At 37.7% G+C, this 72,089-nt stretch overlaps 1 protein-coding gene and 1 pseudogene across 2 annotated transcripts; both read left to right on the top strand.

The window, feature by feature from the left end:
- Window positions 1-7,156: 7,156 nt before the first annotated feature.
- Window positions 7,157-58,083, top strand: LOC149829711 (actin-interacting protein 1-2-like; annotated as a pseudogene). The gene is made up of 9 exons (XR_016433533.1): window positions 7,157-7,909; window positions 20,469-20,630; window positions 24,706-24,889; window positions 36,971-37,389; window positions 55,392-55,463; window positions 55,571-55,707; window positions 55,873-56,070; window positions 57,429-57,492; window positions 57,916-58,083. The product of XR_016433533.1 is annotated as an actin-interacting protein 1-2-like (transcript).
- A 176-nt stretch (window positions 58,084-58,259) lies between these two features.
- On the top strand, window positions 58,260-59,319 carry LOC149829712 (uncharacterized). The gene is made up of 2 exons (XM_090015273.1): window positions 58,260-58,497; window positions 59,075-59,319. Exons 1-2 carry the CDS (start codon window positions 58,260-58,262, stop codon window positions 59,317-59,319), a joined length of 483 nt encoding a protein of 160 aa, XP_089871399.1.
- The last annotated feature ends 12,770 nt before the right edge of the window (window positions 59,320-72,089 follow it).

Raw genomic sequence — 72,089 nt, forward strand, 5'->3', positions numbered from 1 at the left:
GCGCTTTTTTAAAATGAGCGGTATGTGAAACGATGTTTCCTTTATAAATGAATGACAGGTCGCACAAGTTTAGGAGGGTGTCGCTTCGCTTTGCTTCGTCAGTAAAGAATAGACGAAGTGACATTTCCTTTATAAATGATGAGTTTGTGGTTTGAACATATAACAGACAAATTATGTAAATCTCTCTGGGTTGAAATAAAAATTAATTTTACTAAACATGTCAATAAGTTGGACTGTTATTTGTAGCAAAGGTAAATCGTTGTCTCCGACATAGATGTCATTGTGTAAATCACTTAAGGACATTATCTGGTATAACGATTCAAATACAATATATGTACAACAATTTGAAGAATTTTGCAAAAGTTTTGAGAAGAAACTTGGAGAAAGAATGGCAATTTTTGTGTTTTGAGCCAAACTTGGAGTATTCGAGCTTGGAGGAACCGAGTAGGATGCCTTCCATCCTCATGGTATCGTGATGGACATGAAGGGCATCCACCATTGTTGTTTTAAGTGCATCTCTGCTACTGTTCGTGACCCATAATGTTGCATGTGTTCCTTGGTGGCAATTTTAGATTACACTTCTTATCTTGTGACCACTAGGATTGAAGAAACATGTTTGTGGCTTGAACTGGCCAATTTTTGTCTCCATCAGTTTGGCTAAAACCCAATTGCTCTATTAAATTTGTGTTGTGGATGTTGTTATTGCTTCTTAAATCTGTCATCTCATTGTTAGAGTTGGATTGTGTTGCACCATATTTGAAACATGCATGTCTTTTGAATGAATACAGATTTGTTAAGTTATTTTCTTGAAAGCTTGTGTGGTTGATTATCTTTCGTGTTTGAGTTGAGCATTGTCTAACCGGAGTTGGGTTTCAGAGAAAGGGCAGTTGAAAATTTGATAAATCACCATTGGAAGTATATTTTTTGTGCAGGTCAAATTTTAACCACCAAAAAATTAAAATCGAAAATCAAAACTTGTGCATTTGTGCTTGATGTGTGTTTATGCATTTTGGTTTGTCTGACCCAGTCCTGATAATCAGAGTGTATCTTCGTAGATATAGGTCTATTTTGTGCTTACTTAGATTTGTTGAAAATCTAATGAACTCTCTTATATTTCCAGTGTTCGGTCCGCTGACAGATTTTGTATTTGCAGTCACCAAAAATAGATCTGAACAAAGAGTACAGTCATTCGAGTGACTGTATTTCTGGTGCATCATTCAGACCGGTTATTCATACCATATCATGGCACCCCGATATCAAAAAATTACAATTATTGATTCGTTGGAAAGATATTTTTGTTTTCTGTGTTTTCTCTGTTAATCAGTTTTTTCAAATTTAGTGACCTACTAAGTCAAATTCTAGTAGTATCAGTCATTGTCATATTCCATAAAATTTCACTTTGACTGCTTTTGCAATAGAATTTTATTTTGATGTCTTGATCACGAACTGACTTATTGTCGGTGTGCACCATATTCCATAAAACTAAATAAAAGGATAAAGAAACTACACAAAAATACCTTTTCAACGATACCTGATTTGCAGAAAAACTACGAACGAGATACAACCCTGACAACATTCTTAAAACAAGAGCTGAACAAGCATGGTTATTCCTATCCCAATTATTCTATACTATTTTTTAGCCATTTATACTAGAAACCCAAAAACATAATAAAAAGAATAGAGGCATATCGAGGTGTTATATTTCCAATGCCACCAAGGTTACCATGATCTAATGAGTGGTTGGAGAGAAACATCCTTTAAATGTTAGACTATTTGGTTGTTCCAGTCTACAAAGCATGTTTCGTTTCCAATTTTGTAACTCCAACGAGAACCTTAGAGGGGTTTTCAGTTCTAACTCAAAATAGAAAACTTATTGACATGTATCTTAACTTTCCAACAACTTAAAAACATATGTTTTCAACGTTGAATCAGAGAGATACATATCTGAGAACAATGAATGTTCAACAAAAATTTGTAAATATGCGAATATGTGAATTTTCTCCTAAATACACGATCTTCCTCTTAAATATACAAAATTCCTCCTGAATATGTGATTTTTCTCTCAAATATTTAAATTTTCTCTTAAATATGTGTCTAAGTATTGCATCCAAGATTTGCTACAGACTTTACCACTTATTTTTTACCCAAAAAATGAAAGATTATGAAAAAATATAAAGAAGAACAAACAAACTAGGCATAAATACATTACCAACGATACTTGATTTGCTAGAAAATGATAAACGGATGCATGGATACAACCCTGATAACATTTTTAAAATAAAAGATGAACAAATGTGATTGTGCCTATCCTGATTATTCTATGCTATTTTCTAGCCACGTGCCAAAAATCTAAAAAAATAATAAAAAGTGCAGAGAGATCATGCTGTTCGCTTTTTAATGCCACTAAGATCAGCTTGATCAGATTAGTGGTGGGGAAGAAACATTCTTTGAAAGATAGATTGTTCAATTATTCTAGTTTGTAGGGCATATTTCTGTTCTATTTTTTAAACTCAAAAACATAAACCTTAGAAGGGTTTTCAGTTCTTACTAAAAACAGGAAAGTTACAGGCCTATATCTTCTTCTAACGACTATAAAAATATAGGTTTTCATTATTAGATCAGAGAGATACAGATATGAAAAAAAAATGGTTTTGCAGAAAATACGTGAATATGCAAATTTCTCTTAAACATGTGAATTTTCTCCTATATATGTATTTTTTTCTCTCAAATATGAAAATATTCTCTTAAATATGTGAATTTATTCTTAAATATGAGAAATTTCTCTTAAATATGTGAATTTTCTCTTATATATGCAATTTTTTTCCAAATATATAAATTTTCTCCTAAATATTTATTTTTTCTCTCAAATATATGAATTTCTTCCTAAATATGCAAATTTCCTACCAAATATGTGAATGTCCTCTCAAATATATGATTTTCCTCCTAAATATGTGAATTTCTTCATAAATATGTGGGTTTCTTTCAAATATGCGATTTTTTGCTTAAATATATGATTTTCTTCTCAAATATTTAAGAGAAATCACATATTTAAGAGAAAATTCACATATTTGGAAAAAAATTTGTATATTTGAGAAAAAATGCATATATTTGGAAGAAAATTTATATATTTAGAAGGAAATTTGTATATTTAAGAGAAAAATATCATATATATAAGAGGAAATTCATATGTTTAGAAGGAAATTTACATATTTAGGATGAAATTCGCATATTCACATATTTTTTGCAGAATAATTTTTGTTCTCAAATCTTTATTTCTCATATCCGAAGTTGAAAACCTATATTTTTATAATAGTTGGAAAGCGGAAACACAAGACTGTAACTTTTCTGTTTTTTGCAGAATAACACGAGCTATGAGATATTGCTCATTTCAACTCATTAATATTGTATGCACATCCCCACTAACTAACTATGTATATATTGTATGCACATCTCCACTAACTAACTAACTAACTAACTAACTATATATATATAAAAGGAAGACTCTATTAAACATCAAGAAGTCTTTTTTTTATGAGGAATGTTGAAACCACCTGCGAAATCAGACCCTGCGCTGGCTATGCATATCGCACATTCAGCCGTTGATACCACGGTGTAAACCCCCTGAGACACACCTTGTCTTTAGGGAGTCGTCTTGCTTCGGCACGAGCTAAAGGCATGATACCCTTACCCTTCATAATGCAAGGGGCTGACATTTGTGAGAAACTCTAACCACCCGCCTAGCAGCCAAGGGCCCTTCCATTACACAAAACCCTTTGGGGCTACCAATCCACGTCTCCATGACTTGCTACTTACTATATTTGTATCCATGACTTACCACCCAAGGAATTGGCATCCACGCCATCTTGTCCGTTGAAGGGCATGACCAGTCTCCCTAAGGTTATAAATTAATGAGACATGATCAACTAGGCTAAGAGACTAATGGCTCTCACTTCTTTTTTTTGAAAGGCAAGGTGGGGTTTGGCAGACCCCATCAGTTATTCAACCTACCATTGGGTTTTGAACCTGCAACTTCCCACTACAAGGAGACATGCACTGACAGCTCCTACCAACAACACAGCTTTGGCTACTAATGACTCACTTAATTAGGAGCAAATATGTATTTTGGCAACGTCTTAACATAATCTTACTTAGGACAAGAAATAAATAGGAAGAGTTTGACTAGCCCTGAACCCATCATCTAGCTTGACTTGACCCATTGCTTGGTTAACTTTGAGTTTCTCATAGCTACATTTACAAACATAAAAAATGAACCAGAAGAGACAAATAAGCTGTGTTGATTGAGGGAGAATTGTCTTTTTCTTTTTATTTTTTTTTGCTGTTTGATGAGCAAGTTGAGGGATAACGCCATGAACCTGAGACCCCAATTTGTATATATTACATAATAATATTTTGTCAAAAAATAATGTTTTTTATATTTCAAAGACCTGTTTGTTCCATTTTCATAGATGGGAATGATCTATCATACAAAAATAGGCATCGATTTTTAAAAGCTCTTGCCAGTTCAATTTAATTGAGAGAAGTATGAAAGGATTAATAAAAGGTAACCAACGGGAGCTCTGCTTGTTTGGTAGGAGCTGTTAGTGCAAGTCACCATGTGATGGAACGTTGCAAGTTCAAAACCCAATGGTATGTAGTGTAACGGGTGGAGTCGGCCTAACCCCATCTTGCTTATTAAAAATAAGAAAGAAAAGGTAACAAAAAAAAAACTGAGACTCACCGATGCCAACATGACAATTTTAACTGTGATGTTTAAGGGGGTGTTTGTGTGTCATGGAAAATTCAAGTTTTTTCGCAAAAAATGCATCGATGGGCGTGCGTTTCTGCAGAACTTACAATGCCAAAACAAACATGGCGTATGGAAAAATGCCTCGACGGGTGTGTCATTTTACACACTTAACTCTCATTTTTCTCGAAAAACTGTTCTCATGTGGGTCCCATTTAGTTTCCGCCGCAGAGGAATCCACTAAAGAAGTGCCGCAGAACCCTATTCCTTGACAAGAAAACGCCGCTAAATGTTTGTTTCATTGTAGCCAAAAGACTAGAAAAAGAGACGTCACATTTTTTAAATGCGGCCCAACTTTGACAATCCATGCAGCAAACGTCTGGTCGACTCGGAATCGTAGCTTTCTCAAAAGCCAGTCTGGTAAAAGGTCCCTCAAGGACAGAGTAGGACGCCGGACCCACTTGAATCCAGACCGAGTTCGTCCTATCGTTTATGAATGCCAATGGATTCACATAAATGAATGCACCATCTAAATCTAACCCATGGCCTAGTCTCAGAGTGCAAGCAAAATATGAGGGACCGACAATCTGCCGTCGGTGATGATTTTTTATTCTTCTTTGGATTATAAAAAAATATAATAGAAAAAAAATTAAAAAAAATAGATACCAACGGGAGATCCGCTTATCTGGCAAGAGCAGTTAGTGCACGTCACTTGTGTTGGTTGTAAGTTCGAATCCCAATGGTACTGTCGAAAAAAAGGGAAAAAAAAAGTAAATGCGTGTGACCCTGTCCACTAATAACCTAACAGGCTTACACGTTTGGCACTCAGAACCGAACAAACTTTTTTCTCTTAAACAGTTTAAACTCCACACCTCTGACTTCTAAAACAGACCCCACCAGTTCACCATCGATTACGGGACGAGCCCATCATCAATCCCTTTCTTCGAGACCGGGGATAATGCTTTGATGGTGGGTTTATTTAATCTTGAGTCGCATCACAACAACAAAACAAAATTTAAATTCAGATCCCAAGAAATCGGAGACTGGGACCATCTCTCTCAAAATGTAAATGTGTTGGTGTATCTCAATGGATTTTAACCTCCACCCCCGCCTTCATCCCCATTTCATGTCCTCCATCCCCGGTTCAAACGGAGATGAGGTGGGGCGGGGGCTAGGTGTGGTGGAAACAAGTGTAAGTCCATCCCCGCCTTCATCCCCGAATGGGGATGGATTTTAACCTTCAGCCCCGCCTCCATCCACCTTTCATACCCTTCATCCCCGGTCCAAACTGGATGAGGCAGGGCGGGCCCCCGCTTTCTCCCGGTCCAATGCCATCTCTACTAGAGATGGCAGTGAATCAGGGTGGATAAGCGGACAAGATCTTCACCCCATCTCGTCTCAAAATTCTGCCTTTCATCCCCGCCTTATTTTTGCATGGATTTTGATTTTAACCTTGATTTCCATTTCTATCTCTATCTCATATCTTTCATCCCCAATTCAAATGAGGCAAGGTGGGGCGGGATGAGGCCCTATTTTCCCTGGTCCACTGCCATCCTTGTTTGGCTAAAAATCAAGAGCGTGATGCAGTAGAATTGAGTGTGTCAGTTTAGAGGCAGCTCTAATGATATCCGTGGCAAAGTTGTGAAATTATTTTCTGCCATCTATTTTGTATGCAAGTGTTCGTGTATTGCATAATGATGAATAACTAGATTATGAGAACAGAAAATATGAGAACTAATGTGAACTGCAATTTTCATAATTTTTTTGTTCTTTTCTCTTGAATTTAAACATACTAATGTGATCTACATGTTTAGTTTTATAAGAATTCGCTCTTGAATCATCCATTTTAATGCATAAACAAGATTTTTTGAAGAATTTTATAATCAATGGCTCATAATCTCCGTAAATATTCAAGTATTCAAAAAATCACATTTTTTTTTATAAAAAATACACCATCCAATGGTTGGTTCCTAGCAAATTAGACATGCCAAGCAAATCCACATTGTTGGATTTGAAAAAAAAAAGCTATTAAAAATGCTCATATTTTCTCTTTTCAAGTTCTAACTAAAAAAATTTGTAGAAGCTCAACATGATTGCTCTCAATTAATAGGAATTTCGAGTGGACCGACTCCAAAGCGTTGCTCCATACTTGCGGTAGGTTTGATTAAGGAGAATCAAAATCATGACAGGTCTTCAAACGCCTCGATGCATAGTCACAAATATCAGCCATTTTTGTGAAAATCTCGTGAGGTTTTCAAAACATGATATAATCTAAAAAAGATATAATATTTTCAAAATATTACCTATTTTGAAAATATGACATTTTTATCATAATATAATAATTGCATTGTTAACATGATATTTTGTACTTTTATGTTTTTTTTAGCTTTTTATATTTCATATACACTTTTAAAATAGAAACATACCGATAGTGTCCCGAGCTTTTTTTGAGATTTTTTTTTTTTAATTTTGTCGTGAGAAATTTTCTCAGAAATCTAGATAACAATATTTTGAGACCGTAACATGGATCCAACTGTACGGATCACGCAAATAAAAAAAGGAATCCGTATCGGCATCCCTCGAGTCCCCGAGTCGATTCTAAGTAAGTGTGTAATTGTGTATCGTATCGTTTGGGAGGAAAAAAAGAAAAAGAAAAAGAACGAGGAAAGAGTCAGCTGTTCATTCCTTCTTTCTCCTTCGCATCCTGCGCTGGGTTTATTTCGTTCCCTGTTTCAGCCTCCGACTCTTTTTCTCTGAGAGCGAGAGAGAGATGGCAGCGAACCTGTTGGAGACGTACGCGTGCGTGCCGTCGACGGAAAGGGGGCGGGGGATCCTCATCTCCGGAGACCCCAAGACCAACGCCATCGCCTATTGCAACGGCCGGTCCGTCATCGTCCGCCACCTCGACCGGCCGCTCGAGGCCGTCGTCTACGGGGAGCACGCCTACCAGGCCACCGTCGCCCGGTTCTCCCCCAACGGAGAGTGGGTCGCCTCCGCCGATGTCTCCGGCACCGTCAGGATCTGGGGCTGGCAGAACGACCACGTCCTCAAGAACGAATTCCGCGTCCTCTCCGGTCGGATCGACGACCTCCAGTGGTCCCCCGACAGCCAGCGGATCGTTGTCTCCGGCGACGGCAGGGGCAAGTCCTTCGTCCGCGCCTTCATGTACCGTCTCTCCCTCGACTCTTGCTTCGATCGGTTTCCTGTGGATTGGTTTCGTTTCCGTTTTTCTCTGTTACCGATTCAAACTCCTTTTTCTAAGTTGATCACAAACAAGGAATTTTCGATAATCCACTGAATGCGATCCATGAGTGCATATTTCTTATTTTGATTAGTATGATCATAGGGAGAGTGAGCAGTTTCTGATTCCGTTTGCGTGCTCTTTTATCTGTTCGGTTATTAACTCGTTAGTGTTCATATTGCTGAGAAAGGAGAAAAGAAAAATAAGAGAGATAAAAAAAAGAAAATTGAGTATGATCAGGAATGCTGCTACTACAATTGCTAGAAAAGCGCCTAAATATTTAATTTTCGTTTCAATTTTCCGTTTCGAGTTGTTTTCATGGCCATTCTTGCTTCTGTAAAAGCTTGCTTTTTTTTTTCCCGCTCTTTGCCATGGTATGCTCTTCCTTATTGTAGTCATCTCTAGGATGGTCTCACGCATGAACAAGCTAGGATTATTGCTTGCTACATGTGCAACAAATCTTGTTTTTGGCACCAAGTTTCTGTACCTCTTCACCACGCAGCCTAGATAATAAAGCATAAACGCACAAACACGTCTCTCAATGGAGAATGATAGCCAGTAGAAAACAAGCACACCCACGCACAAGTGTAAATGGGGACCATGGTTTAAATTTATCGGTGCATCGGGGTAGATGGTTCCCATTAGTCATACCTGGTGTTTTTCTTTTCCTTCTGTAAAAGACAACCGTGTCATTGTTCTGAAAGTGACTCCAGTGGAGAGGATGATGAGTGCAGCGGAGATCTTTCCCATCTGATTGTGTTCCTCTTGCCAAATATTACGTCTGTTTGTACAATTATGTTCTCACAATTAGCACAAGTAATTTGTCTAACAAGCAATGTATCACAGTAATACTTGGGAAGTTGTGCCTCAACCCCATGATTAAAAAAGGTTGGTTGCAAATGGATTTACAAAGGTATGTACAAATTAGATAAACACATAAAAATATACTTGTTGCAAAAGAATACAATCAACAACATAGCTTGAATTAGTGAATACGTTTAACTATGTTGTTAAAATTTGCACAATGCATGTAATGATTTCATTTGTGTTATCGTGCAGCTGGACTTTATATTAGTTGGATGTGAAAAATCCATTTTCGCCTTGGGGAGTTGAAAGAAAAAGTATACATGGAGCGTTGATTTTTGTGAAGCTGATCCTAGAAAACATGTGTGCAAGCTGAGAAGATCAATTTATGGACTAAGCAAGTTTCGAGTACTTGGTTCTTGAGCTTTCATCTGGCACTGAATAGAATGTCGTAGGAAAAGGAATGATGATCATTTATCATTTATGTTGATGACATAATCATAGTTGGAAGTTCCAAAACACCATACATGAAATAAAGATATCCATGCTAAAGAGGTTCTGAATGAAAGATTTAGGAGAACTGCGATGCTTTTTCGATGTTGAAGTTGATAAATCTGAAGATAAGATTGCATTGTCTCAATGTAAATATGCAATTCACATAATTAAAAGGTTTGATATGATAAATTACAAGTTGATAGTTTCATCACGGGCAGTGAATAAAGGCTGTCAAAAGGAGAACCACTAAAATAAACAAAAAAGTACAGAAGCATGTCTAGGGAACTTGTTAATTTATGCGTGCACCTACCATGATGCACATGGAAGCTTTGAAAGAAATCTTGCTATATATAGAGGTCACTCCTAGTGATGCAGAGCATCCGGATCATCATCACATTGAAGAGAAGTTGGATGTGAATCCAACTCTACATTACTAGATCTGGAAAGAAATACCAAAGAATATTCAATCCAAATCTGGACCATTCGAGTTCAAATGAATCTCAAGGGTAAAATTATCATTATACATATTTTATTTCCTGAGAATTTTGGTTCTTATCATCTCAGAAAATATATTTTGCTTTGTGGTTCCATTTTTGTGAATTTTGGAATCACCCTTGTATTTTTTCGTTTTATTTTTTATTTTTTAATTTTTTTAGGTGCTGAATTCTATGGATCCAGATAGTTTTGGTGTCGGCTAGGATTTATATTGGGCACTAGAGGGTGTATGGGTATTTGGGTAATTTTTATATTTTATTTCAGCTTTGGATTCAGACCTTGACCCATTCATTTGATGTGATCAAATTTGCAAGTATTGGATCTTGCAATAGATCCAATATTTCAAGTATTTGATCCACATTGGCGCCACAGTATGTTGAACCAATGTGGACCCAACACTCAAGCCCTTTATTCCTTCCAGAAAAGTCATGTATGCCTTATTGAAAAGTCGTGTATGCCTATTTATTCCATTTGATTGTTAGAAAGGGTAAGTTAAGGCTAAATTTAAAGAAAATTCAAAACATGTGCATCCATTGGCCACTTTGGGAGGTGGCATTGGAACCTACCTCAGCCATTAACTCAGCCTTTGCTGAGCTCTATAAGGCTCTAGAGAAAGTTGTGCAGGGGTTTTGGCTTTCATTTTTTTTTTTGAGAAAAAAAGAACAAGGAAAAAGAAATGGAGAAGAAGCTAGTCGTCCCCTACCTCTAGCTGACTTTCTGGGTTGTGAATCTGTTGGACAAATACGTTTGCTCCTGCAACATCAGACCTTTGGTGAGAATACTGTTGCCGTGAAAGTGTTGGTCCTTGAACGTGTGACCCATTTCAAGGCTATTAAGGATTGTTGTTGTGTTAGTGAGACCGTGAACATCATTTGCTGCCAATGGGACTTTGGAGACTCGTGTTTGTGTGCGTGCCTGAAGTTGCTAACTTTTGTTGCTGTCGTGAGGTTACCCGACGAACCTGAAAGACGTGTGATATCGTTGCCATTAACCACCAGCATACCAAAATTTCCTGCTGTCACATTGTTGCTGCTGTTTCGCAACCATTTGCCGACTTGAGCAGATTCTTCTCATTGCTGAACCAGTCTATTTATCATTGTTGGACATTCGAGCCATTGCTGGAATCGGTGTTGTTAAAAGCGCGCCTCACCTTGAGGCAAGGCCCTCTGCACCTCAAGGCGCCAGCCTAAGGCATGATAGTAATAATAATAATAATAATCATATAATAATAAAAAAAACAATGATAATAATAATAATAATAATAATAATAAGAAGAAGAAGAAGAAGAAGAAGAAGAAGAAGAATATGAGGAAGAAGAAGAAGCATTTTTTTATTTATTTATAATTTTAGATATTTTTATAGTTATTTTTAAGTTTTCAAAAAAAAATTGAGGCTTACGCTTTATGCCTCGAGGCTTATGCCTCGCCTCAGTTTTTGGTGAAGTGCCTTGCTTCGCCTCAATTTTTTTCACAACATTGGCTGGAACCTTCTCACTCTTGTCTTCATCTTGGGTTTGACTTGAACTTGAGTGATTTTGTTTTGATTAGAAAAAAAACTTGCTGTGTTTTGCTTGAAAGAAATAGATTTTTGAAGTTGATTTTTTTAGAGATAACTTGTTTAGACAAAATATGTATTTGTGATATTTGTTTAAACTTTAAACTAAGCAAAGTCGGGTTAAGGAGGATGGGATTTCACATTGTAGAAAATACCTTTTGAAGTATCTTTCTGTGCAGGTTGAACTATAAATACTAAAAACTAAAACTGGATTAATTTAATTTTGGTGTTTGATATACTGTATGACTGTTTTAGTTCATTTCAGAACTATGCCTAAGAAGACCCTTCGTCAGTGTTTTGAGCATAACTCTCTCGTTCGAAGTCAAAAAATTGTGTGGTTTAACTTGTTGGAAAGCTATTGAACGCCCGACCAACTTCGTGTTTTACTCGTTTTCTGATTCCGACGTTATCATTGTCGAAAACGTCCCGAAACAGAGAGGACAACCACTCGAGTGTCTGTCCTGGCCTGTGTCAGTCTGGTTCATTGTTTAGGTCATATCTGGGTCATTTGAACTCAGAAATTCTTGATTTTTGTTTTGTTGGAACAACAACAATTTTATCTAGAATTTTCGTGTTCTGGCCATCAACAAAAACAGTAAAGTTAGTCCCCGTTCTGGTCTTTCACCAACCGGGCTGTCCCAAGTGTGACAGTCTCCAAATCCAGCAACCTGTCCCTTGTCTGAGCCATGTCTCAACAACCAGTTGTCGAGAAATTACAAAATTCAGACTCTATAGAAAGGCAAAAACATTATCTACACTTTTTGTGGTGCCCCTATTTGCAAATTAGGTGATTAGCTCAGTCTAAACGCCTTCGGTCAGAACTTTTTCAAAACTTTGGATATCCGTTTAGTGCTTCCGCATGTTGGATCCATTCGGATCGTGGATCGTGGACCAACCTGCAGTCACTACCGCATCATTGTTGGTATCAAAGCCCATTGGAAGACTTTGTTCCTATAGTCTTCAAAAACTGACCCGAACAAAGAACTCTGTCATTCACATGACTGTGTTTTGATGTGTCAAACAGTCTCGATGTTTTTGGGCGATATCTCTTTAACCCAGTATCCGTTTTCAGTGTTCTTGGATTCGTTGGAGAGGTATCGAAAATACCTCCAACTTTTGTGTTCTGACCGTTTGCAGTCTCTGAAAACGGATGTGAACAAAGTGTCTGTGTCCGGAGTGTACCAGTCTATCTTGTTCATCAGATATCTTTGCGCTCTGATATCATAAAATTCTGATTTTGTTGCGTTGAAAAGATAATTTTATTGGCTACATTTTCTCAGTTTACCATTTTTTACTAATTCTGTGATTTATTGGACCGAATTTTCATTTACTTGCTTATGCAGTAGAACTAATAGGACCGGAGTCTTGGCTTCGAACCGACTCACAGTCGGTACCGCACCACCTAGTCAAGGCCTTCTTTGTCATAAGAATGACCCACAAACAAGTGTAATTTAATTAGTTGTGGGTAATGTAGTTTGGGTAGGAGATCTTGACACTAAGAAATTTGTTTCAGGTTATTATGCATTTGTGCGCATCTTTCCAAAAATTGTAGATTTTTGTGTAAAAGTGTAGTCTCATGAAGACAAAGAATTGCTAGATAAAGTATTGAAGCTGAATATAGAGCCAAGTCTGAGAATGGTTTATGAAATGGTAAGAGTCATGGTGTAATGAATATATTAGGAATGAAAATATGTCGTTGCATTGCATAATGTGATAAAAAGTGCTGTAGCACTAGCATCAAGTCCTGTATCGGTGATAAGTCAAAGCACTTTCAAGTTGATTATCACTTTGTCAGTGAGTAGAAGCCAGGATTACTGGAAGTGCTGGTAGGAGTGGGAAACTGCTCTTCCTTGAAACGCTTGGGGAAGAGCCCAATATCGGGAAATGAGTTTTCTTTATTTTTTAACAATTGGACCAGTTTTCTCTCTGTCTCACTCTCTCCCCCTCTCTCTGTCTCTGGCTCTCTTTGTCTCTCACTCTCTCCCCCCTCTCTCTTCATCTCTCCCTTTCTCTGTCTCTCATTCTCTCCCTCTCTCTCCATCTCTCTCTTTGTCTCTCACTCTCTCTCACTCTCTTTGTCTTTCACACACACACACTCTCTCTCTCTCTCTTGTTACATGCGGAGATGTATGCATTATGCACACACAGAATGAGCTTCCATGTGAGTTTGTCTCTATTGAGAATAAAGGTTGGTTATTGCATACAAAAATAATTTTGTTTTCAAGTAGTGAGCATTGTTTATACTTTATGTGGATGAATATTGTAAGAAAGTTCTGGCTTCAAATTTATGTTGAATAGTGGTTTTAGTAGGCTGTTAAGCAGCTTAAGTTTGGGTTCTTGTTCAGTTTGACTTGGCTCATTTGTTGAATATCTTTTGTTCCATTGCAGACCTTAGCTTATATTTGTCTATGTAGTTTTTTACTTGTTGATCATGAATTCATGATCCGGGCATATTAACAGCCAAGCTGCTTGCATATATAATTCAGTTTTGAAATTAATAGATCAACTTTAATATTATACACTCATGTTTTATTTTGTCAATAATAACATAAATCTTATATTTTTGTAAATTTTAAAAAAAATAATTACATTTTCGCATCGCTTTCGATTCCTATTCATTTCTGTCAAGATATGCATGTATGCATATCTAGTTGTACATATATACGATATACATATATCATATATGTATGGATGTATATACATATATAATATATATATTATATATATTCATTTTATTCATTGTAATAGATAAATATCCACTAGGGGTATTTTTGTCTTTTCAATGGACATGTAATTAGGTTGTGCTCATTATGAGCATAATAGTCTTTATTTATTTTATGTACAGACTAGGAAATTAGTTTGCAGTGGAGAGCATAATATACAAAGCTACATAGAGTTATTGGGACCTCCCCAACGGCTCTATTTCTATCCATTGGGGAGAGTCCCAATGGCTCTATGGCTCTCTTGTGCCTATAAATAGGGGAGATCCCCTTCCATGTAATCCAATGCTTTCTCAAGCATTTTGTAATACAATTCCCTATATTTTTGTGCTCTCTTGGCCCTTGTGTAGGTTACTCCATGAGATGGGTTTTGTTCCAAATTAGTATTAGAATCCGTTGGAAAAATTTCTTGATGTGATTGAGTGTTGACCTATAAGTGGTATTGTGATTTAAATATTGTGTTCTTGTAATCCCATAAGAGGCACCATCTTGTTCTTGTTTCATTACATGGTATCATAGCCATCGGTTAAAGACTTTGTTCGTGTGGACGTGAGAGCATGGATCTTATGTTCGTGATCTCGTGGTGTTCAAAGTGTATTCTACTTCTATCCTATATCCTCTTCTTCTCTCTTTTCTCTCTCTCTATCTCTACACCCTTATTTGTAAAAATGGAAGATGAAAGAGAAGTGGTCGTCTCTGGTTCCTGTAAGACTCAACGATACAAACTATGTGATGTGGGCATCCATAGTTAAACATAAAATATGGAAAAAGGGTCTATGGGGCTTGGTCGAATGCACCGAAAGAGAACCAAAGCTTATCCTTACCAAACTTGAAGATGGCAAGGAAGTAGCTCTCCAAGGAGAAGAGATGTCTAAAGCCATTGGGGAATATGAGAAAAGATGGAAATATTGGAGGATGGGCCATTCCAAATTCATTGGATGGCTCATTAATACTGTTGACATCAAAAAATGCTCAAGTTTGGCAAAATTTGATTTTGCAAGTGATGCATGAAAATATCTTAAATTATAGTCTAAATGACATAGCACATATATGCAATGTGCAAAACAAGGTTAGAACCATGACCCAAGGAAAAATGAGCATTAGGGAATACTATAATGCTCTATCTCTTCTTTGGTATGAATTGACTCCTTTAGAACCTAAGTGACATTGTCATCAAGATGTAGAACTCTCTGAAAAACAAATTAAAACAAAACATTTCTATCAATTTGTTAATGGACTTAGATTCGAATTTGAAGGGACCAAATCGGTCATTCTTCGTATAGGAGTACCTATCATAGTAGAAACACTAAGAATTAACTATGGAGGAAAATAGGTTAAAAAAATCCTCTACTAAAGATGAATAATTCGTGCTTGTTATGTCAAGGCCCGAAAACCACACAGTGGCTTATAAGCCTCCTCACTTTGGAAAAACTAATGAGAATGAGAGAAACTCCAATGATTATGGGAGGAGTCTAAATGATCATGGAAGAAGTGAATATGAACACAAGAAGAGTGACAAACTAATATGCTATCATTGCTATGAGTCAGATGAGAGATGATCGAAAAGATGAAAAGAAGGTGGCTTTTGTGGGGCCATCTTTGGAAAGAAATGGTGTAGATGACAACTCCAAAAGTATGGGCTCATTGTCTTTGGCACAACTCATGGAAGCACTACAATGGTACAACCAATGTTCAAGAATCATCTGCTTATCTCCGGTGCAGCCGTATCTACATGTATTGATCCCGGTACGACTTGACTCCAAATGAGATGCGGATGCTTAGATGGATGTGAGGAAATACAATAAAAGATAAGATTCGGAACGAGGAGATACGTAAGAAGGTAGGTGTTGCACCCATTGAAAATAAGATGCGAGCGAATCGTTTACGGTGGTTTGGACATATTCGGCGAAGGCCTAATGATGCTCCAGTTAGAAGGTTGGAGAAATGGGAAAATATATTAGTTAAAAGAGGTCGGGGTAGGCCTAGGAAGACTTGGATGGAGATGATAGGAAAGGATATGATTGCTTTGAACCTCACCGAGGACATGGCATTGGATAGAAATGATTGGAGGAAAAGGATTCATGTGGAAGACCCAAAATGAATTTCTTTTTTGGTTCATATCGCTGACCCCAATTGTTTTGGGATGAAAGCGTAGTTGTTGTTGTTGTAATAAAGTTGATTAAGTTTGGGTCAGAGTTGCCAATTGAGGAAGCGGGAGTGAGAAGCGATACGGGAAGCGGGAGCGGGAAGCGAGGCACTTTAAAAAATGTAAGAAGCGGGGAAGCGTGGGACCACTTAGAAGAAAATTATGAACCGTCTCGGAAGCGAACCGGAAGCGAGGGGGAAGTGAAAAAATGAAAAAATGGGGAAGCGAGGGGGGAAGCGTGCTTCCCATAAAAGAGAAGCACGCTTCTCAAAAAAGAGGCCCCACGCGTTTCAAAAGCACGACGTTTCATGCTTCCAAAGCGCATATTGGGGAAGCACGCTTCTCCATTACCCTAGGCGCTTCCGGTAACTCTGGTTTGGGTTTTGTTTGAAAGATGGGGTGTAAGATCCGTTGTGGTTTTGTGGATGTGAAATGGAACTGTAAAGGCCCCGAGTTTCTGGGAAACTTTTCGCAATTGATTTAAAAAAAAATCCGCACTTTTCGGGGGTATGAGTTGGGGTCGTTACAGTGATAACACAACTTGATTTTAAATCTTGTTATTACTGACAATGCATTGTTTGTTAAGTCTTCTAATGCACGTATAGTGATACTACTTCTTTATGTTGATGGCATGATTATCACAGGAGGTGATAAGCAGAAAGTTAGTCATATCAAAGATGTGCTCAAAGCTAACTTTGACATGATAGATCTTGGCTTTTTAGGATACTTTTTTGGAATAAAAATAGCTTACTCACCTTGTGGGTATTTGTTGTCATAGACTAAGTATGCAACCGAGATCATAGAACGGTCAAGACTTTTAAATAAAAAATGAGTTGACACTCCAGAGGTTATCAATGCAAAGATGAAGGATGATGGAGAACCTTGAAGGATCCAACTCCCTACAGACAGATGATTAAAACTTTATCTTATCTTTTTATTACTCGTCTTGATATTGCAGATGCTATTCACTCAATTTTAGCATGATTCTACTACAATACATATGAGTGTTGTAATAAGGATTATTAGATATATCATAAATACTATTAGTTGTGTTTATTTTTATTATCTTCCTCCTCGTTAGAAGTTATTGCACATTCTGAATCTGATTGGGGGAATCTGTGAATCATTATCGCTCAATTATAGGTTTTTGTGTTTTTTTAGGGGATTTGTTGATTTCATGAAAATGCAAGAAACAACAAAAGGTGTCTTTGTCCTCTATAGAAGTAGAGTACCAAGCTATGAAAACGACAATCTCCGAGTTGGTTGTGAAGCGATTACTAGAAAATTTGGTCATTCATATAGCAGAACCCTCAAGACTATGTTGTGACAACAAAAGTGCAGCTTACATCGCCTGCAATCACAACTTTCATGAGAAGACCAACACATCAAAATGGATTGCCATTATGTGAGAAGAATTTTTGAAGAACATTACTTTTCCATATGTACCATATGAGTATCAATTGGTGGATTTCTTCTCCAAAGCACTTCTGTCACCAAGATTCCATTTTCTCCTTAGCAAACTCTCGATTGCAGCACTGTGAGTTTGAGGGGGGTTGTTAAGATATGCATATATGCATATCTAGTTGTACATATATATGATATACATATATCATATATATATAATATTATATATATATATATATATTATTCATTGTAATAGATAAATACCCACTAGGGGTATTTTTGACTTTTCACTAGACATGCAATAGGTTGTGCCCATTAGGAGCATAATAGTCTTTATTTATTTTATGTACAAACTAGGAAATTAGTTTGTAATGGAGGGCATAAAAGACAAAGCTACATAGAGTCGTTGGGACCTCCACAATGACTCTAATTCTAGCCGTTGGGGAGAGTCCCAATGGCTCTATGGCTCTCTTGTGTGTATAAATAGGTTTGATCCCCTTCCATGTAATCTAATGCTTTCTTAAGCATTTTGCAATACAATTCCCTATATTTTTTTGTGTTCTCGGCGCTTGTGTGGGTTGGTCTTGTGATTTGAATATTATGCTCTTGTAAGCCCATAAGAAGCACCATCTTGGTGCGACACTCGGACATGGTTTTCTTTGTGTCAGGTGAAGTCAACCACATTGAGGTCCATTTTTGTCTAAAAGTAGATTCAATTAACCCTAACCAAGTCCAGTTTATGTGTATTATATATATATATATAATTACATAAATACACACACATACATATATATATATATATATATATATATATACGCACCTCTGCACCAGTGTAGTTATTTTTTATTAATGAGGAATAACAATTGTAAATTGTTAATTTGATTTATTTCATGAATTTATGCATGATAAATTGATGATATGATAATTGTTTTATTTCATTAGTGTTAACTTAAAACTGTTAAAAATTATATATATATATATATATATATATATACACACCCTCCCCACACACAATTTTTTTAAAGTGTTGCATCACTGCATCCGCATCCGAACCTATGTGACATAGGTCACTTCCCTCTTAGTTTTCCCTTTGAATCCTGGTTTGCTTCCAGTTCGATTCTTAGGTCGCTTTTGGTTCGCTTCTTAGGTTGCTTCCGAGACGATTCTCAGTTCACTTCTAAGTCGTTTCACGCTTCCCGCTTCCTAAAATTTTAGAAGTGTCTCGCTTTCTGGCTTTCCACTTTCCACTTCCTTGATTGACAACTTTGGTAGAAGCTAAATTTATCAAATCATAATTTCACTAAAGGATTGTCAAGGGCAAGGCACCATTATTTAAAGATCAAGTTGTACATACTATGCTATGTGTATCTTGGGGGAGCATGTTAAGAAGTAATTGGTTCAATGGTAAAGGGGCATATAGGTATTTCACGTTAAACCGATTGCTTACTGGTAACAATAGAAAACTATGGAGATTAAATGAGATGCCTAGTGTGGTATCTTTGTAATATCACATCAAATGCATGACTTGTTTGTAAAGAACCCTAATGACGATTAGTATTGTGTTACCCTCATCATTGAGAAAGAGAGAAGGGATCATGACTTCGCTCCTCCATTCCATCTTAATTATTTTCTTTCTTCTGCTTCTTCCTTATTTCTGCGGATTTGATGTGTTTGATACCTGTGCATGGCTTAAAAACAGGCCCAACTCTAAGACAATGAATTAATCAAACACAAGGATAATAGTCCTGACTAACCTGAGTTGATCTATGTGTTGCCCTATGTTGTCAAAGGCGTGCCTATTGTTTATATATTGTTTTATATATATATATATATTGTGTATGTTTTGTTTATCTACTTTATTGATTAATAATTGTTTGTTTTGAAATGTTTAATTAGAACAATGGAAGATGCAAACCCAAGTTCTTCAGATGATTGTGGATTGGCTCCTCTAAATGCAAGTGCAAGTGGCTCTTGTTCCAACCCTAGCAGAGAATCTTCAACAAAAAGGAAAATTAGAAACTCTGGGGATCCGACATGGAATTGGGCATTTTGCAAGGATGAGGCAAATTTGAATTCAGTGACGTGATCTGTGCAAAAATACATATAAAGGCGGAATCTACAGAATTGTTTGTTCTTAATTTTTTTTGCCCGCCTAGGCCCTGCCTAGTCGGCCGCCTAGGCCTTTTCGAAGGTCCTCCAACTAGCCCCGCCTAGCGCTTTCGACAACATAGTGTGTTGGTCACATTACATGTCACCATGTGATCTAATTCTAGCAACATTCACCGATAGAACCATGAACCAGGTCTATAATTTGGAAAACACCTCATCCTCTTAAAACTCACAAAGGTGCTTCACCACCTAAAAGTTTATTAACGTTGATTACATTTCACTAGCCTGCCAGAGTCAGGAGAGTTATCAGGCATACCATCAACACTTGTTCTATTTCGTTGCAACAGCTACTCCTTTTTGGGATCTTGGTCTGTGCTAAAGGTAAATATGACATTTACTTAACCAAGAATATGTAGTTTTTTTATTATTTATAATTGAATCATTTGCACACAATTAAAAAATGACAAAGCAAGCATGCATAATGTTGCTAATTCCATTTTCTTTTGATACCTCAAAGAGTAAGGAAAGGGTGATTTTTTTGTCTTTCTATCATTGACATTCTGTTTATGATAGAGATAATATCTTTTTTTTTTTCTAGCATTATTTACCATATGTGAAGTTTGATTGAGATTGCCTTGATATTTTACATTTAAATTTGTTTCGGTTGTATTTTGTGCTTTGCACAATTTATAGTTTAATCCATCTTTGTCATGGTGATCTCCTTCTCTTTGTTGTATTTTTTGTTTTTGTTTGTAGGTGGGATTCAGGATCAACTGTTGGTGAGTTTGACGGTCATTCAAGACGTGTCTTAAGTTGTGCATTCAAGCCTACAAGACCTTTTCGTATTGTTACATGTGGAGAAGATTACTTGGTGAATTTCTATGAGGGACCACCATTTAGGTTCAAACTGTCACAAAGGTTAGTCTTGTTTATGGTTTTAAGAGATTGATTTATACTATATTAGGTCAAGGATAGTGCAAATTTGCTAAAGGTTCAGCTGTTTTAACATAATTGTTTTGTATGAAGAATCCTTTGGTACATTGTCTTTCTTTTTTGGTAAAGGTATGAGGATCCAATGCAGGAACTGAAGCGTGACATGTTAGCCTGTCGAAGCAAATGAAATTCTAATAGCTATTCAGTATATGATGTGTTAGCTTTTAAGTAAATAATGACCATTCTCAAACTTTAGGAGTGCACTCTGGCTTGAAACATTACTATAACGTTTAACTTGCAATGGAATATAAAATCATGGTATAAATAAGTGTTCCTAGTATCTTCATGCTTGAATGACATTTTCCAAAAGCAATGCACATGATGTAAATAATATTTTCTCCAAATTGTAAGGAATTATGTGCTCTAGTGAGGGAGATGTATACCTGCCCTTTATCTGATGTGTAGTCTGTTTAAAACTAGTAAGAGAATTAACTAATAACATCCAAGGGGAATATATCAGGGTATTGAAGATAACATTTAAACTATTATTCCTAAAATGGCCAACACAGGTTTAAATTAACTGCACCGTCTAGGTAAATGTTTTAATATAATTGATCTTTGTTCTTGTAGGGACAGGACTACCACTTTTTCTACCAAAAATCTAAACAGATTTTTCAAGCCATAACTAGAGAGCTTTTCTGTCCTAGAGGATGGGCCCTGCTGGTTTCCAGATCACAGTTCATATCTTGATAATATTGCTTCAAAATACATTATAACTGCCAAGCCCCCTTCATGAGAGCAACATAGTTATGAATCTAGTCTGAGCACATCAGGAACACTTACTAATTTAGGTCTCTCTCCCTCTGTGTTTAAGGCTGGAAGGTTATAAAAATGGCAAAAAGCAGAAAATATGACAAGAACATGAGGGGCTTGGCAAACTTTCTTTTTCTTAACAGTTAACATAGGTTATGGATATATAAATGATAAAAGAGTAAGTTAACCGATAAGGGAAAAGGCTACTAACAAATGACGCTTCTCTAGAAAATCTAATTGCACATTCATAAAGGTTTAAGTTTCATATATACATATGGATTCATACAGTTTGAGGATTTGATTAACATATTTGTTAGATTTGAAATTAGATCAAACTAGATTAGCTTTCTATTCAAAGTAATTTAAACATGTATCTCTATTTGAATCTTTATGGCTATGGCCACATATGAGAAAAAATGGAAAGAATGGAGAATGGGGCATGCCAAGATTATGTCTTGGGTCATTAGTAGTCTTGATATCAAGAAGTGCTTGAGTCTAGCTAAATTTGAACATGCAAATAAATATTTGCATGAGACTATCTTAAGAAAATGTATTCTCTTAAATCTATGTCACATGGGTGCAGGTGCAGGGGCAGGGGTGCGACACTTTAAAAAAACTTGGGTGCGGGGATGCGGCAAAAAGTTGGACATAAATGACCCTGGGTGCATTGACTGCACCCAGGGTCAGGTTGATCGCATCGGGTGCGGGTGCGATGTGAGTGCAGCACCTAGTTGAAGAGTCCCTGTGACATAGTCTTAAAGATATTACCCACATTTGCAACTTGTAAGACAAGGTACACACTATGATTCAAGGAGAAAAATGTATTAGAGAATATTTTAGTAAGTTGTTCGACCTTTGGAATGAGTTTGCTCTTCTTGAGTCACAATGACATTATCCCAAAGACATAGAACTCCGTCAAAGACAAATTGATGTGAAACATTTTTATCAATTCATCAATGGTCTAAGACCGGAGTTTGAGTCTACTAAATCGGCTTTTCTTCATAAAGGAGAAGTTCTCTCTATTGAAGAGCTAAGTATGAAAGAAAATAGACTAAAAAAAAGACATTTAAAGATGATGATAATTCGGTCATAGCCGTGTCTAGGCTGAGAAACCATGTCCATGCTTACCAACTACTACATTATAACTATCACATTATAAGAGACCAAACAATGATAGCTATGGAAAGCAAGACAATGAGTTTGAAAAAAAAATAAATTATTTGCTATTATTGTCGTGAACCGGGGTATGTCAAGATATATTGTCCTAAACTAAAGATACCCTATGAGAAGAAGGTAGCCTCCGTTGCTCAAGAGTCAAGTGAATTCAAAGCTACACAAGAATCAACTATTGAGAGCATGTCCTTGACTCAAATTGTAGAAGCTCTTCAACCTCTATTCAAAGGAGCTTCACCAACCGAAGCTACGGTCTCTTCTGTTGGCATCTTTGATCCCAGTAAGTCTCTTTGGCTTCTTGGCTCATGTGCCTCATTTCATATGACACTAAATTGTGATATTTTATCTGGATGTCATAACTCAAGCGAGTCAAATGTTTTTTATTGTTGATAGAATATCTCTTGAGATAAAGGGAATAAGAAATTTTGAAAATATTTTAAAGAGATTTTTTATTCAAAAAATTAGATATATTCCTAAGTTAAGCCTAAATCTTTTATTTGTCTCTTAATTATGTGACCTTTGGTATAATGTTTCTTTCTCTTCTATTGGTTTATGAGTGCGGGATCGTCTCTCAGGGAAGCTGATTTGAGAAGGCTGTAAAGAAGGAGGTTTATACTACATAGATTTTTTGGAAATACCTAAGAATACTTTTTGTTATAATGTTTAAAAACTGAATTTTGGATTTTGGAGCTCCCTAACCAAAATCTTCTGAAATATTATCTGCATGAATGCAACCAAAACTGATTGGAGCTCCCATGTGGCAGGTCATGAATCCCCTTGTCATTTTGTGGTTGATGTATGCTTCAAAATTTCCCTTCATATCTTCATCTGGTCTGATACCATCTTCAGATTGATGGTAACATGATTATGTTCCTTTGATGTGTGAAAGAATATGTGGTGTGTGCGAACTGTGAAACAAGGTGAGAGAAATGAGTGAGTGAGGAGGAAGAAGAAGATATAGGAAAAGAGAGGAAGTGAGAAAAGACAAGGGAGAAAGAGAATAGGGGTTGGAATCGTGCCCTATCCCTCTCATATTGACCCTTATAAAGGTAATTTAAGTCAGTTTACAAAAATGCCCTTCATAACTATATCTTTTGACCTATTGGGTCTTGAATACAAAAAAGGACTTCACTAGCCAATCAGTTTTGACTCTCATGTAATGCTTCCTTATAACATATTGTTCTTCAAAGGATAAACCAGAGTTGCCAGTTGGGGAAGCAATTCGGGTAGCGGAAGCGGGAAGTGAGGGGGAAGCGAAAAAAGGAAAAAACAAAAAAAGGAAAAAACAAAAAAAGGAAAAAAAGATACATTTTGGAAGCGCCACGTTTCGCGCCTCCGAAATACGCTTCGGAGAAGCATGCTTCCCCATGTCCTATGGTACTTCCGGTAACCCTGGGATAAACCTCTAAACTGGTCATCATGATGTATATGAACCCTTTATTTTTGTTACCTCATTAATTCACTGGTCTGCACTCCAGTTAAGCTAACCAAAACAGAAAAAGTGAAAAAGTGGAAAACTTCCCTTAAGTATCCACTAAACCTGCCATCTTCTGATCGATGCAATTGGATTGAGTGTTAGATGTCTTCATCCTTCTAAGATTTTAATTCATGGTAGCCTCTTGGTTCAAGATAGAACGCAGAAACATAACATTTATTCAAGTTTCCTTGCATTGCTTGTTTGGCCCATCAAATATTGTGCATTGGTGTGATTTGGCTACATTGTTTACAAGATGCCTTTCCCCATTAATTGTTGAAGCATACTCTTTATTTTGGAGCAACAGTCGTGTCCTTGATTTGCAGAGTCCAATGCAAAACTTCTGGAAAAATGTTCTAGGGTTCATATTAATTAACATCGAGTGCTTGGTATTTTTTCTTTTTTTTTTTCAAAATTTCTTGTAGGAGAAATGTAGTCATTATTTTAATTTTATGTCAATGATAAAAAACTCATTCATGGCATTGTAGCAATGTAGGCTTGTGGCCATAATAAAATATAATGTGCTGAGGAAGATGTTCTTGATTGTGTCTTACCGAACAGAGGTAGTATCTAAAGGAAAAATTATTGTTTGAAGTGCAGGGAACATTCCAACTTTGTCAATTGCGTAAGGTTTTCTCCTGATGGAAGCAAGTTTATCAGTGTAAGTTCAGATAAGAAAGGTATACTATATGATGGGAGGACAGGAGAAAAGATTGGGGAGCTATCTGCTGAAGGTCACAATGGTAGCATCTATGTTGTTAGTTGGAGTCCTGACAGTAAAGCGGTATTTATGATATTCCTATGCTATTTTCATTATTGATTAATAATTATACTTCCAGTGGTGGACTTAGGATGCAAATATCTACATTGAATGATATCTACTTTTTCCTTTTTCAGATTCTTAGATTGATAATATGAACATTTTAATTGGAACACAATTAAATTTAAATGTTACTTATATAATCAAATGCCTGACTAATGGAGAGTTTTTCTTCTACTTTTTTGTTTTTTGGTTGATCGAAGAAGCACATTCATTTATCTGTTGAATGAAAGTTTTATACAATCTGGTTTACCTATATTTTAATGGTCTCCAGCACCATACTGGTTCTGATGGGGCTGTACTTGTCTGTATTGCAGGTGTGAGTGGAAGTGTTAATCCAAAGTTTCATTGTGTGCTTTAGTCTGCTTTTCTTTGGTATTGATAGAAAATTCTTTCATATTTTCTGTGCAGTTGGATAAACCTGGTTGAGGTTATATTTGTCACAAAATGGCACGGATCCCAATACCCTCCATAATGGACTCCGAGGGTCAAAACATAATGCATTTAAACAAAAACATAAGAACTAAAATGAAACACAATAGAATATGAGTAAATAACTTCATTAATAAAGAACACTAAAAATACAAAAAAAATACATTTTAATCCTCATTACAATACACTAAAAAACACACAAGAAGCCTAAAACCATGGTTGCTAGTCGAGGAAGCGGGAAGCGATATGTGAAGTGGAAGCGGGAAGCGTGGCACTTTCAAAATTTTAGGAAGCGGGAAGCATGGGACGACTTAAAAGCGAATCAAGAATCGTCTCGAAAGCGAACCAGAAGCGAATCTGGAAGCGACCTAGGAAGCGAGGGGGAAGCGAAAAATAAAATAAAAATAAAAATACAAAAAAAGGGAGGAAATGCAGGGAAAGCGAAGGAGAAGCGTGCTTCCCATAAATGGGAAGTGTGTTTCCTATAAATGGGAAGCATGTTTCCCATAAAAGAGAAACGCGCTTCCCATAAATGGGAAATGCGCTTTTCAAAAAAATTGGTGCTTCTCAGTGCGTTTTGGAAGCGCGACGTTTTACGCTTCCGAAACATGCTTCCCCACTAGGCTAGGTGCTTCCAGTAACTCTGCCTAAAACTACTCATCACTCCCTCACCTTACAAAGGCACCCACCCACCCATATTTATAGAGAAAAGAAGGAAGAAGAGAGAGATTAAAGGAGAGAAAAAGGGAGACCACACTAACCATTGGACCATAAGTCAAACAACTAGTCCAAGTCAACCAAAGTTGACTTAACTTTAAAGTATATATATCAGAGTTACCGAAAGCACCTAGCCTAGTGGAAGCACGAAATATTGTGCTTCCGAAACGCGTTGGGAAGCGCCATTTTTTTTGAGAAGCGTGCTTTCCCGTTGCTTATCCCGCGCTTCTCCTGCGCTTCCTCCCTTTTTTCATTTTTTTTTATTTTTATTTTTTCGCTTCCCCCTCGCTTCGTAGGTCGCTTCCGGTTCGCTTCCTAGGTCGCTTTCAAGATGATTCTTGATTCGCTTTTAAGTAGTCTCACGCAGAGTTACCGGAAGCGCCTAGCTAAAAGGGGAAGCGCGCTTCGGAAGCGCGAAACGTCGCGCTTCCGAAGCGTGGGGGGAAGCGTCCCCCTTTTTTGGGAAGCGCGCTTCCCTTTAATGGGGGACGCGTTTCCCTTTAATGGGGGACGCGCTTCCCTTTAATGGGAAGCGCGCTTCCCCCACGCTTCCCCATCGCTTCCCCAACGCTTCCCCCACGCTTCCCCCTCGCTTCCCCTGTTTTTTCAAATTTTTTGTATTTTTTATTTTTTATTTTTATTTTTTTCGCTTCCCCCTCGCTTCCGAGACACTTCCTAGGTCGCTTCCGAGACGCTTCCTAGGTCGCTTCCGAGACGCTTCCCGAATCGCTCCTAAGTGGTCCCACGCTTCCCCGCTTCCTAAAATTTTGAAAGTGCCTCGCTTCCCGCTCCCGCTTCCCGTATCGCTTCCCGCTTCCTCAACTGGCAACCATGGTCTCACGTTTCTCGCTTCCTAAAATTTTGAAAGTGCCACGCTTCCTGCTCCTGCTTCCTCGACTGGCAACCATGATATATGTTAACGCCCCCGCTCAAACTTACATTGACTCACTATAAGTTTGCAATTACAAAAGGAATCCCATTACACAAGATATCGACATGTTCTTCTATAATACAAATTCTTGAAGGAGCTTCTAGATCTTCCTTGATATGCTCGAAAGGTCTCTAGAATCATCAATAATGCCAATATTTTAAAGAGTGCAAAAGGAGCAATCCAACTAAAAATAACTATATATATATATATATATATATATATATATAGAGAGAGAGAGAGAGAGAGAGAGAGAGAGAGTAATGGGTACGTGCTAAATAAAATATGCTAGATGAAACATGCTAAATGAGTTTTTCAGGGTTTTTTTTGTTTTATTTTTAAATTCTAATCGTACAAATGTGATCTATGTACTTGATTTTATAGGGTTCAACTCTTTAAGTGTTCTATTCTGACACATGAGCGGGTTTTTATAACGTTTAAAAAATCACCATTCCAAAATCTTTGTTAATTTTTAGGCTCCAAATATCATTTTTTTCATCGAAAACACATGATCCAAGTGTGGATTCCTCGTAAATTGACCATGCCCAACACATTTATGGGGTCAGAACTGCAAAAAAAAAACCCACACCAAAAGAGCAGAAAAACCCATTTAGCACATTTCATTCGCATATTTCATTTCGTACACACCCATCTCTCTCTCTCTCTCTCTCTCTCTCTCTATATATATATATATATAAATGACCAAACACGCCAAAAATACAATACATATTTAATAAGACATTTTAATAATTTTCAAAATCTTTTAATAGTAAGAAAATTTTTCAACATCAATTTTGAAAGTCATTAAATTTTTATACACAATATTCATTGAGAGTCTCACCTCAATAGATAATTTTACGAAATCATAGTTCTTGATTTATAAGAGAACACAATTGCATATTATCAAAAGAAGAGATGCATGCATAAAATATCTCAAAGATAAACGTATAAATCATTCATCACTTTAAACATTCATGAAAACATGCATTATTGAAAGTCAATACACACATCTATCTCGAAAAGCACATTAATGCATGAAATATGAATTTTCAAACCACATCAATACCATGAATAAATAACTCACAAAAGAGTTTAACCCACACAAAAAATATTCATAAAGCAGGGTTTTTCAAAACAAGTAGCCATATTAAATGTACAACAGAAATAATGGGGAAGTTCAAAATCCCACGTACAAATCATAACAAGAGATATTTTGTAATAATGACAAATATTAATAACAATTTAAATCTCAACAATAGAAACAATATCTATAAATACACTCAAAATATTGCATCCTATGCAACCAAGGCATATCATGATGTAAATCACCCAAGATAACTAATCATGGAACACATTTAAAATATCTTTAAGCATGCAATTAAAACATATTCAATGCAAAATGCATGAAGAATTTTCAATAACCATTTCCCAGACAAGGGTAAATGAGTGATTTTTTTTTAGAAATTTTGTGGAGAGATTTGAAAATCCCACAAATATCAAGAAATGATATTTTGCAAACCTTCACAATAGTTCGACCACCATAAGCAATTTACCTCGCTTGACCTTCAAACCTCAAAATTCAAGTGTAATAGCTGCTAGAACAAGAGATCAATGACAATGCCACTTATGAGCTTAACAAACACACAAAAAGTGTGAACATCTCATCTATATAAAATAACACTTAAATAAGAGACAAACCTCAATGTTTCAGCTACTAGAAAAAGAGCATAATACAAACACACAAAAAGTATGAATAACCAATGGGTGCACCTAACTCATTGCAAACAAATCTTTCTTGTCTACGTAAAATGACACTTAAATAAGAGACAAACCTCAATATTGAAGTGCATCAGCTACTAAAATAAGAGTATAATACAAACACACAAAATGTGAATAACCAATGGGTGCATATAACTCACCACAAAAATATCTTTTAAATAAGAGACATAATAGGAGAAGACACGAAGTAAGAGAGCTTGTAATAAAAACAAACTAATGTCATCAAGAAGGATAAATGTATCAATTTTAACAATCTTTCAAACACCATATTTTCAAAATAGATAACCATCACAGATAAACATAATTATAAGTATTCATAATAACATTGTCCAAATAAACAAATGAGTGATATAACACACTCATAGAACTAGAGATCAAACAACCGTCAATTAGAGCCAAACTATAAGGCGACAATCTATACTGATAAGAAAACCAAGGTGCACACAACTCACCCCAACAAGCATCTCTTGTTCAACAAAAGCAACATGGATGTAGATACCAATCAAACCCAAGACAAGTGACAACACATCACTCATAACCTTTGGGAATCTAGACTAGTAAGATGACATGAGGTGCACACATAACTCACCTCAACGGCTAACTCTGACCCAACAACAAGGCCAAAAATAAATGGCGCATCCTAGAAAAATCTATGATGGACAAAAAACAATGCCAAAAGAAGGCAAAAAATACTCACGGAAATTGATTTTCAAATAAGTGAGTTCATATATAAAAGTACCGATTTGAAAAAACAAAGTTTTAAATCAAATCCAATAAAGGTAGATGAAGACTTAGAATGAATATAGTTCAATCATATGCACAACAATATGTCAATTGATGCAATCACTTCCAACACAAGATGTCTCATGACAAATTTTACAAACTTTGACAAGCAAATAATGGACAAGAATCATGCCCAATATAAATAATCTACATAGATGTGATGAAATTATGATGTTAGAGTATCTTTCAAAAGATAATGGAATCATGAATCCACCAATCAAGAAACAAGTGCACTAAGGCACATCATATACAAAAGATCCAATAAATCTCAATAAAAAGACAAAAGTATATGATTTTATTAAAGAAAAGCTTCTAAGAAGCTAGATCTAAATCATTAGTCTACTATTAGACAATTGATGACAAACATATAGAGATTCACAAAGAGCTATATAACTATCAACAACCATGAACTCATATATATCATACAAAGAATTTTATCACAATGTAACAAATATAAAATCTTTAAGAAACATGCAATGAAGTATCAATGCACAAGAAAGAAACCACTAAGGGTTACAAAAGTGCACAAACACTCAAGTCACTAAGCTACCAAAAAGCACATAAAACTACTAAGGGCTAAGCAACAATCATACAAGAGTCTTTTAAAAAATATAAGTTTTATTCATAAAATGCTCAAGAAGCATACACAAGAACCCACTAAAAAATATAATGCATAATAGAGAAATTAAAATATGCATTCGAGTTCATGATGACAAATCATGCTTATGCCATCCAATAATAATCACAAAGGCTACATAATTAAAATCATGCATGGTCACATAGTTAGAATCACCAAAGAAACATCACTATATATTAAAAATCCCAAAGATAATCTATGTAAATACATACATTAAGAGACACAAAAAAAAAATGTAAAAAATTAATATTTTGCAAAACATGAAACACATAAGATTTTAAGAAACCACATATTTTTGCAAAATATAATTTTTTCAATATACATATCCATAATCTAAAAAATATATTAAAAGACAATAATTTCTATTGAGAATGTAGGGTACGGGTCTGGTTCTAGACCCAAAATGATTCTTTTGTATTGTATTTACATGGTTGGTGTTATCGGGTCTGGGTTGACAGACCCGATCCAACTTGTATCATATATATTACATTGAATATAGGGCACAACCTCTTATTGAGAATCGTGCCAGTCATTGCTGCCTCTCCTTCTTGCAAATCCCTTTCTCTTCTGCTGTGGATGAAGATCTGGTCGAAGGTGCGTGACTTCTAACATGGTATCAGAGCAGGCTGAGAAGTAAATACTAGGTCGAGTTCTCTTCTTCCTTTCTTTGATCCAAGATCTGATCTTATCAGATCAGATTCTATTCTCCTTCTGTCCTGAAAATTGATCTTATCATATTGGGTTAAAAATCTCTTTCTTAAAATTTTTAAACATCTTTCTTCCTCTCTAAGTTTTCGATCTCTTAAAACTGAATCTGTTCACGTCAAACAGTCTGGTCACGTCAAACCAGATCTGTTTTCTTAAATCTTGATTATTTTTTTTCCTCTTTGATGCTGGATCGGATCGTTCCAGATCTAGTGTTTTCGTTCCAAGCCAGACTAAATTAGATCTGGCCATGGCATATTGATTCTTCCCTTCAGCAGCGTTAAATCAAATCTGATCGTATCAGATCAGATTTGTGTTTTCATTTAAACTTAGATCTCTCTTTTGTCTTTCAAGTCAAATCTTATTCTCCAAAACCAAATCAAAGTTTCGGTCCATACAAAAAAAAAATTCAGATCATTAATTTGTCGTGTTCTACTGATTATTTGTTTCCCTGCAATATTATTTTCGTAGCAAAAAGAAAAAAAAAACAGATTTACATTGCTGGTAAATCAAACTGCTGGTCAGAGTGTTCTTTTGTTGTCCTTTCACATGGATTCTCCCTTCCAGTTTCCTTGGACAACTCATATAACTACTTGACCTGGAAGCGACAAAGTTTTCCTTTTATAAAGAGTCTGGATCTCTCTGGATATCTTGATGGAACGATCCATGCACCACTAGAATTCGTCCTGCAAGAAGAGCGAGATGATAAAGGGGAGGTTTCCAACAAATTGATTCATAATTCAAAATTTGTAACATGAAGAAGAAAAGATCAGGCAGTTGTGGCTTACATTACCTCTATGCTTTCCCATGAGATATTAGTGGCCATCCTAGATGAATGTTTAGCCAGAGAGTTGTGGCAAATATTGGCGCAGACTTATTCACAGATTTCATAAGCTAGGATTTTGCATTTAAAGAGAGAATTTCAGCTTTTGAAGAAATAGAGTTTATCAGTGACATAATACATGAACAAAATCAAGAGTATTACATATCAACTAGCCATGGTGGGTTGCGTAATTCTTAACAAAGAAAAGGTTCAACAGGCACTGAATGGTCTGGGTTCTGACTACCACATGTTAGTCACCTCTCTTCTATGCCTCCCTTCATTGTCCAGTTTTGAAGATCTACGGACTAAGCTACTACAATATGAAGTTACCATTAGGGGCGAGAAGATGACCCTGAATTCCAACAACCATGAGGTACTTGTCACATGAGTAGTATTAGGGCGAGGACGTGGGGGCTTTTGAGGCGGGCGTGGACATAGAAGAGGTAATCAAGGAGGCCGTGGGCTTTTTCCCATACCCTACATGTCACCTAACTTGTATCCAGGGAACCCTATAAACATCCCGACATGTTTTCAGTGTAATCAAATGGAGCACATTAAAGCAAATTGCTGGCATAATCCGCAAAACAAAGGCAAGTTTAATGGTGCTGGGCCTTCTACTAGGGGACAAGCAGGAGACGACCGTAAAGGAGATGAAAAGAAAAATGTGAAGAATCTTTTGATTTTCGCTCTTTCAGAATTGAGCTTCAAGCAAACTGAGTAGGAGACTTGGTACATTAACTCCGGGCTGCTGCACATGTGACATGTGATATTGGTAAGATTTATTAAAACCGGAGATGGTGTTCTTCATCCTATCTCTCATGTTGGAAATATTTTCCTTCTACTCTCCAATTCCTCATTACCTTTATCTGATGTTTACCATTCTCCTAGTATTGTTAAAAACATTGTTTCTGTTTCTAAACTTGTCGATGATACTAATTCTTTTGTCGAATTTACTCTTTCTGTATGTGTCAAGGATCTTCTCACGAAGAAGACACTCGTTGAAGGAGAACGACAGGGAAACATGTATGTCTTCAAGGAGTCTCTTCTAGTTCATGATGCATCAATAAATTCACAACCAGTTCGTCCAGTGTCATTCAAAGTTTGTTTTAGTCTATCTCAATGTAATAAGCCAGAGATTTGGCATCGTCGTCTTAGTCATTGTCATCATTCATTTATTGAGAAGCTTGTGTCTAGTGGACTTGTTCCGCAGTCTAGTTTGAATGTCGAGGCTGATTTTCTTCTTTGTTTCCGTTGTCAATTATGTAAAAGTCATGTTCTTCCATTTCATTCAATAAATCAAAGAGATTTTGTGCTTTTTGAAATTGTCTATTCTGATGTCTGGAGACATGCCCCGCAGTCTTCTTTATTGGGCAATCATTATTACATTACTTTCATTGATAGTTACTCTAGATACACCTGTATTTATTTTATCAAATATAAATCTGAAGTTTTCAAGCTTTTTTGCTCATTCTGTGCTTTAGTTTGTAATCAATTTTCAACTAAAATTCAATATTTTCATTGTGACGGTGGATGAGAGTACTTATCAAAGAAATTTACTGAATTTCTCTAAAATAATGGAATAGGTCGTCGAATATCTTGTCCACACACACCACAACAAAATGGTGCGGCTGAAAGAAAATACTGGCACATTGTAGAGAGTGCGCTGAGTATGTTGCATAACACTCACATTCCTTTAAACTTGTGGATGAAAGTTTTTCATTCAGCTGTCTATGTCATAAATCGACTGCCAATGAAATTGTTAGCAGATCAATCCCCTTATTTTACGCTATTTACACTATTTGGGGTTCATCCTGACTATAATGAGTTGCGAGTGTTTGGCTGCATATGCTATGTTCATATTGACAGTTCTTAACGTGATAAGTTTCAGAAAAAGGCATGCAGGTGTAGGTTTGTTGGATATGTTGATCAATATAGAGGATATCACTGCTATGACTCCACTACCAGTCGCATCAGAGTTTCATGGAATGTCGTGTTTGACGAGACTCATACTGATGATTCAGGAAGTACAGAGGGACACTGTAAGGATGCTAAAAGTTATCAGCCATGGCTTGTTGCTGAGGTGCTTGATCAAATGGTGATGCATGACGTACCCTCATGTCATACACTATCTGCAGAACAAAATAGTACAGTTGTACACCCAGAAAAGGAAATGTCGACAAACACACAAGATATTACTATGCCTGTCATTTCAGATGTTACAAAGTTTTAAGGGATTACCTATGTGCAGTGAAACAAAGACAAAGTTCAACGACCTATTGTGCAACCCAGGAGGCTTGAGACGATTCACCATCCTATTGAAAGATGGGTAAGTTATGACAACTTCTCTACAGACTTACAACTGTTCATCTCCCAGATTGAAAAGCATGATGAACCTATCAGTTTCTCACAAGCATCTATGTCAATCAAATGGGTTGAGGTCATGAATGAGGAAATGAAAGCTTTACATGAGTGTGGGACTTGGGAGATTGTTCCTAGACCATCGAACAAGAATGTTGTAGGATCTAAATAGGTCTATAAAATCAAGTATAAACTCGATGAATCCATTGAACGCTATAAGGTGAGGCTAGTAGCGAAAGGGTTCACTCAAGAATACGGGCAAGATTATGCCGAAACATTTAGTTCTGTGATCAAGATGGAAACTATTCGATTAGTTCTGTCCTTGTCAGTTCAGTATGGATGGACTCTAAGTCAACTTGATGTCAAAAATGTATTTTTTGCTTGGCACTCTCAAGGAAGAGGTGTATATGGAGCAACCCTCTAGTTATACCAAACATAGCCCCAACACGCATGTTTGCAAGCTACGAAGAGCCATCTATGGGCTAAAGCAGGCCTCCCGCTCATGGTTTGATAGTTTCTCTATTGAAGTTCAGAGACATGGGTTCGATCTCATCTTGATCATTCGCTTTTTATTTTTCGAGATTGTTAGGTACGCACCTTAATTCTTATATATGTGGATGATATTATTATTACTGGGAACTCCGATGAACACATAGAAGCTACCAAGATCTTATTGAGTCGACAGTTTAAGATGAAAGATTTGGGGGTTTTGCGTTATTTCTTAGGGGTTGAGGTGGATCGACAGGATGAAACACTTCACTAACCCAACACAAATATACTTTGGATTTGTTGGATAAGGCAGCATGAAGGATTATAAACCTCTATCCACCCCTAGTGTCCTTAATCATAAACTCGGATCCCGGGATGGGGAAGCATATGAAGATTGCAAGAAATATCGGAGTCTTGTGGGTATGTTCCAATATCTCACCTTCACTAGACCAGACATTGTGTATGCAGTGAATCAAGTTTCACAATTCATGCATGACCCACGAACAAAGCATATGAATGTTGTCAAGAGAATCCTTTGATATTTAAAAGGAACTCTTGGAGATGGTCTAGTTTATCATCAATCCAAGACTAAAGGGGAGCAACATCGACTGGATGTATACACAAATGCAGATTGGGCTGGAGTTCCAGATGACAGGCAGTCGATTTCTGGATATTGTGCTTTTCTTGATGGGAACTTGATGGCGTAGAGTAACAAGAAACAACGTGCATTTGCACGATCTAGTATTGAAGCTGAGTATCGATCTATGGTGGCTGCTACAATAAAGGCCACATGGCTGAGACATCTTTTGACTGAAGTTGGAGAATCTATGCTACCCACCACTCTCTTGCGCGATAATCAAGGTGTCATACAAATTGCTTTTAATCCTATTCACCATAGTCGCACAAAGCATATAGAGATTGATCAATACTTCATTCGGCAAAAGATTGAAGATAGAGAAGTTGCACCTACTTATGTTCCTACGGCTGACCAAGTGGCAGATTTGTTCACTAAGGGCCGTACCAATATGCGTTTTTGGTTCTTGAAGAACAAGTTGTCCATGTTGCAAAACCATGCACAACTTGAAGGAGGGTATTGAGAATGTAGTGTACAGGTCTAGTTCTAGACCCAAAATGATTCTTTTGTATTGTATTTACATGGTTGGTATTATCGGGTCTGGGTTGACAGACCCAATCCAACTTGTATCATATATATAACATTGAATATAGGGCACAACCTCTCATTGAGAATCGTGTCAGTCATTGCCGCCTCTCCTTCTTGCAAATCCCTTTCTCTTCTGTTGTGGATGAAGATCTGGTCGAAGGTGCTTGACTTCTAACAATTTCTACATATTCTAATTTCAAAAGAAGACATTCATTTTTAATATAACCCTTTCAAAACACCTACCATACATATGAAGATAGAAAAGCTAAAGATACATACCGGAATGCAAAATCCTTGAATCCATGCTATTCATTAATACGAATCTTTTTCAAGACCACGATGCCTTGCTCTGATACCATGTCACAAAATGGCATGGACCTCAATGCACTCTATAATGAACTCCAAGAATAAAAACACAATGCATTTGGATAAAAACATAATAACTAAAATAAAACACAATAGAATGTGAATGAATAACTTCATTAATAAAGAACATTAAAAATACAAAGAAAAATACATTTTAATCATCATTACAATACACTAAAAAACACACAAGAAGCTTAAAACTACCCATCACTCTCTTACCTTACAAAGGCATTCATATTTATAGAGAAACGGAGGAAGAAAAGAGATTAAAGGAGAGAAAAAGGGAGTCCACATTAGTTTGACTAGCTGTTGGACCTAGTCCAATGGCTAGATTTCTAGCCGTTGGACCAGCAGTCCAACAACTAGTCTAAGTCAACCACAGTTGACTTAACTTTAAAGTATATAATATATATATAAATATATGTATATATATCTTAACAATATTTGGGTTATATCATTTGAACATCTAAGACAAGTAGTTTGCATTGTATGCTGTATCTTAATAGCCTTTAGTTTGCAAACTTAATCTGTTGAAGTGATTATGTCACTATGAGAAATAGAGATGGTGAAAAGCCCTTCATTTTCCTTGTTAGCTTCGAATCACATCGGCTACTGCTGGATTTCTGGTTTTGACTGAATTGCCTGTTGCAATTTTACAGGTGGATTAAAGGAAAGTGTTAATGCAATATTTGATACATTGTTTTTTCTTATTTTTAGGTCTTCAAAGAGAATGCACTTGCTGATTATGATTTTTTCTTTTGGTGTGACTCAACAGAAAGATACCTATTCATTCTTTGTTTTATATATTTATTTCTCTAGTAGCCAACTCTCATATCTTACTGCGAAAGCTTATCTTGCTGTTTCAGGTGCTAACAGTGTCTGCAGATAAAACTGCAAAAGTGTGGGAGATTGATGAAAATGGAAACGGTAAGGTGAAGAAGACACTTCATCTGATTCTGGACTGGATGGAATGCTAGTTGGTTGCCTGTGGCAGAATAATCATCTTGTCACTGTTTCCCTTGGTGGCACTATTAGTATATATTCAGCCAATGACCTAGAAAAGATGCCAGTATCATTTTCTGGGCACATGAAGAGCGTCACTGGTTTGGCAGTCACCTCTGAAGGCAGCCAGAATATTATTCTATCTAGCAGTTATGATGGGGTGATTGTCCGATGGATGCAAGGAGTTGGATGTGCAGGAAGGTTACAGAGAAGGGAGAACTCTCAAATTAAATGTTTTGCAGTGGTGGAAGGAGAGCTCACCACATTTGCCTTTGATAACAAGGTAGCACCATTTCTTCATGTACATGTAGTAGTTGCCTTTATTTTTATATCTTGTGGTTTGTGTGCTTGCACCATCTTTTTGAAGCTGATTTTCTTGATGACTTATGATTGCAACTAGGCTGGAGAACATGATGATGTGTCTTTCTATTATCCAATATGATCACTGAAATGAATATATTTCAATTCAATCTTGCACCTTGATCGGGTAGGCAATTTACACACTAGCTAAAATTACTACTCAATGTTGAGTCAGGCATAGTAAGCCAACAAGATCTTGTGTTCTAAATAAAACATGTCTTGAGGGAAAAGACTGACTAGATGTTCATTGCCATTGAATAACAAGAAAATGAAATCTTGCGTTGATGGAGAAATGTTAGATCCCTCAATATAGAAATGGTACAAGAATGTGCTTCACAAAATGCCCTTATGTGATATTACAGAAGTAATTTTGGCATTTTAGAGAACAATGGAGTGAAAAATATAAAATATATAAAGAATATGAAAAGTGAAGTTATTGATGACTAGTATAGTTTTGTGAACTCCATGTATAGTGAACTGTGATAGTGTTAATAATTTTCTCCGGTGGTAAAGGAGCTTGATTGTAAATTATATTTTTATCAATAAAAAATGTCACTGCCTTTAAAAGTAGAACTACAAACTGCAAAGATTTTGTCATAAAATATGACAAATATTGAGATTAGGGGTGGCAAAACCTGACACGACCTCCCAACCCGACCCGCCAACCCGCCTTTTAGGCGGGTTTAGGTTGGGCTTAAACTAACCCGTTTAATAAACGGGTCGACCCGCCTTGATAGAAATCATGGGTTCCTTTCTTCATCTACAAGCAACAACACAACATGGGGAGAGAGAACGTGGCTGCAGCAAAAATCCCTAATCAGGGTATTCATTTTTGCTTCTCTGATTAAATACACACAAATACAATAGCTAGGGTATGCCCATTACATGTTATGATAAAATTACAGCATGCCATTAATGAAACATTAATGAGCATGTGTTTAAAATGAAAGGAATTGGGTCTGGATTCTGAGTTCCAGACCTTATACTAAATGACAGTATCTTTTCACCCCCCCTCCAGTTGTACATGGTTTTGGACCATGAACATCCAAAATCTGTCCTTGATAAGTCCTTTTGTAAACAAGTCAACAACTTGATCAGCAGTCCGCACGTATTCTGGTTCAATTTCCTTCTCTTCAACCTTTTGTCTTACAAAATGTTGATCAATTTCAATATGTTTGGCACGACTGTGGTAGATAGGATTGAATGACATGTTGATAGCACTTTGATTGTCACACAAGAGAATACTTTTAGAAATCGATTCTCTTTTGTCAACAGGTGTCTGATCCATGTTACTTCGGCTGTAGTAGCTGACATTGATCTATATTCATCTTCTGTGCTCGACCTGGCTATGGCTTTTTGTTTTCTACTGCTCCAGGAGACAAGATTTAGCCCAATGAAAACGCAGTATCCTGAGACAGACCTACGTTCATCTGGATCTCCTGCCCAATCTACATCTGTGTAAGTAAGGAGTTCATGCATGTGATGACCAGGCATACTCTTTCTGTACAGAAGACCATCTCCAATAGTACCCTTCAAATATCGAAGAATGCGTTTAACGGTTTTCATATGCCCAATATGTGGTTCATGCATGAACTGAGATACCTGATTGACAGAATAGACAATGTCAGGCCGAGTGAAGGTAAGATATTGAAGCATTCCTACTATCCTGCGATATCCTGTAGGATCCTCGTACAAATCTCCATCTTAGCAACTGAGTTTCTGATGAAGTACATTGGGTGTGCTGAGGGGCTTACAATCTGTCATACCTGCCTTGCTAAGAACATCAATGGTATACTTATGCTGAGTAAGCGTCATGCCTTAAGGAGTCCTGTCAACTTCTACTCCAAGAAAGTATCGCAGTTTACCAAGATCCTTCATCTTGAATTTATGATTCAAAAGTTCTTTAACCTGTTCAATATGTTCATTAGAGTTACCTGTAATGATAATGTCATCAACATATATCAATAACAGGGTAATTATATATTTGCATTTAAATATGAAAAGAGAATGGTCAAGAAGAGACCGACTAAACCCATATTTTTCTACTTCAAGAGCGAAACTGTCAAACCAAGATCGAGATGCCTGCTTTAGACCATATATAGCTATCTTTAACCTGCACACGTATTCTTTAGAGTTCCCTTTTGCATACCCAGTGGGCTGCTCCATGTATACTTCTTCCTTCGGAGTTCCATGTAGAAACGCATTCTTCACATCCAATTGGTTGAGAGTCCACTGGTGCTCAACAGCCAATGATACTATGATGCGGATAGTTCCCATTTTCACAACTAGAATAAAGGTCTCATCATAGTCTTGTCCTTGCTCCTGTGTGAATCCTTTGGCAACCAGCCTTGCCTTATATCGCTCGATAGCACCATCTAGCTTATACTTTATCTTATAGACCCATTTTGACCCAACCACATTCCGATTATGTGGTCTGGGAACAATATCCCAAGTGCCAGACTCATGAAGAGCCGCCATTTTGTTGTTCATAGCTTCAATTCATCTCTTAGAATTTATTGCTTGATAAAATGTTGTCGGTTGATCTTCCTTGCCCAAAGAGGTTAAGAAAAGTTGAAAATCCATCGTGAAGTTCTCATAACTGACCCACCTATCAATAGGATGCCGAGGTCGGGTAGACCTTCTGTGAGCAAGTGATTGAGTGGAAACATAAGGAGAATTATGCTCCTGATTAAAGCTGGGAGGTATCTCCTTCTCACGTCGAGAGTAACCAATGCCTTTATACCTTTCGGGGGCCAATAGTGATTCAGACGTTACACTTTCTTGAGTTCTTTGCGCAACAGTAGATACGTTTCCCTAGTCTCTTTGATTACATTAAGAAGAACATACATTATCAATACTAGAAAAGAGATCTGAGTTCAACCAAGGGTGATAAACTTCAATTTCAGGAGGAGTGCTAGCATTATGACCAAAATTTGATTCGTCAAACACAACATTTCTGGATATTTTTATGCGCTTGCTCACGGGATCATAGCATTTGTAGCCTTTGTAATCATCAGCATACCCCACAAATCTGCACTTTAAGGCCTTATCCTGAAACTTGTGCCGCATTGAACTGTCAACATGAACATAACATACACCCGAATACACGCAAATCGTGATAATTTGGATGCACACCATGCAAAGAGAAATAGGGTGATTTGTTCTCTAAGATGTTCATAGGCAATCAATTTATGACATAGACAGTTGTGTGAAAAGCCTCTGCCCAGAAGGTAACTGGAAGGTTACTATCATGCATCATGCTCATTGCACTCTTGACAATATGACAATGCTTCCGTTGACTAATCCCATTCTGTTGAGGTGTGTGAGGGCAAGACACATATCTACTTATTCCATTTGTTTGGAGGAAATTTATGAAGTCATTTGAAGAGAATTCACCCCCTCCATCACATTGGAAACAAATAATATTCTGAGAGAATTGGTTTTGAACAAAAGAATGAAAATTCTGAAATAACTTGAAGGTTTTAGATTTACTTTTCATAAAGAAGATCCATGTATATCGAGAATAACTGTCAACAAATATGAGATAATATCTAGTGCCATACATGGAAGGAACTGGAGCCGGGCCCCAAACATCAGAACATATAATTTCAAATGGTCTTGAAGCTCTTTTATTAATGGAATGAAAAGGAAGAACATGACTCTTACACTGAAGACAACTAGAACACTTTTTATTATCGACACTTAAGTCTAGACTTGACTTGGGAATAAGACTACTTGAAACAAGCTTATCAATAAAGCGACTACTACAATGACCCAGACGACCATGCCAAAGATTCGACTCAATACATTCAGAAAGATTAAAAACACTCTCAGTAGAAACTGAAGATGATGATGTGAGCTTCAAGATGGAATCAACAGGTTGAACACGAGAGGAAGGATTCTCTTGGAACACGTACATATTTCCTTGACGTTTTCCTTCAGTGAATGTTTCTCTCGTTTGAAGGTCCTTAACACAAACAGAAAAAGGAGTAAACTCAACTAAAGCATTAATGCCATCTACAAGTTTAGAGACAGAAACAATATTTTTCTTGATATTAGGAGCATGAATGACATTTGAAAGTGCAAGAGAATAGTTGGACATGGGGATTACAAAATTTTCAATGTGCGAAATATGGTGGTGAGACCCATCTCCAGTGACTATACTATTTCTACCAACATAAGAAACAAGATTTAGGAGCTTACCAGCATCACCAGTGACATGAGTGGCTGCACCCGAATCAACATACCAAGTACCTTGATTATTCTGTTTGATATTCAATTCAGCCAAGGCAAATAATAGTAACTCTTTGACTTCTCCACTATTTTTCAATGTATCTGTTCCCTTTCTTGTCTCCAATTGCTTTCCTCTATTTTGCGGGTTAAACCAGCAATTTGCCTTTATGTGTCCCTTTTTGTTCCAGAGAAAGCAGGTAGGTATTGTCTTTTGCCTTTGCCCATTGGGAGGAACATTGGGTGTAGGTAGTATTCCACGACTTCCTTGTCCATTCCTTTCTTGACCCCATTTGTCTCGAAAATCATACCTACCACGTCCTCGCTCATAGGCAACTCCTGTGGCAAGAACATTGTGTGCTCCAACGTGAGCATGAGTATCTTCAGAAAATCCTTTCAACGTCATCTCATACTGTAAAAGCTTGACACGAAGATCTTCAAATGTAGGTAAATCTGGCAAACACAATAAGGAAGTAACCATCATATGATAGTCCGACCCCAGCCTACTCAAAGTTTGTCGCATCATATCTTTGTCACTAACAGGGCATCCCACAATGGCCAATTGATCTGTAATAGTCTTCATTTTGTTCAAATACTCCATAATAGTCATGGAGTCCTTTCTTAGCATTTGAAACTCTTTCTTTAAAAATAATACTCTGGCTTGAGAAACTTGAGAATATGTCTGAACCAGTCGATGCCATAATTGTATTGTTGAGCATGAAATGAAATGGGGATCTTCGAAACACGAGCTTAGATTAACAAGGGCAAGTGTCAAGAATGACACTAAAGCATAACCCTTAAAAAGGGTATAACCGGAAACAAAATAAAAACAAAAATGTATTATTTATTGATATGAAAAACCAATTGCTTAAGAAGCATTTGAATGAAATACAAGAGGGGCTGCACCCCTTTATATACACAGCTGAAAGAGGACTCAATAGAGCTGTTGGACACAGTCCAACAGCTCTATTTAGAGTTGTTGGAATGTGTCAGTCCAACAGCTCTATTAAGAGCTGTTGGAATGTGTCAGTCCAACAGCTCTATTGCTAGTCAAGTCTGGACAGGACTTGACTAGCAACAGTCATTCTAGTTCAAACTGAACTAGATGACATAAAGACAAAAAATAAAAATAAAGGAAAAAAAATACAGAAAAGAAAGAAATGAAAAATGTATTTATATATATATAATAATAATATAATATTATTATATATACATATGTGTACAGTTTTACATTTTAACATTCCCCCTCAAACTTACGGTACAATGAGCGAAAGTTTGTCTAAGAGAAAGTGAAATCGGGGAGTTGCGAGAGGCTTTGTAAAGAAGTCTGCTAACTGATATTCTGAAGTGACATATGGCAGATCAATTATCCCGTGTAGATATTCCTCTCTGACGTAGTGACAATCCATTTCGATGTGTTTGGTGCGTTCGTGGAATATTCTGTTACTGGCAATGTAGATCGCACTTTTGTTGTCACAACACATTTGTGAAGCCTTTGTTGCTTCAACTCCCATGTCAGCAAGCAGTCGTCGGAGCCAAACTACTTCCATGGTCGTGGTTGCCATGGCTCTGTATTCAGCTTCGGTGGATGAGAGAAATACCTTCTGCTGCTTTTTACACCTCCACGAGATCAATGATTCCCCTAAAAAGACACAAAAGCCAGTGGTTGAGTGTCTGTTATTGGGATCACCTCCCCAATCAGCATCAGTATATGCAATTAAATCAAGAGAAGAGGAGGAAGATAAGAAAAGTCCTTGTGAAAGAGAGGACTTGATGTATATGATAATACGCATGACTGCTCCCATATGAACAGAAGTAGGAGCATGTTGAAATTGACTTGCTGTATGAACAACATGTGCTATATCTGGTCTGGTAATGGATAGATAGGAAAGTGCCCCGACAAGCTGTCTATAAGGAGTAGGGTCTGCAAGAAGTTCTCCATCATCAATCTTCATTTTAACATTAACAACTTCTGGAGTGTCAACTTTCTTATCAGCAGTAGTACCAGACCTGAAAACAATATCAAGAGCAAATTTAGTCTGAGATAATAAATATCCTCTAGGAGAATAAGCAACTTCAATGCCTAAAAAGTATCTCAACAAGCCCAAATCAGTCATTTCAAAATGAGATTTAAGAAGTGTTTTGATTGTTTCAACTCCCTGTTTATCGCTTCCGGTGATGATCATATCATCCACATAGAGAAGAAGCACAATGATCCCTGCATCAGAATTCTTAATAAACAAAGCAGTGTCAGTTAAACAGAATTGAAAACCAATATCAATCATAACACGACTAAACCTATCATACCAAGCTTTTGGTGCTTGTTTAAGTCCGTAAAGAGTTTTTTCTAAGCGAAGGACTTTACCCTTAGGAATACTTAGACCAGGAGGGGGTTCCATGTATACTTCTTCAACTAGCTTTCCATTTAAAAAAACATTTTTGACATCCATTTGAAAAATAAACCATTTTTTGATAGAAGCTAAGGCAATTAAGGTTCGGACAGTAGTCATACGAGCCATCGGAGCAAAGGTTTCTTCATAATCAATCCCATATTCTTGGGCATAACCTTTGGCTACTAAACGGGCTTTATATCTTTCAAGAGTACCATCACTCTTGGTTTTAATTTTATAAACCCATCGACATCCTATAGTTTTCTTCCCTGAAGGAAGATCTTGAATATTCCATGTAGAAGCCTTTTCAAGTGCATCTAATTCAGCTTTCATGGCTTCTATCCATTTGATATCATTTTTTGCTTGAAAATATGTGGATGGTTCTTCATATGAGTGAATTAATGCAATAACTGCCCTATATGTGGGTGAGAAAGACTCGTATGATACAAACCAGTGGCGTAGCTAGGATTGACGTGGGGGATGGGCAAACAGGGGTGTAGCAAAAAAAAAAATGGCGTGATAGACGGGGGCTCAGGGGCAGCGCCCCCGAAAAAAAAAATTTGAGATAAAATAAAAAATGGCTACAATTATTAATAAAAATCTATTTTATATGGACAAATCAAACTATTTGCTGCAGTCAGGGCTGAGCTGGGCTAGGACTGGGCTTTTAAAAAAAAAAATATTTAACTGTTTCGAGAGGCAGGACTGGGCTACAGCCCATTCCTGCCCCCTCCCCCCCCAGCTCCGCCTCTGACCACCAAGATTGGCCGTAGAACCCCGAAAAAGCTTTAAGCTAAAAAATGAATACATTTTTTATGACACCGATGATGACCAACATGCACCATATGCAGAATTCAAGCAAAAAGAGTATAAAAATGCCTGTTAGACAAAAAATACAGACGCCCAATTATTAAAATCTGTCAATGGCCACAGTTACTCACTACAAGAATCCTAGACAATCGAGAACAAGCAATTCACTCACCAACTATCTGGTAGATAAAGATACGCTATCCGTTGCCTTCGTTACATTGATAGACATCCATACCTTGTTTTAGCAGCAGGCACAAAAGGAGAGTCCTATGCACGCACGATGACCAAGAAAGGATAGCAAGATTGACTCTTCCAATGAGGTTGCGCCCAAAAAGGAGGAAAGAAACTAGACCCACGTTCAGTTGTGCCCCAAAAAGAAAGGATCAAGAACCAAATTGAAGGATTGGCCTGTATTGCTCCTGTAGAATGGATAATTGGATACTGTATCACCAGAGCCACTGAACATGAACAAAACCCACCCTCAAATTTAGGAGATAAGAGGGTCTTCTTCAAACTGCTAGCGATGGTTGCCGGAGATTGGCAAAGGTCTGACTGACTGCGACACCGGTGCCTCGCGTCGCCGGAGATTGCAGCCGAGAGGGAGAAGCTCGGAGGGGGGCACCGCCACCGCGGGTTCACCGAAGGGAGGCCGGCGGCACTGCAGAGCACAAGGGTTGCCGGCGAATGTGTGTGATTAGGCATTAATGCTTTTGTTCTCTCATCCATCCCCTAAATAGAGGACGAGACTCGCATTAAATGTGGATGACTAAACGTCCTGCATAACTTACGATGTGCCTGAAGCGCCTTATCACAAATCGCTATCCAGTGATAACCACAATTCGTCATCCAGCTGAAGCACATAACGTTAACCACAAATCGCTATGCAGCTGAAGGCACTCACCACAAATTGCCATCGACAACTCGCTGAACCTCAAACTCTGAACAACTAAAGCATCATTCAGCTGAGAGGACTTCTACAAATCACTATCCAACGAATACTCCAAATCGTCCTCGAAAAGATCAAGCATCGTGCTTAGAATTCTGCAGCGATACTGAATGTGCATCGAACCAATGGATCCCACAAAGGAGGAAACCCCAACAATTCTCCCCCTTCCCGACTTATGTGGAAGCTTCTTCCATTCCTGCTAGGAATCGACACTTCTCATGCTTGTCCTTGGTCAGCATATCTGATGTATTGTCATCAGTATGCACTTTCTCTAGTTGCAGCAAATTTTTATTCAAGACATATCGAATCCAGTGGTATCAAACATTAATATGTTTCGATCTTGAATGAAACGAGAAATTCTTACTCAAATGAATAGCACTTTGACTATCACAATGAAGAACATACTCTTCTTGCTTCAAGCCCAACTCTTGCAAGAATTTCTTCACCCACAACAATTCTTTACTGGCTTCTATAATGGCAATGAACTCAACTTCTATAGTGGAGAGAGCTAGACATTTCTGTAATTTCGACTGCCATACAACTGCTCCCCTGCAAAAGTAATCAAATACCCAGAAGTAGACTTTCTACTGTCTACATCACCAGCCATATCAGAATCTGTGAATCTATCAAGAATGGGTTCACCCTTTCCAAAACACAGACTCATCTTTAATGCGCCCTGAAGATACCTTAGAATCCATTTCACTGCTGCCCAATGTTCTTTCCCTGAATTTGACAGAAATCGACTAACAACTCCAACAGCATGAGCTATGTCTGGTCGAGTACAGACCATAGCATACATCAACGAACCTACTGCCGAAGCATAGGAAATTTTCTGCATCTTTGTTCCTTCTTCATCATTTGTAGGACATTGTCTTGAGCTAAGTTTGAAATGGCCTGCAAGTGGACAATTAACAGGCTTTGCTTTGTCCATGTTGAACCTCTCAAGAACCTTTCTGATATACTTTTCTTAAGATAACCATATCATCTCATGTGATCTATCATGAACGATTCTCATCCCAAGAATCTGCTTTGCTGGACCTAAATCCTTCATGGAAAATGTCTCACTTAGCTCCAACTTTAACTTGCTAATCTTGCTGATGTCTTGGCTCACAATCAGTATATCATCCATATAAAGCAAGAGAATGATAAAATTACCATCTGGAAATTTCTTCACAAACACACAATGGTCTGTGGAGGTTCTTGAGTATCCATGCTCATTCATAAAGAAATCAAATTTCTTATACCACTGCCTTGGTCTTGCTTCAATCCATACAAGCTCTTCTTCAACTTGCAAACTAGGTGCTTTTTACCCTTGTCAACGAAACTCTCAGGTTGCTCCATATAAATTTCTTCTTCCAAGTCACCATATAGAAATGCGGTCTTCACATCAAGCTGCTCAACTTCCAAATTCATACTTGCAGCTATATCGAGCACAGTTCAGATGGAGGGCATCTTCACAAGTGGTGAGAAGATCTCATCAAAGTCAACTCTTTTCTTCTGAGCAAAACCTTTCACAACAAGACGTGCCTTGTATCTAGGTTGAGAGTTGTTTTCATCAGTCTTCTACTTGAAGACCCATTTGTTCTTTAACACCTTCTTTCCTTTAGTTGTCTTTACCAGATCAAAGGTGTGATTCGCATGCAATGAATCCATTTCTTCTTTCATTGTCTTAAACCACTCAGACTTGTTTTTATCCTCCAAAACTTCTTCAAAAGTTTCTGGCTCACCTTGATCTGTAATCATCACATACTCATTTGATGAGTATTTTCTGGATGACTGTTTTTCTCTAGTGGATCTCCTTATCGAAGTCTGAGGAAGTGACTCTTGGGGTGTTGGCTCCCCCTCAATTTCTGACTCAACACTTCCTTCCTTTGCATCATTGCGAGGAGGTGGAATCTCCTCCACGAAATCATGAACAGTCGGCGCATCTAGGGGATCTAAATTAATAAGATCACCTGTACTGGACTCTGATGGCTCAGACTCACCAATGTCTTCAATGGTCTAATCTTCCAATAAGACAACATCTTGACTTCTGACCACCTTTTTATCAATAGGGTCATACAGTCTGTAGCCAAATTCTTCATGTCCATAGCCAATGAATATGCATTGCTTGACTTTTGGATCAAGCTTGGACCTCTCTTCCTTCGGAATGTGAATAAATGCTCTACAGCCGAACACTCTTAAGTGTCCATAGAAAGGTTCTTTTCCTATCCAAACTTTCTCTGGAACATCTCCCTTCAGGGGAATAAAAGAAGACAAGTTGATAAGATCAATTGTTGTCCTCATTGTCTCACCCCAGAAAGATCTTGGCAATTTAGAGTGTGACAACAAACATCTGACTCTCTTAAGAATGATGTGCTTCATCCTCTCAGCAACCCCATTCTGTTGAGGTGTCATCCTTATAGTTCTTTCATGCTTGATGCCATGATTGGTGCAATACTGATTAAATGGCCCAATGTATTTGCCACCATTATCCGAGCGAACACACTTCAACTGCCTGCCAGTTTCTTATTTAGCCATGGCCTGAAAGTGCTTGAATACATCTAGAACTTGGTCTTTAGTCCTCAGTGTATAAGCCCAGACTTTCCTAGAGTGATCATCAATGAAAGTCATAAAGTACAATGCACCACCAAGTGTCTTGACCTTTAAAGGTCCACACACATCAGAATGTACAAGATTTAGAACATGAGATTTTCTAGATGCAATGCATCTATGGAAAGAAACTCTATTTTGTTTACCATGGAAGCAATGAACACAAGGTTCCAAAGATGTACCTGCTGCACCTGTCAGGAACTCTTTCTTAACTACGACTTGCAGCCCCTTCTTGCTCATATGCCCAAGCCTTCTATGCCATAATTTTGTGGACGAGCCAGTCTCCACAACATTCACAACACTCTTCCAGATCTTCGCTTACAAAGTGTAAAGGGAACGAGCCTTTGTTCCTCTAGCTATCACCAATGAGCCTTTGGTTAGCTTCCACCTTCCATCACTTTAGGTGTTGTTATAGCCCTCATCATCTAACTTTACAGCAGAGATCAGATTCAGTCGGATGTCTGGTACATGCCTCACATTTTTCAGCAACAACTTACAGCCAACACTTGTTTCCAAGCAAATGTCGTCCATGCCAACAATCTTTGACACATCTTCATTTCCCATTCAGACATTACCGAAATCACCTTGCGAGTAGGAAGTGAAGAAATCAACCCGTGAGGTAACATGAAATGAAGCTCCAGAGTCAATCACCCAATCGGTCTCCTGATCGATCAAATTTATGCTAGTGCCATCACAGACAACCATGAGCTCTCCATCTGTGACTGTGGCACCTTATTTTTCTTCTGAGCTCTTCTCTCTGTTCTACTCCTTAAGCTTGAGCTTCCTGCACTGTCGCTTCATATGCCCCTTCTTGTGGCAATAATAATACTCGACGTCTTTCTTTGAGCTCGAGTGTGAGTGGCCTCTGGATTTGCCATGGTAGTGCAGAGCCCTGCTCTTACTTCTGCTTCTCCCCCTGTTTTCAATCACAAGCGCCTTTGAGGTAGAAGGACCTAATGACTTTCTCCTGGACTCTTCATTCAACAGACTGCTGGTAACTTGGCTCATCGTTACCATTCCATCAGGTGCAGAGTTACTGACTGTGACCACCAAGGTTTCCCAACTCTCAGGAAGGGAAATAAGAGCAACAAAGTTTGTAACTCATCATCAAAAGTGATTTTCATTGTGGCCAACTGATTTACAATGCTTTTGATCTCATTCAAATGCTCTGCAATAGAGCCACCCTCTTTATACTTGAGGTTCACAAGCTTTCGAAATAGAAAGGCCTTATTCACTGCTGCCTTTCTATCATAAAGGCTCTCTAGTTTGGTTCAAAGACCATGCGTCAAAGTTTCTATGGATACATGATGAAAGACACTATCATCTATCCATTGTCGAATGAAACTGATCGCCTTTCGGTCTAGTTTTTTTCATTCGACATCTTTCATCTCTTCTTGTTTGCCTCTCACACCGTCTATGGGTCCATCCAAATCTTTATAACCCAAGAAGTCTTCTATTTTAGTTTTCTATGCCATCCAGTTTGTGCCATTCAAACTGATCATACGCCCAATGTTATTCTCCATGACTTCACACACAAATATACTAACCAAATCTCTGATACCCCCGTTTCCTGACATTAATTTGGGTTTGAACACGATCCAGAGCCACAAGTCACGCCAAAGCTTTTGCCCTTGGAGCTGGCCCCTTACCCCACATACAATCACTGGGAAACCAGTTCATCCCGGATGGCAACAAGGAATGGTAAACTTGCTTAATGGAGAACCTATCTCCGCTCGCTATGGCCCAGTGAAGCCATGTCATGCCATGGATAGGCCTAAAATCTCTGCCACTGAAGGATCGAAGTGTCTTCCGCCACTCTAGCCAGAGGGACGAATGACACACTGAACTGGGCGTGGAAAGAAGGGATTCATGTAGACTACCATATTTTTGCCTAACAATCATAGCCCAAGAAGATTGAGATGTGGAAGCTTCCCAAGCCCACTTCAAGACTAAAACGATGCTCCTCTTTCTCATAGTTGGAATCTCTAAGCCACCTTGGTGCCTCGGAAGCACGATCTGTTGACAAGAAACAAGCAGGTACTTTTTGTGCGACACATTCCCAGACCAAAGGAAGTGCGAAAGCAAACGATTGATCGTCTGCTCTACTGTCGTCGGTATAATAGACATGCTCATTCGAAACTCTGGTAATCGGGCTAAAACATGGCGAATGAGCATCACTCGTCCCACAAAAGATAAATATTGAGCCTTCCAAGCCTGCAATCTTCCTTGCACCCGCTCTATGGTAGACATCCAAGTAGAAGTTCCCGCTGATTGTAGAGAGTGCAACGATGGACCCAAGAAATTGACAGGAAGTCGGATATTGGGCAGTTGAAGATCCTTGCAGCAGCCGATTGGAGAAGAGGGTCAGCATTGAGTAAGACCAGAGCGCACTTACTCTCGTTCAGGCGAAGGTCTGAAATTGCAGCAAAGACTTTAATAATGAAGTACAACCTAGACATTTGATTAACATTCGCATGTCCAAATATTAAAGTATCGTCTGCATATTGAATTGTGTGACCAACAAAACCATGAATGCCCAAGGATTCCAAGAAGCCTGTTTCTTCTGCCCTTTTCATGAGAATAGGTAAACCATCTACCGCGATATTAAAAATGATAGGTGCTAGAGGACAACCCTGTCGTACACCTCTAGCCAACTTGAATTCTTCCCCTCTCATTCCATTGATGCAAACTGATGATACAGATTTTGTGACCAACTCCTTAACCCATGCTATAAATCGGCTGCCAAGCCCCATATTTGTTAGAGATTCAATCAGAAAATCCCATGCCATTCTGTCATAAGTCTTGTGAAAATCCAATTTTAGCATGAAGTGCGGTGATCCAGTCGACTGTAAAGAGTGAAGAAGCTCAGTTGCACAAATAAAGGATCCTTGCAAACTTCGATCTGGAATAAAAGCACCCTGGTTCGGACAAAACAAGTTGATCAATGACAGCGCGCAACCGATTAGCCAACACCTTAGATATAATGCGATACAGAGCACCCATCACCGAAATCGGCCTAAAGTTGGATATGTCTGATGCCCCTTGCCTCTTAGAAATCAAAGAGATGACTGCCACATGATATGGTTTAGACAGCCTAGCATTACGATAGAATTCATCGAACAAGTGGAGCAGGTCAGTTTTTACAGTTGACCAAAATGCTTTAAAGAAGTCAATGTGAAAACCATTAAGGCCTGGTGCCTTCCATCCCGATAGTTCGCTAATAGCATTCGAAATCTCCACTTCAGTGAATCTAACCTGCAAAGAAACAAATTGGTTTGCCGCCAACTGCTTATAGCCCATATCGCCGATGACCCCCCTGACGCCTAAGTCGGCCGAATACAACCTGGAGAAATAAGAAGTAATAGCTGGCAGGCAATTATGCGGACCAAACTGGCATCCATCGATCTCGATCGAGAGTATACAGTTCTTACTGTATTTATTTGATGCCTTCATATGAAAAAATTGTGTATTATCATCGCTATTAGCCAACCATGCAACTCTAGCCCTCAACTTCCATCTAAGCTCATCTCGTGCTCTCCATTCTGCAACGAGAGTAGAGAGTACGACGATACGCTCCTGCAATTGAAGCACTTGACCCTTCGGTACACCAACAAGATCGACCTGACGTTGGGCCAAATCGGAGAGCTCAGCTTCCCACTGGCCGATGAACCTAAACTTGTTCAGGTTATTAAAACTTAGCCATTCCTTAATACGTTTCCGAAGACGAAGAAGCTTAACATGTATGCGGATGGCCACCCAAGATCCCGTAGCAGGTTGAGCCCACGATTGACCTACCAACTGCTGAAAGTCTGGCACCCGAAGCCACCATTCCTCAAAGAAGAACCTACGACATGCCTTGAAGCCTGCACCCCACGAAACAGTCATTTGTCCATGATCGGACATGGTCCGTGGCAACAGACAAGCAGTGACATCCGGAACTGCGTGAAATAGTTCTGGGGAGAGAAAAACGCGATCAAGTATCCGCAAGCAAGGGCGAGACCTCATATTTGACCACGAGAATTGCTCCCCTACAAGAGAGAGAGAGAGAGAGAGAGAGAGATCTAAAATGGTTTACAATTTAAGTACTTGATTGCCAAATTATTCGAGATCTAAAATGGTTTACAATTTAAGTATTTGATTGCCAAATTATTCTAATGGCTGGTTGACATGGTGAGTTGATTCACTTTCTGGGAAGCATATTGATTTTGTCAGTTATCAAGTTTGAACTGAAAAGTTTACTTCAACGATAGGGTCGCGAGATCGAAACTCAGAGGAATTGACAGGGGCCTGCACAAGATTTGAATTGCTTATCCGGTTCGGGCGTCAGGTGTACGGGGGACATAAAAACAATGAAAATATCAGATACAATATAATTGCACCAACATTAAGCACCTCATCACCCTCCATCTTGAGGACAGCCTGTCAGTTGTGGGGCCCAGGGCCTGATGGAGGGCAGTCAAGTGCATAATGCACAAATTTTGTGCCATGTGATTGCACCCGATCAGAATCCACAAAATAGGGTGGTTGTGTCTTAATCTTTGAGAGTCTTATATCGTAGTGGGCCGAGCCCATTAAGCGACCTGGTCTTCGATACGGGTTTTCTTGTCATTAAAAAATAAAGTTTAGATTAAAATATTGTTAAATTGTAAAATAGATGCCGTCATTATCCTAAAGAATTAAACATTAAAATTTTTTAAATATTTTCTAAATAGTCACTTTTTGAGCGCACAATGGTGAAATTTGTCCTTAGCGACCTGTTCCAGCACACAGAGACAAGGTCCTACCCCAGAACTACCCAACAATTAAGCGCACACTCTATCCTACTGAGAAAGTGGAAACTCACTATGACACTTTAGTGATTGGATGTCATCCAAGAAAGTTTGCTCACAAAAAAACCAGGACCGTTTTATGGGACAATATTTGCTACCCCTCGTGGGTAAGGAACCCCTCAGTGAAAAACTGTAATATTTTTATTATTTTTTGCACATTTGACACGATCTACATGTTTAGTTTAGTAGAAAAGGACCTTTGAAACATGTTATTATAACATGCATGTGAGATTTTTTTAGGGTTAAAAAATCAACGGCCTACAATGTACCAAACTTTCAACCTTCAAAAAATAATATTTTTACATAAAAAAATATGATCTAAGTGTTCATTCTTACGAATTCGACCATGTTGAATACATTTGCTCAAACCAACCTTCTCCTGTGAGTTCCAATTAGAGGGTCAAATGCTTTCCCCATCTTATATTGCCCTTCGTAATGATGCATCTACTCATTCAGGAATCATGTCAGCCTTTTACATTAATGTTAGATCGTGGTTGTTTTTACTTTAAGCTTACGACATTGTATGTAAGGGTGTCAATAGGTCGGCTTTGGTTCGACCTAGGTGGAACCAAACTTGGATCAGATTTTTGGGTAGGATACTGGGTCTAGACCCAGGTCTAATCGAGCCTACTATAAGATAAATCATACCTAGATCCAATAAGAACTACATGAACCAGACCCAGATCATACCTGATAAAATAATAATTTTTTATCATTTTTACATTAAAAATTTATGGTCTTAATCAAAGCTTGAGTCAAGCTTGGGTCTGGTATAAAATTTCACAAACTATACTCGGGTCCATATATTAATCGGTTCTTCAAGTCGGGACATGAGTCTTAATCGGGTATTCTTTTTTGTCACCAAACCCGAACCCTATAGGGTTTGGTCGAAGTAAACCCAACCCGTTGACACCCCTAATTATATAGAGTCAAACATATTACTTTTCCCTAACAATTATGAGGGTGTGCTTGAGTGCCGAGATCTTGTAATATCGTGTATTAAATTTAGAGATATTTGAGGTTTTGGCTAAGTGCCATAAAAAAATCGATAAATCCTCGATTTTAGGTAGCGTCAATTGAGTTTGGGTTTGACCCATGGGTCATTGATAAGACCTAAATGAGCCAAACAAGATATGATAAAAACTTTTATTTTTGACCTTTAAAATCAAGCAAAATTTGAGCAAAATTCAGGTTAAATTCAAGTTATACATCATTAGATATACCTCAAAATGTTGAATTCAACTATATTTTATTTTTCTGAACTCAGGCTATGGTCTGCTCGAAAATCATATTTTTTAAAAAAGGGTCTGTCTCGATGGGACCGGGTCCAGATTGGATCAAACTGAATCCAATCTGTATGATCCAAGTTAATATGGATCTGAACTCAATCCAAAACCCATATTAATTAGGATCTGATCCAGTTCAAGATCCATATAAATATTGGATATGAATTTGCATCTTGGATCTGGACCCAGATCTAAAATCTAGGTCCAACGAAATTAAAGCTTTCAATTCGGTATAAAGGTTTAATTTAAGGAAATTTAAGGTTAAAAAGACTCCAAGGTGGATAAGGCACTCTATGAAATTTTCTAGATATTTATTAATTATTAATTATTAATTAATTCTAAATTTTAGTTATATATGGTAGTTACCAAATAGTGAAGTCTCTAAAAGAGTCCCTTTGATTCCTTTAAAAAAAAATTATTTTTCAATAGGGATGAGTTGGGGTCGCTACAGGTTTGGTATCATAGTCGACCATAAAATATTATATTTTAATCATTTTTGTGTACCAGAATTTTCTTTTGATAATCAAGCCATGTCCAAATTTTATCAGAAAGTCATGACTTGTATTCTAGAGCAGTCTCCATCACTAGTAAGGGCTACCTGGTATTTTTTTTTACTAATATCAATTTATTTAAATTTCATATGATAGACTGTGAGAATGGCTTAATTTAATTCCTTTTTATGTGAATTAGGAATTTGATGTGAATATGCAATTATGATTGTTGAGGGGATCAATCCTAAGGGGGTAGGTTTGATAAGGGTGCAAATTTTTTAACTATTTTTCATGTTTTAGATGTATACCCGCTCCCGAGCTTTGACTTCTGGTGCTCCCGCTGATTGACAGGAGCAAAAGGACTTCATGTTGAATGCCCTGAACACCTTGACAACGATAGTGACCACATACGTCCAGGCACAGGTGGCGCAACAGATCATGTGTGTCTATCTTGCCGAGGTCACTCCAAACCCCACCGTGGTGATGTTCAAGAAGTTTCTTAGGTTGAATCTCCAACCTTCTCAGTGAAGGCCGACCCAGAGGCAGCTGAGAGTTGGGTTGAGGAGACTAAAAGGGCGTTTTGTATCCTGCCTGTGCCTGAGGATAGGCAGACTAATTTTGGCATGTTCCAATTGAAGGGTGATGCCAAGAAATTGTGGGACACCCTGTGATGAGTGAAATACGACAGAGTGGAGGTAATTCCTTGAGTGACTTTCAATGAGAATTTCTTAGATGCTTAGTTCCCTGCTTATGCACGAGAACGTATGTAGCAATATTTTTTTGGGTTTGTTCAGGGGAACATGAGTTTGGTGAACTATACCACCAAATTCAGGAGTTTGGAGCGCTACTACTTGAACCTTTTTACTAATGATAAGGCAAGGGCAACAAAGTATGTTCGTGGGCTGAAAAACGGACTCCAGGTTCGTGTGATGACGAGTTGTCCTACTATATTCAGTGATGTGATCAAGTCTGCATCCATCTTGAATGAGGAGTGGAAGAGGTTCAAGGATGAATCACAGAAGAGTGGGGGGTAACCAGGGCATCACCAGTGGCGAAGCGAGGAAGAACCCACCTGTGGGTGGCAGGGGGTAAGGTAAAGAGGCAGAGGACACAACAAGGGCATCAGAAGGGTCGACCCCAACAGAGGAAGCAATAGGGGAAGACTTTGTTCATGTGTCAAAGGTGCAACAAGAGTCATCATTAGGGCTCTTGTCCACTCTTTAAGGGAGTCTGCTGCTAGTGCCAACAGCCCGAACATATCGTTATCTATTGTCCGAACAAGGCAACGACTCATGGAGGACAACAATAGTAGCAACATAGGCCTCAACAATAGGCGCAACAGAGGACCAACAGGAGAGTGTACGCTGCAACAACTGCCACACAGGGTAATCAAAATGACCTGCTCGAAGGTATTTTCGTAGTCTTTGAACACTATGCTCGTGTGATGTTTGATTTGGGTGCTACCCATTCTTTATATCCTCCTCCTTTGCGAGTTTGCTTGATCTTGTTACATCTAGCCTCGAGAAGGCTTTTTACGTGATGTCTCCGATGGGTACATCTTCTTCTTGCGAAAAATATTTTCCTACAGTCTGAGTGATCATCGAGGGGCATGAGTTGTTTGCTGACCTGATCATACTGAACATGACTTTCTATGATATCATTTTGGGTATAGACTGGTTGTCTAAATACAATGCTACTCTTTAGTGTTGGAGAAATGAGGTTCCGTTAGAGCGCCCTGATTTGTCTGTATTGGTGTTTTAGGCGATTTGATCAACGAGCGAGGTGAAGATTGTCTCGACATTGAAGATCTCCAAGTACCATAAGCAAGGTTGTATGGTGTTCTTGGCCAGTGTGTCTGCGACAGACAGTTAGGTGACACATTTGGAGCAGTTGGACGCGGTTCATGAGTTTTTGAACGTCTTTCCCGAGGACTTGTCAGGTTTGCTACCTCACAGGAAGATCAAGTTCTCAATCGAGCTAATGCCTGGCATGACACCAGTTTCCTGAATACCGTATCACATGGCACTTGCAGAGCTGGTTGAGTTGAAGAAGGAGTTGGTTCTGTAAGATAGATCTTTGTTTCGGGTACCATCAGTTGTGAATCAGGGCAGAGGATGTTCTAAAGACCACATTCAGGTCCAGATACGGGGACTATAAGTTTTTGGTGATGTCTTTTAGACTTACCAATGCCCCTACAACATTCATGGACCTGATGAATCGGGTCTTCAGTTTATGGTTGGATTCTTTTGTCATTATATTCACCGATGGCATTCTTATCTACTCTGAGAGCGTGGAGGAGCACTGAGAGCATCTGTGGATTGTGTTGCAGACACTGAGAGAACATCAACTTTATGTTAAGTTCTTGAAGTGTGAGTTTTGGCTCCACAGGGTGATGTTTCTCAGCCACGTGATCTCTAAGAAGGGCATTGAGGTCGATCCAGCCAAGGTGGAGGCAATGTTGTCTTGGAAGCAACCGAAGACAATTTTAGAGATCAAGAGTTTCTTGGGATTGGTGAGCTACTACTGTCAATTCATTGAGAACTTCTCTCGTATAGTGGCTCCAATGACTCGACTTTTATAGAAGAAGATAAAGTTGGTTTGGTCACCTCGATGTGAGGAGAGCTTTCAGAAGCTGAAGAGGAGGTTGACCACGGCCCCAATATTAACTTTACCTTTTGGGACAGGTAGATTCATTGTGTACAATGATGCTTCAGGGACCGGACTGGACTGTGTCTTGATGCAGCACAGAAAGGTGATCACGTACGCTTCTTGACAACTAAAGGTGCATGAGAAGAATTACCCCATGTATGACTTGGAGTTAGCGGCAATTGTCTTTGCACTGAAGATCTTGTGTCACTACATGTATGCGAAATAGTTTGAGATCCTCTCTGATCATAAGAGCCTCAAGTACATATTCACACAATGTGATTTTAATTTGAGGCAACACAAGTGTTTGGAGTTCCTGAAGGACTACAAGTTCTCCATCACCTACCACCCTGGTAAGGCAAATGTAGTGGCAGACACGCTTAGCAGAAGGCTTTAGTCATGATACTTAGCTTAATAGGGCATATTTGGGATATGATCAAAGAGTTTGTGAGATGACAACCATTTGCAGATGATTCTGGATGCATCCTTTATGCGGGGATGCAGGCGTAACCTAAGATTATAGACCACATTGAGGAGCTTCAGTCAATCGATCTAGAGTATGAGAGGTTGTGCATGAGTGCCCATAAGCATGATGCATGGTTTTGTCGTGAGGAGGATGAAACCATCATGTTCAAAGACAGATGGTGGGTTCCAAAGGCACTGCAGGAGGGGCTGATGAGTGAGGCATACCGGTCGAGGTATTTTGTTCACCCAAGTTCTACTAAGATGTTCAAGGACCTCCAACGGATGTATTGGTGGAACAAGATAAAGCAGGACGTAGCAGAGTTTGTGTCTCGGTGTCTACCTACCAGTAGGTGAAGATCAAGCATTAGAGACCTGGTGGACTTCCTCAGTCATTAAACATTCCAGAGTGAAAGTGGGATGACAACTTAATGGACTTCATCATAGGGTTGCCGTGGACCCATTGTCAACACGATGCCATCTAGGTGATAGTGAACATGTTAACGAAGAGTGCCCACTTTCTACCGATCAGGATCAGTCAAAGCTTGGAGAGTCTAGCAGACCTCTATGTGGATGAGATAGTCTGGCTTCACGGGGTGTCACATTCGATCATGTCAGATCGATACCCTCATTTTATGTCTCGTTTTTGGCACCAGTTGTAGAAGGCCCTTGGTGCCACATTGAAGTTCAACATGACTTTTCACCCACAAACTGATGGTCAGACAAAGCGCATGATACAAACACTAGAGAATATGCTTAGAGCATGCGCGTTAGATTGGGTAGGAGAGTGAGATAGGCTGTAAAGCTTGTAGAGTTTTCATACAACAATAGTTACCCTGCCAGCATTGGTATGGCCTCATACGAAGCTCTGTATGGCAGACCATGTAGATCCCCAGTGTGCTGAAATAAGGTTGGAGTGAGAGCAGTGGAGTCACCAGAGGCCATCAAGCACTACTCAGACCAGGTACGGTTGATCCGACAGAGGTTGGTCGCAGCACAAAGCAGGCAAAAGAGCTATGCCAATCAGCGGCGTAGGAAGCTCAACTTTGCCATGGGTGACCACGTGTTTGTACAGATCTCGCCCACGAAGAGTGTCTTCCGGTTCGGGAAGAAGGGGAAGTTGAGTCCTCAATATGTTGGACCCTTAGAGATCCTTGAGAGTGTTGGGTAGACCGCATACCGTGTGACACTTCTCCCTTAGTTTTCTTAGATTCATAATGTCTTTCACGTCTCGATCTTGAAGAAGTATGTGACTGACCCCTCACATGTGATCCACTATGAGGCGGTTGATGTACAACCTGACTTGATGACATAGGAGAAGCTGATGAAAATTATGGATCGCCAGGAGAGGACACTGCACAGTAGGATGATTCTATTTGTGAAGGTGTGTTGGCAACATCACAGATTGGACGAGTGCACTTGGGAGCCCAAGGTTGATATGCATGAGCACTACCCACACCTATTCAGTACGTTCTAATTTTGTGAATGAAATTCTTTTAAGAAGGTAGGGATGTAATATCGTGTGTTTTTACACAGTCAAATTCAAAGATTTTGGTTGTGTTGCAGAAAAATTGATAAATCCTCAATTTTAGGTGGTGTCAATTGAGTTTGGGTTTGGCTCAAGTCTCATTGACAAGACCTGAACGAGCTAAACAAGATATGATAAAAACTTTTATTTTTTACCTTTAAAATCAAGTAAAATTTAAGCAAAAATTGAGTTAAATTCATGTGAAAATTGGAGGCAAAATTCAAGTTATACATCATTGGATGCACCTTGAAATATTGAATTCAATGATATTTTATTTTCCTGAATTCGAACTATAGTTCGCCCAAAAATTACATTTTTTAAAAAAGTGCCCATCTCGATAGGATCGGGTTCGGGTTGGATCAGACTAGATCCGATCCGCATGATCCAAGTTAATATAGATCTAGACTCAGTCGAAGACCTATATTAATTAGGATCTGATTCAATTCAAGATCCATATGAATATTGAATATGGATTTGGATCTTGGATCCAAATTCAGATCCAAAATCTAGGTCCAACGAAATCAAAGCTTTAAATTTAGTATAAAGGTTTAATTTAAGAAAATTTAAGGTTAAAAAGACTCCTAGAGGGATAAGACACCCTCTAGATTTTTTGAATAATTATTAATTATTAATTATTAATTAATTAATTAACTATTAAAAATTAATTAATTTGAAATTTCAGTTAGATATGGTAGTTACCAAATAGTGGAGTCTCTATAAGAGCCCCTTTGGTTGCTTTAAAAAAAAAGTAAGTAATTAGAAAGAGGAAGGAGTTGGAAAAGTCAACAAAAAAAATCTAGAAAGATTAGGAAAGGAGGTTGGAGATAGAATCCCATATGGAAAATTCTATCCCCTGTCCATGTGAGGAAGCCCTAGAGGGGCGTCACCCTCTAGAGGCCCCCTCTGATATAAAACTTGAAAAAGAAAGAAAGAAGAAACAAAGAGAGAGAGAGAGAAACCGTGGGAGAGAAAGAAAGAGAAGAAAAAATAAGAAGAAAAGAAGAAGGAGAAGGCTCTTTTTCTCTCCGATCATTCGATCTTTCTCCTGGTCTCTTTTGAGCTTCAAAAAAAGGTACAAGCTTCCTTCTTGATTCAAATGCAGAGAAATAGCACAGATGAGGTTTATGTAATGTTTTTGGTGGAATGAAAAAAGAAGAAAAAAATGAGAATATGATTTTACTAGGTATATATATATAGAGAGAGATTGATAGATAACATTACATTAGTTTTATATATATATATATATATATGGTTATAATATATATATATATATATATATATATATATATATTATAACCATTCATAAATTTTATTCTTTTAGCCTATGCATGCTGTTTCGATTTTCGGTGCATATAGTTAGATTTGTTCCACTGTTCACAAGGATAAATCTGTCCTACCATGTGTATGGACAAATGTGGATAGATCTGCCTATTGTAATGGTGGACAGATCTGACAAGCCTCATAAACGTGCAAATTTGGTCCGGATCTACGGATGTCAATGATTGTTTTTTTTTTTTTGGCTTGTTATGCGATAGATTTTCAGCATGTTACATAACTAGATTTTTGGTCTGTTACATGATTAAGATATTGGTCTATTATATGGCTGGTTCTTGGTCTGTACATGATCAGTTCTCGGCCTGTGGCATGATAAGTGTTCAGACTGGTCATATAACATACTAATATAATTGTTTAATGCATTATATAAGACTGTTCATGTTTTACATTATGTCACCAAAACCCAAATTTCGTAAATTATGGTTTTAGTATTGATTTTCAAATTTATTTCATTTTTTTTATGAACTGTGAACAACCTAGCTGACAAAAGTCGGCTGAGCAGTTTCTCTAGTACACAGGCCCGTCCAAGTGTTGTTAGCTGAGCAGGGTTCAAAAAATAATACGAGACACTAATATGCCCAACCAACTGTTGTCGACTAAGTATAATTCAAACACTTCTGTGCCCAACCAACTACAGTTGGCTGATCATATTTTATAATCTGTTATGCCCAGCCAACTGTAGTCGGCTGAGCAGTTTCTAAGCCTGTCAAGCCCAACGGACTGTAGTCAGCTGAGCAGATCTCATGTGTTGCACTCCAGCTGACTGCAGTCAGCTGGGATAGACTCAAACAAAAAAAATGATGAAATGGAGCTGATGTCAGTGGGTTTTAGCCCAGTCGATTATCATCGTCTAGGACCCATATCCAACTTTGTTTGATGCTGCCATTTAGGCCAGCATCAAAACAACCTTTAAAGTTTCATCTTGAACTCTAAGTTAAGATCAGGTATGCTGCCACTGTTAGATTGAATATGGCTTGTTTTGTTGCTGCCACATGAACTGTAGTAAGTCTGATTTTTTTTGGCCTATTATATAGTTGATTTTTTGCATGTACATTACCGAATTCTTGGCCTGATATATGACATATTTTCAGCCTGTCATATAGCCAATTTATGGCCTGTTACATAATAAAAATTTCAACCTATTATATAGTCAGTTTATGGCCTGTTTCATAACAAAAATTTCAGCCTGTCATATAGTTGATTTTCAGTTGGTTACATGACAAATTATCGGACTGGTTAAATACATAATCATGTGACTGTTCATGTATGTCATGATAAGACTGTTCATGCTTTATAAAACGTTACATAATGTGTGCTTCTATATGACTGTTATGCACACTTTTACAGGATTGTCATGCCTTATGAATATTACTAAAAATATGTTATGTCACTGATTATGCATGCTTTTATGTGACTGTTCTTGTATCAAAAAATGTCACAAAATTTTTATATGGTTGTGTCGTAAAGAGACACCACATACGTGGAGAAATTAATATGAGACTGCATATGGTTATCGGTTGAGGCTGTGATGGTTTTGCCTAAGCCTAACCGATTGCCAAAGAGGTCTTAGTGTTATGCCGTGTATGATTAACATACCTTCAGGCTCAGTATGTTTTGATTGGTAACCCGAGCATACTCGAATTTGGTAAAGATGTGGTTGTTTACATATGCTCATGAACTTGAGTTTTGTGTTGGCTTAAATATGCATATAGTGAACACGTGAATTCTGAAATTACATTGTTGTTGCATCAGCATGATCATGTGTACGTCTGTATATTATGCATGAGATGAATCATGAAAATAAAAATGTATATTGAAAGCATGTGTTCATATGCATATGTAAATTGTTTATTCATGCACATTCGTATTGTGTGTGAATGAATGTGCATTTGTGAACATGTTTGGATAATTATGTGATCACATGTTCACTTTGCATAAGATGCACCAGTGGTCAGATGTGATCCACTATAGGCCATGTGGACCATGAGCAGGTGTTGCTCTAAGTTTATTCTATGCATTGCAAAAATCCATTTGAAACTATTGATTTCTGAATTAATTGCACTGTTAAATTTTGTAACGGGCCAAGGTCACATGTTGTATTTTGCATGTTGATTTGTAAAATAAATCTTTTGAAAAGAATGTCTTTTGATAAAAGATAAAAAAGATAAAATAGTGTAATTAATGTTTCTTCTTGAATGTTCCTTTTACATTATGGGAATCCTAGATGGCGGTTTTGGAGAACCGTAAGGATACTAAAACTCTGTGTGCAATTGTGCTCCTAAATATGATATGGTGGTTCACCTCTCAGCCACGATTTAGGGAGTTTCTGTCACTTTGCCTGAGGGTGGTGTGCAGACATAGTTATTATTGTTATACCAAGAAAGTGATATCAGTAGATGTTGATTTTCCTGGTGTTCCGACATTAAATGTTGATTTCTAATGTTCTGATGTATGACATTGATTTTTGATATCGGTCGAGGGCCAAATCTGAAACCCATTAATAAAACACAAATTATGTGTTAAGCTATAATTAGGATATCTTGAACTTCGGGAATTGTTGTGCCCATTTTTTCATATCCGCAGGTTTTAATGAAAAGTGAAACTAAAATTGTGTACATTTAATAGCGACATGCATACAAAAGAAAACTCTGACAAGAATTTAGTAAGCTATTCATGCATGTGCATTGATATCATGCATATTTACTATTCTGAAATTAGTTTATGCACCTTTACCTATTTTCATTTCATGTGAGATATTGTTGTTGCATGCTAATTGTTATTAAATGCATGATTGGTTGTTTGGATTATGAGATAGTTGTAGTCATGTTCCTCTAAAAATGTTATATGAATTGATTTATACTTCTCTTGCCTATTTGTATCTTTAGAAAAATTCGTACACAGGATCTTTAATTTTGACCCTGTGCTCTTTATGTTTTTCATAGGTCCTGAAGCCCAATGATGAGGACATGTACTATATGGGGCTTATGAGGCTTCATGACTACTTTCTGATATTTTGTTTGGGACAGTGTGGCTCTATAATTAAGGACATTTATTTGATTATGTTCTTAAACTTTAATTATTGATGAATAAAGTTAATTAGTCGATTGTTGGGTTAATGTAAGATCCCTTGTGGTTTGGATTGTGTTATATCTGTAAGGCTCCGGATCTCTGGGTAGAGTTTCCACAATTATAAAAAAAAAATCCACTTTTCAATAGGGATGAGTTTGGTTTGTTACAGATCTCTGGATTGAAGTCAAATTCGACAGATGCCAAATCCTTTTTTTTAGAAAGGCAAGATGGGGTTAGGCATAACCCCACCAGTTATTGTTCAATGTACCACTAAGGTTTTTTAACCTGCAACATCCCACCACAAGGAGACGTACACTGATAGCTCTTACCAACCACGCCGAGCCCCATTGGTAACTCATGCCAAATCCTCCAATTACTAAAATGAGAGATCTCAAATCCGTGGATCTAAAATCTTCAAAACTGCCAAAAATGCAAGGCTTTTTGGCAAGGGGGTCAAGCTAAAAATCCTTTGAGGATCCCAATTTCATAAGTTGTTAGAGCAGTATTTCAAAGAATGGCTAAGTGCCATGGCTATTTGACACAGGCAAACACATGACAACATTTCACGTGGGGTCTAAACTTTGTAGTTGTGGGCGCCATGCAATGCTGTCGTGTGATTGGCTAGTGTCATATAGTCATGGTTGTTAGCTGCTCCTTTAATCTCAAACTCAAAGAGACTTGTGCACACTTACATATTTTTATTAGTTTTTTTACACCTAATGGTGGGTTTGACCGATTAGATTGTGCCTTGCTGGTGACTGATTAGATCTTGGTACTAGCCCTTGTGTGTGGATGTAGAATTATTATGGACCAGCAACTCGAAAAATGATTTTGTGGATGTGCAATCATGTTAAGGGGGTGTTTGATTCACCGAAGAATCTCTTGGAGGGACACCACACTCCCTGCTGAGGTGTTGTCCCGCATTTGATTCACCTATCATGTGTGTTCTGTGCTCAATTTAATTGAGGGGATGCAAAAGTCCAAAACATTTGTCTCTCACTCAAGATTCTTATATCCAGAACATTTGTCGCTTTGCTTGTTCGACCGACAAATGTTCTACATGGCAAACACTTTTTAAGAGTGCATTGATGCCAATATGTTTTAAGAGGGGCAGAAAGGGAGATAATAAAAGTATGAAAAATTATCATAAGTATTGTACGACAAAAATGATGCATTTCACGAAAAACCTTATAATTTTCAAAAATTTGTTTGATGTCCAAAATTGCAAATATCTGTCATTAAAAAGACCATTTTAACCTTTGCATGAGTGGTTTTCTTTCAGATATGCAAATTTTCCCCCAAATATGTTCCCAAGTATTGCATCAAAGATTTATAACAGACCTTATCACTGATTTTTTACCTAAAAAATAAATGATTTCAAAAACACACACAAAAGAACAAAGAAATTAGACATAAATACCATTTCAACGATACCTAATTCGCTGAAAAATTGTGAACAAATGTTGAGATACAACCCTTACAACATTTCTAAACAGGAGATGAAAAGGCACGACTGTGGTTATCCTTATTATTCTATGCTAATGACCACCTGCAGTAGAAATCTGAAAAAACAACAAAAGGGACAAAGACAAATCGAGGCATTAACTTTCCAATACCATAAAGATCACCTTAATCTAATGAGTGGTTGGGGAGAAATATCCTTTGAAAGATAGACTGTTTGGTTATTCTAGTCTGCAGAGCATGTTTTTGTTTCAGTTTTAGAACTCAAAAACGAGAATCCTAAAGGGGTTTTTAGTTGTTACACAAAACAAGAAAGTTACATGCATGTATCTCATTTTCAACAACTATAAAAATGTAAATTTTCAACATCATATCAGAGAGATACATATCAGAGAACAAAGACTGTCATGCAAAAAATATGCAAATTTTATTTAAAATATGTGAATTTTCTCTCAAATATATGAATTTCCTCCTAAATATGTGATTTTCTCCTACATATGTGATTTTTTTTCTAAATATGTGTCAAAGTATTGCATTTAAGATATGTGTTAGAATTTGCCATTAATTTTTTACTTAGAAAATGAAGGATTTTTGAAAAATACATAAAAAACCAAAGAAACTTGACAAAACACATTTTCAACGATTCCTAATTCGCTAAAAAACAATGAACAAGCATTGAGAAACAACCCTGACATGATTCCTAAAATAAGAGATGAATAGGTGTGATTGTGTTTATCCAGATTATTCTATATTATTTTCTGCCCACCTGCATCAAAAATCCAAAAAAATAATAAAAAGAAAAGAGACAGATTGAGGCCTTAGCTTTCCAACACCACCAAGATCACCTTAATCTGATGAAAGGTTGGAGAAAAATATCCACTAGAAGATAGATTGTTTGGTTGTTTCAGTCTGCAGAATATATTTCTGTTCTGATTTTGAAACTGAGAAAGGGGAACCCTAAAGGGCTTTTCGGTTCTGACTAAAAACATAAAAGTTACAGTCTTGTGTTTCCGCTTTCCAACTATTATAAAAATATAGGTTTTCAACTTCGGATATGAGAAATAAAGATTTGAGAACAAAAATTATTCTGCAAAAAATATGTGAATATGCGAATTTCATCCTAAATATGTAAATTTCCTTCTAAACATATGAATTTCCTCTTATATATATGATATTTTTCTCTTAAATATACAAATTTCCTTCTAAATATATAAATTTTCTTCCAAATATATGAATGCTAAATGCTAATGCGATAATGATTTGTACTAACGAAGACAAATTCTTGCAGCGATGATTACTTAAGAATGCTAAACATTTCAACAATTTATACTAATGAATGATAAATGCTGAAACGATTATAAACGATTTTAAACCATTTACCTTAGCATTATCCTCCTTGACATTTATTGTAGCCTATCGGTCGATCTTGGAAAAACCATAAATCGCAGGGCCACACTGAGGACAAAAGGCGACAATATGCTCTCATGCTCAGGCCTACAAAAATAATATATTAGTAAGACTATAACCTTCAACGACATTAGTCTATAACTACCAAATATGTAATAAATAATTACCTTAACAAATGGCTAAAACCCTTCGACGGTTTTTGTACCCTTACTCACACGGTAAAGTTGACTGCATAAGAATGCAAGAATAGTAGCACCCCATGCATAGTTGTCTACTTCATCAAAGTCTTTCAAGAACTGCAGCCACAGGTAACTTAACCTCGAACCAGACAAATCCGAAAATAGAGTAAGTCCAAAAAAATAAAGAAGGAAGCTGCGCAACTCTTGGTCAGCTCTTTCAGATGCACATGTAGCAGACCGGCCTTCCCATTTATTACGAAAAGAAGAAACTTTCATTAATGTGAAATTGCTTTCACCAAAAATACATTGACCCCAATCCTCCATCGACATTCCTAGAAGGGTCGTGCACTTGTCCCTTGCATTATAGTTTGAATCTCATGCTAGGACAACAATTCTATGGCACTTAAGACCTGTAATTTGTGGCACATCTTCTAGGGTCATGGTGATCTCAAAAGAATCAAACTGGAATGTGTTCATCTTATGATTTCACTTATTGACCGGGTGGGTCATAGTGTTCCAACACGAGAAAGCCACTGAAGTGCATATTTCATAATTGATCATTCTGATATTCACTCAGATGTCCATATTACGACAGAACTGCAGGCCACTGACACCGCCCTTTGAGCTTTTCACCTGGCGCTCTACTTATCTTCTGACCTCTGTGTAGCACAAAATAACATATTATTTGTATCAAATCAAAATTACTCTCATTTGTACTTTTACATGTCTCTATACACAGTAATTCCTATATATAATAATCGTTGCACACTTGCTATCACTGTAATCATATACACAATAATCAATATCAAAGTAATCGCTATACGTACTAATCGTTATACATAGGTCACAATAATCACTATGCATAGTAATCGCTATCACAGTAATCACTGTACATAATAATACCTATCACAATAAATCATTACGTAATCGCTATATGTTACATATAAACAGATTCAGATATCCTTCAAATTTGGATATTTATCAGATTTGAAAGCAAAATCAGAATCGAATTATACTCGAATAGTTTTAGCTTATCAAATGCAACTGAACAATCAAATTTGGTCGGATATAGAATAAAAAATATGATTCACTGAGTGGCAGTTGTGCCAGAGAATGATGTTAAGGCACTTTATGCATTTGAGAAAGGAGGTGAGACGGCCTTTGTATTTGCATTGAAAACTGGATTTAGCAAGGGATTAAGCATTCTATTATTTCATCACAATTCCAGCAATGAACATTGCATACACAAATATGATCATGGAAAATATTTAGGTGTATGCATGGCTGATCAGACCGACAAAAGGAGAAGGAAAAAAAAAAAACACCCAATATAACCCAAAAAAGGCGAAAAACTCACATCAGCAAAATCATATCAAAACACGAGCCATTCTGCTATGTTCTTCTAGTCTTCAATCAAAGACAAACTGGAAAGGGTTTTCCTACAAACAAAACAGAGAATTCTTTTGACGAAGACTGCACAGAGCAAGAAATGTAAGGCCACACAACTTGCTTCCAAAACCAAATCAACCATCAATTGCAGTTACGATCCCGTTACTGCTGCACTAATCTCCACACACGAATGCATGCATCTTCACCAGAGCTTACAACAGTGCAATCATCATTGAAAACTAATCCATAAACACCTCCCAAGTGAGCACCCTTTATGGTTATACGACTTGAAGCTGGCTTATCAACTTCATATATAATTATGCTTGTGTCTAGAGATCCCGTAGCAACCATTGTGCTATCAGGAGACCAAGCCACACAATTTATACGAGCAGTATGGTACAACATGTTCTTAAGCTTAACCTGCAGAAGATAGTCAACTGGTTAGTGAGACAAATGTTCAGGAAGTTAAAAATCAAACCTTGGTAATTAACATTACATTTCTAAAAAGGATTAATGCGGAAGGGAAAGGAAGAAAGAGAGATGGACTATGCAAATGGGAACCAAAAAGTTAGAAGTATGAACAACTTAAATATAGTGACAAAATCTATCAAAAATAAAGAAAAAAAAAAACATGGATGAAGCATGACAGCCTTCCACTACTTTAATGTGTGTAAAAAGAATTTAGGAAACAAAAAGAAAATTAAAAAACCATATAGGATTTACATTGTGCCTGATAAATTGAACCATGGCATTTTGCTATGTCACATGGGTGCGGGTGCGGGTGCGGGTGCGACACGGGTGCGGCGCAATTTCAAAAATTTTGGACACGGGGACTCGGCTATATATATATATATATAATTCTAGTAAACAATTAAAATTAAGTAGCCAAAACTATGACCTTAATTTTTTCGAAAGTTTCAATTTGGCATTCCCATTTCTTTATGGTAGTTCTTAAACTAGCTTTTCTAATACTTGTGAAACTAGTATTTTTTTAAACTGGAAAAGCATTTATTTAGCTATCTCAAGTGGTTGGGTTACCTTTTATCGTGTTTTATACATATTTTTACATAAGTTGTGACTTGTGAAACAGTCACACAGACTGTGCACACAGTCTGTGCAATGCAGTCTGTGACTGTGCAGACTGTGCACAGTCACACAGACTGTGCACAGTCACACAGACTGTGCACAGTCACACAGACTGTGTGCAATGACTGTGCAGTTGCAGTTGCACAGTCTGTGACTGTGCAACTGCATGCATTGCACAGTCTAGTTATATATTAAAAAAAAAGATATATAAAAATTGTTTTTTTTTTGTTTTTTGTCTTAAAACTGGACATTTTTGGACTCGATCAAAGTTGACCGAGTCCAAAATGTGGACGGATGCGGCCTGGACTCGTTGACCGAGTCTGACTCGGCGTTGACCGAGTCCGGGCCGAGTCCGAAGCCGCACCCGTGTCGGGGCGTGTTGACTCGGGTGCGGCACCTCCCTAGTCGAGTCCGTGTGACATAGGCATTTTGTAGTCTAGGAAAACAAGGGTAATTATAATACCGCACACAAGGCCATAAATGCTTAAGAATTTTCAAGGTTTTTGGATCTAGAATGCCATTGACATACAATAGAATGAATGTCTACTACATTTTTCATAACAGGGATATTGCGCCGAATCAATTCATTCTAGGTCTTGATTGCTTTGTCACCTTCTCATGAAAATCCAGAACATGCAATTAATAGCAAAGTACACCATTATTATCAAAACTGGTATTTGTCTTATGCACCACAATTTGCTTTGTAATCCCATTGTTGCTTAATGCTAAACTTATGGTCCCCAATAGTAATATTCCTGCTTATTGCTGATCTCCAATCTTTACTGGGCTCCTCCTTTTCCCAGTTCCTTCAACTTGCTTCATGTCAAATTTTTTGTGTTCTGTAATTTCAGACAGCTTGTAACATGCCCATTCTATCCCTGACAATGCTCATCTTTCTGTTTAATTAACTCTTAAGGACAAGATGTAAGGATACGTGGCATTTCTTCAATATGTGTTTTTATTTTTGCTTTACGTAACATGCATTAGTATTGTATCATTGTCATCAATGGCTCGGGTAATTGATTTGTAGTACCAGTTGGAGTCACACTATCTCAACCGGGCCATATTCAGGCAAACCTAGCTTGACTAATAAAAAAAAATTAACTCAATCCTAGTGAGGATTAATCTATTATGAGAGATCATCCCATGTGATTAATGAGTTGGGACATCAACCTGTTGTAGTTGGAATATTCATTTTCTCTTTCCTATTTCATTGAGTCAAATTGAAATGACAAAAATTGACACAGAATTAGAGCAGCCATGACGAAGTGATCTATTAATCTCATCTTCATGCTTTTTCCTCTAATCTTCTAACCTCTTTCTTCTCTATGGATTTAATATTTTTCAGAAGATTTCTTTGTTTTGAATGTTAAATTTTAAAACACTTACTGGAATCATAGGCAGATCTGACTGTTAGCTTTGAACAAATCTGGAATCTAACTTGTTTTTTGGTCCCATAGGCTTGGGTGAAGGGGATAAATGGATTGGTACGTGGAAATGGTAGCTCTATCTCAGCTGGTGGTGTGGTTGGCTGGAACAAAATAATCAAATCTTCAAGGGAGTACGACCTTGCAAAGGGGGGTGATTGAATTGGTAATTAAGTTTATGGTTCAAATCAAGCTTGCAAAGGGGTCAAGCTGAGGTTCCAGACTGACTTATGGTCCAGGGATGTAACTCTTGCTGAAAGATATCCACCGTTTTTTCACATAAACAGAGATAACAACATACTTGTAAGTGAATGTTGGAAAGGAAGAGCTAGTTAGTTCACTGAATTCAGAAGGAATTTCAAGGAGCAAGAGGTAGAAGATTGGTTTTGGTTATGGCTATTGGATTTTTAGGCCCATGGAAAATTTCTGACAGCGAGAATTCCTTATATGGAAATGTGACGGATGTGTTATGTTCTCTATAGCTTCATTTAGCCATGCTTTTGGCTGTAAAGATGTAGACCACTTTCCAAATGACACCGTCCAGGGTTTCCATCCCTCTCCTACGGCCAAGATATTTGTGTGGCTCTTAGCACTTGATAAGGTTAATAACCAGTGCAAATTGAAAGACAAAAGTTTCCAGCTTGCAAGTACTTGCTACTTCTGTTTCGATGAGAACGAAACAATTGAGCATTTGTTTTGGTTTTATCCAGCATTTCAGTGGTTGTTCAAACAAGCTTTGGATTGTGCCAATAAAATGGCCAGATGGGGATTTAGCTTGGATTGGTCGGAATAGGACTGGTGGTTAAGAATCTTAATTTGATCTATTCTGTAAGCTTGTTGAAAGATTTCTTATCCCCTGGCTTAAATTATTTCTCTTAGACAAAAAAAAAAGGATTTACATGGTTTGCAAAGTGTTATAATGTGCATCTCCCTCGCATACTGTCTGTAGACTCTGTACATACACCAATTCTTGTTTTCTTTTTGTTATGTGTGTGTGCTTGTGTTCAAGGATTGATACACACACACACACACACACACACACACACACACACACACACAC

The sequence above is a fragment of the Nuphar pumila genome, chromosome 8 (genome assembly GCF_984573655.1).
Source record: "Nuphar pumila chromosome 8, dmNupPumi1.hap1.1, whole genome shotgun sequence".
In the NCBI taxonomy this organism is placed as follows: domain Eukaryota; kingdom Viridiplantae; phylum Streptophyta; class Magnoliopsida; order Nymphaeales; family Nymphaeaceae; genus Nuphar; species Nuphar pumila.

Excerpts from the sequence above, each read along its gene's own strand:
- LOC149829712 (XM_090015273.1), top strand. The coding sequence starts at position 58,260 with ATGAGTGCCCATAAGCATGATGCATGGTTTTGTCGTGAGGAGGATGAA. Across the intron at positions 58,498-59,074 it reads GTCTCGGTGTCTACCTACCA|TGGAGTCACCAGAGGCCATC; the intron begins GTAGGTGAAGAT and ends GAGTGAGAGCAG.